Source organism: Bos grunniens, chromosome 7, assembly GCF_055505025.1.
Source record: "Bos grunniens cultivar Pamir isolate PY7600 chromosome 7, Bosgru_T2T1.0, whole genome shotgun sequence".
In the NCBI taxonomy this organism is placed as follows: Eukaryota; Metazoa; Chordata; class Mammalia; order Artiodactyla; family Bovidae; genus Bos; species Bos grunniens.
The window spans coordinates 8,756,882-8,828,970 of NC_141171.1; the positions used below are offsets into that span (position 1 = coordinate 8,756,882).

At 38.7% G+C, this 72,089-nt stretch overlaps 3 protein-coding genes and 3 pseudogenes across 3 annotated transcripts; all 6 read left to right on the forward strand.

The window, feature by feature from the left end:
• Window positions 1-7,861: 7,861 nt before the first annotated feature.
• Window positions 7,862-8,857, forward strand: LOC147368266 (olfactory receptor 7A10-like). Its single transcript, XM_086413544.1, has one exon. It carries the CDS (start codon window positions 7,886-7,888, stop codon window positions 8,855-8,857), a length of 972 nt encoding a protein of 323 aa, XP_086269670.1. The 5' UTR covers window positions 7,862-7,885.
• Window positions 8,858-20,755: 11,898 nt separating this feature from the next.
• LOC147368267 (olfactory receptor 7A5-like) lies at window positions 20,756-21,697 on the forward strand (annotated as a pseudogene).
• A 7,421-nt stretch (window positions 21,698-29,118) lies between these two features.
• LOC147368268 (olfactory receptor-like protein OLF4) lies at window positions 29,119-30,066 on the forward strand. Its single transcript, XM_086413441.1, has one exon. It carries the CDS (start codon window positions 29,119-29,121, stop codon window positions 30,064-30,066), a length of 948 nt encoding a protein of 315 aa, XP_086269567.1.
• Window positions 30,067-36,897: 6,831 nt separating this feature from the next.
• Window positions 36,898-37,842, forward strand: LOC147368269 (olfactory receptor 7A5-like; annotated as a pseudogene).
• A 15,922-nt stretch (window positions 37,843-53,764) lies between these two features.
• On the forward strand, window positions 53,765-54,749 carry LOC147368270 (olfactory receptor-like protein OLF4; annotated as a pseudogene).
• An 11,594-nt stretch (window positions 54,750-66,343) lies between these two features.
• Window positions 66,344-67,327, forward strand: LOC147368271 (olfactory receptor-like protein OLF4). The gene has a single exon (XM_086413545.1). It carries the CDS (start codon window positions 66,371-66,373, stop codon window positions 67,325-67,327), a length of 957 nt encoding a protein of 318 aa, XP_086269671.1. The 5' UTR covers window positions 66,344-66,370.
• Window positions 67,328-72,089: the final 4,762 nt, after the last annotated feature.

Here is a 72,089-nt window from a genome sequence, read left to right on the forward strand (position 1 = left end):
GTTCCACTTGCCAATTAAACAACTCCCAAGAAGCTCGAAGACCCCAGCTGACTCAACCCATCTAACAATGTGGGACCTACTCAGGAGAGGACTGGTAGATGGACTTCACCCAGATGCCAATTTCTCAAGGGTATAAATACCTATTAATCATGATAGACATATTCACAGGATGGACTGAAGGCTTTCCCACCCAGAATGAGAAGGCTGAGGAGGTGGTAAAAAACTGATCCATGAAATCATTCCAAGATTTGGTCTGCCCAGGTCATTACAGAGTGACAATGGGACATCATTTACTTCTAAGGTCACACAAGGGGTCTCTAAAGCATTGGATATTACTTATTACCTCCATTGTGCCTGGAGGCCTCAGTCTTCAGGAATAGTAAAAACAGCCAACCAGCTCTTAAAATCAGCGATAAAAAGATAACCCAGGAGACCTCCCTGGGATGGAAGGAATCTTTACCAGTAGCTCTCTGCACCCATAAGGCCCCTGAGGAACAGGTTGGTCTTAGTCATTATGAGATGCTATATGACAGACCTTTTGTTTGTGTCAATGAGCTCTTCCTAGATCCAGAGGCTCAGACCCTCTGGTCTTATACCATGGCCATTGGGCAACTCCAACAGGATATACGCTTGTGGGGGTATCTGTCAGGAGCCAAAAGATTCTAAAGATATTTACCTACTACATGGTAAGAGTCACCACTATATGCTCCAGGGACTCAAGTCCTAATTAGAATCTGGAAGAATGGATCCCCAAAAGCTCAACTCCAGCCCACATGGAAGGGTCCCTACCTGTGATACTTTCCAGCCTCACAACAGTCAAGGTACCAGGACATGAATCCTAGATTCACTACTCATGAGTCAAGCTGTTGGGAGCCACGTTAGGCATTACTGACAAAATGGAGGCATTTAGGGAGGCCCTAAACCCCCTCCCTTTGTTCTGTAGGCACAGACCCAGAATGAAGGAGTTAGGCTTTGTGATTCTGACCTATATTTTCCTTTCCTCGGCTGAGTTGACTGAAGAGAATATTAAGGTGCTTATTGTTTTTGAGAGGAGCATGAGAAGGCATAAAGCCTTCTGCAGCTGTGCTCAAAGAATAATTCATAAAGTTAATCACTGACATTTGTTCAAGGACTTTTACAAAAAAGTGTTCCAGGGTAAGCACACAGGCCACAGCTTGAGGCCATGGGAGGGATTGCTATCTGAAGCCCATTTGTGAGAAAAGTGTTTATGGCAAAGGAGTTTTCTGAGTTTAGGGCTTAAAAATAATTAAAATAGTTAGAAACTAAAGATTTAAGGATTGCTGTAATGTTAGCATATTCTACTATAGCTTATAGAAATTAGGGACTTTAGAGATATTATTAGCTAGAAGCCCTTTCTAAAAAACAGTGAGCTTAGGATACTAGGGGCAAACAGGACTTAGAAAGATAAGAATTAAACTGAGGAATGTGGTATGCAGCCTAGATATCAACATGAGTTACAGTGTATTCACAAAACACATGAAGAAAAGTAGATAAGAGAATCACTGAAGAAAGAACTCCTTTTGAGGGGCAACAATGATTTTTAGAGAAAAATAAATCTGGGTCAATGGGAACTAAAAATATCAAACCTCTGACCTAATGTTTTTGTAAAAGTATAAAAGAAAATCATAAGCTTGAAATAAACAGGCAGTCCAAGAAAAATGAGAGGCTGCCTCAGTTTCTCACCAACACCACTCACCCCTTCAGGTTGAATCCCTGGCTGCTACAGCTGGACTCCAACATCAAGCCATGAGAGAAAACAGAAGAGGACACTCAATACAGTGTGAGCCCCTGGCAGGTCTCAGATACCTATCCAGGACTACAAATGAGTGCCATTCTAATGAACACCCCCAAAATTAAGTTTCTGGGGATAAGATTTCTCAGGTCAGCACTAAAGAGCCAGCACAACTTGGTGGCGGTTGTACTCCAAAATAGACAGGATGCAGATCTCCTGATTCTTGAACAAGGAGGGACTTGAGCCATCTTGAATGAAACATATTGTTTCTGGATAAATATCTCCAGCCAAGTTAAACAATGTCTCAGAGTCCTCAAGAAAAACATTCAAGCCTTACAGGATTTCAAGGAACGAGCTGGAGAGTTCTTGGAGTGGCTACAGTCTCTTTGGGGGATCCTTCTCCTGCAGAGGGGGAATTTAGAGCTGGCTAATGGCCCTCCTAATCCCTGTTATCACCATGTGATTGCTTCATGTATTATCAATTGTCTAACCCATTTTGTCTCTGCCCAGGTCAACACGATACAACATGCAGTGCTAGTTCAACAAGGATATATAAAACCACCTGACCATGGAAAATATCACTCATCCCTAGATGGACAACACTATAAGGACTCTGAGGCTTGAGACAAGCAAGAGGGGGAGGCCCAATACCCCTCGCTGTCCCACTTCAGCAGGAAGTAGCCAGAGAGACCTCTATGCCCCTATTCCCAAAGAATTGGGCCTTCCATCTCTTGAAGGGGGGATGATAGGTAGTCAGAATAGGAAAAAGGAGTACAAAATGGTAGTGGCTAAAAGACAAAAAAGGGAAAAACCTGCGAAAATAGAACAAGGGGAGGTCCAAGGACCAGAGTGAGGACCTCAGGTAAAACAAACAGCCCTCCTGGCTAGCCCAATTTACATAGGACAGGCTCGGGGGGAGAAGACAAATGTATAAAAGGAGAAAGCTTAGAAGGATTGGGGCCTGTCTTAGTCTTTTGGGTCAGGCCACCCTCACTCCTCACGTATGTACTATCCTTTATTTTTCCTAATAAAACTGAGCAATAACACTGGTCCATCCATCACTTCAAATTTTTGCTGCAGAGAGGCAGAACCAAGGAAATTACACACTCCCCCAACACCTTCAAAGGTTTTGGGGCTTCCCTGGTGGCTTAGATGGCAAAGAACCTGCCTGTAATGCAGGAGACCTGGATTCAATCCCTGGGTCAGGAAGATCCCTTGCAGAAGGGAATGGCTACCCACTCCAATATTCTTGCCTGGAGAATTCCATGGAGAGAGGAGCCTGGTGAGCTACAGTTTATGTGGTCAAAAAAGAGTTGGACATGACTGAGCAACTAACACTTTCATTTTCAAAGGTTTGTTTAAGGCATTCAGCAAAGCTCTTCCAAGTTTACCAGTTCATTCCAAAGGAAAATCATTTTTTTTTTTATCTTTATTAGTATTGAATGTTAGTTTACAGTTTTTACTAGTTTGTATGGTTCAGGTGCAGAGAAGGCAATGGCATCCCACTCCAGTACTCTTGATTGGGAAATCCCATGGATGGAGGAACCTGGTAGGCTGCAGTCCATGGTGTTGCTAGGAGTCAGACATGACTGAATGACTTCACTTTCATGCATTGGAGAAGGAAATGGCAACCCACTTCAGTGTTCTTGTCTGGAGAATCCCAGGGACAGGGGAGCCTGGTGGGCTGCTGTCTATGGGGTCGCACAGAGTTGGACACGACTGAAGCGACTTAGCAGCAGCAGCAGCATGGCTCAGATGGCTCAGTGGTAAAGAAACCGCCTACCAACACAGGAGCAACAGGAGATGCGGGTTTGATCCCTGTTTGGGAAGATACCCTGGTGTAGGAAATGGCAACACACTCCAATATTCTTGCCTGGAAATTTCTATGGAGAGAGAAGCCTGGTGGGTTACAGTCCATGGGGTTGCAAAGAGTTAGACAAGAGTAAGTGAGCACACACACGGGCACACACACACACATACTCACACATGTGCACACATGTCTCAGGTCACCCTATTGGTTTCCTTTAGTAAGTTCAATTAATAGTTGTTGAGATGTAGATTTATATGCCTTGTCTTATAGTATCACACAGGAGAAGCATTACCAGTGAAACATGCTTATCCCACAATATAATTAAACAAAAGAGATGTAACCATCTTATAATACCCATTTAAATATGCCAATTGTATATACTTGCATCTCAATTCTGTCAACTTTTTGTCTTTAATATTAGAATGTGGACTTAAAAAAATGCACAATGCGATAGTTGCTAGTTAAGTTTTATTTAGGGGCAAAATGAGGACTGCAGTCTGGGAGACAGCACCTCAGATATCTCTGAGAGACTGCTCCACAGAGGCAGTTGGGGAAGGTCAAAATATAAGATTTTGGTGAAGGGGGAGTTCAATGCAACCAAGTGCTTACTTTACAGAAGGTTTTCTACTAGTTAGGAGGAGCTGATGTCACCACAGAGGGATTTAGTGCTTTTCTAGATATAAAGAAGATGCAAAGATTGGGATCATGAAATCAGTTCCTGAAAATATTTAACTATCTAAAGACCTGTCCCACCAGATTCCCTGGAGCACAGAGTGCCTCACTCCACCCTGAACTCCCTCAGTGGGTGTTGAAAGTCAACAGTTGCAACAACACAGTGTTCAAAGTCAGCAGAGGCAGATGGCAAATCCCTTGTTGTTGTTGTTCAGTCCCTGGCAAATGCTCTTGGCAAGTGCCAATTTGTAGTTGACTGGCAAGTGCCAATTTGTAGTTGACAAGCCTCTGGGTGCAGGAGAATTGAGAAGGAATAATAAAAACAGAATTCACTTGCCTTGTAACCTGGTCTCTTAGGAACAGAGAAAGAACAGGGAAATTTTCCTTTCTGTCCAGACCCCTGTCCCCTAGGGAAATCAGGTACAGAGTATGGGTGTTACAACCAAAAAATGCCTAATGAGAAGCTAAGTGAGCTATAAAGTCTCTATAAAGTCTATAGTCTATAGAAGTCTATAAAGTCTATAGATTCTATAAACTGTAGTCTCATCCCAGCCTGAGAAGTCTTGGATGCCACAGAACATGTTTCCTTTGGAGACCTGAGTCTGACTGTAAAACAGTTTTTCTGTCCCTCCAGCTGTCTTATGGGGACAGAGCTTCATTCACCAATATCAACTTTCCAGGAGGCATTTGAACATCCACACAAAGACCTTTCTCTCAGTTCTCATCCAGGTGAGTCTGAGAGCCCAGTAGATGCTGTGGGAGACTTAGAGAGAATGCAAGCCTGGAACATTTATCCAACCTAGCTCAGATATCAGAGGTTAGTGTGGTAGTTTGCTACCCTGATTTATAAATAAATGTATTTAGTTAGGACTAAAGGAAAAGCAAAGTTTGACCTAAGTAACATAAGGCTTAATGTTGCCAATGAAATGATAATAATTAAAGTCCAATTAGAAGAAGGAATGGGATGCATAAAGCACATTAAGTAAAATTTGAACATAAGCCTAGTGATTCTAGGAACATTATATATTATATCATTTCATGTCTACACATTTGCCAATTTAATTTCTAATCTATGTGATTTCATTAAATAGTTAGCATTTAAATATCATTTTCAGTTAGTTTTTGATGCTCTATTTGATTTCTTAAAAAAAATACAGTTGATTTGTTACTGCTGTATTTAAGTCGGTTCCATTTTCATTGCCATTCTTTTTATTTTGTAACTTCATTTATATTTAAATATGTTCCTATACAAGTGCACATGTATTCACATACCTTTTTGAAAATGTGAGAGTGAACAAAGCAGGTGAAGTCTCAAATGATTAGGATTTTGCATTATAATGACAAAGTTGCAATATAATGAAGTAAATGATGGCATACATAATGTCTCAGGCATAAATCATATGAAGAAATTTATCCAGGGTGAAAGGGTGAATTGTCATGAAGTCTGTAGAAATTATAGAGTATAGTCTGGAAAGCCCTTTGCATGTTAATTGTAGACCAGATGACAATTGGGATATGCCCCCCAAATTTACTTAAGGAGTAAGATAAAGCCAAAAGTTCAAGAAAAACAAACACAACATACCCTACAAGAAAACTGAGACAGGGCTTACCTCCTTCTGTGTGTGTGTGTGCTGTGTACTAAGTTGCTTCAGTTGTGTCCAACTGTATGTGACCCTATGGAATGAGGTCCACTAAGCTTCTCTGTCCATGGGATTCTCCAGGCAAGAATACTGGAGTGGGTTGCTGTGCCCTCTTCCAGGGGATCTTTCTAAACCAGGGATCGAACCTGTGTCACTTAGGTCTAACCTGCACTGGGAGGCGGGTTCTTTACCACCAGTGCCACCTAGGAAGCTCACGTCTTTCTCTATGGGATGGGAAAAAAAAAAATTGTTCAAATAAGTGAGTCAGGCTCAGGAAAAACGAGTCTTCTACTGCTTCATATAAAGCAATACCCACCTTTGGTTGCAGTTTGTATGGTTCATTTTGTGAATTGTTTTCTTATGCACTTTGCTCTTTTTTCTTTTGGGGTATTCAATCTGTCAGGTGTCTTGTGCCATAAATGTATCACTGTTTCTATCAAAGTAATAAAGGTATTTTTCCTTTTTAAAATTATTATTTTCTGGACATCAAGGAGATGTAAGTGGAGTTGGAATGTTGCCAAACCAAGGAAATTTTAATTCATCACATCATCTGAAGGGGCCATTCAAGCTTATTATATAATTTTCCCCTAAGGCCCATGTGTCCATTCTTCTGTCTCTCTCTGTCTCTCTCAGACTTTTTAAAGTATTTCTTTAAATACAGGGTAGAAAGTGGCCATACCAAGAAGGAATCCCATGTCTATTGGCCCATGGGAAACTTGTGAATTGAAATTTCGGGGTAACATTTATATATTCCTTAAATGAAAGATAATCTGATCTGACCAGTTTGACTTGTAACCACTCATGGCCTGAAGAAGGTGTTTCTAGGTAAGAAATGCATGGTAGTGACACAGCTCACGAGGATGTGGTGTGTGTGCCTGTGACTGGGGTGAGAGCAGTCCTTTAAGCAGAGAAAGTGAAGCAAAAGTGTTATGTTATCACTCAGCTGTGTCTGACTTTTTGTGACCCCCATGGGCTGTAGCCCGGCAAGCTCCTCTGTCTATGGAGTTCTCCAGGCAAGAATACTGGAGTGGATTGCCATTCCCTTCTCCAGGGGAATCTTCCCAATCCAGGGATTGAACCTGGATCTCCTGCATGGCAGGCAGATTCTTTACTGTCTGATCCTCTAGGGAAACAGCCTCCTATACTAAGGTGACATAATTCAGAGACCAGTATTTAGTCAGAAGATGGAACTAAGAAGAGGATATGAATGTTTACAATTCACAGGATGCCATTGCAACTAGATTTGTAAAGTACAAGGAATCACATGAAAGGAGGGATTCTGTGTGGACTGAGGTGTCAGCTGTCACAGGGAGACCACCTTATTCCTCATCCTTGACAACATCTCTAGTCACTCTCCTTGCTTATTCCTCTGCCCCACTGGCTTCCTTATTTGGATTTGAACAGGTGGAACCAGCATCTTTCTAAGGTCCTTAGCAGTGGCAGCTCCCTCTAGCTCCCACCAGGCGCACACTTCTCCTAACATCACACTAGTTCCTTCTCTCTCTTTTTTGAGGAATTGGTTCAATTATTATCTTGTTTGCAGGCCTTACCTGAACACTCAGTACAAAATAACACCTACTCCCCTCTCATTTTTACTTGTTTTTTTTTTCATAGTATCTGTCATCTTCTGCTATATTATATTTTATATTTATTTGAATATCATCTTTAACCACCCTTGGATTGTGGAAGTTTTGTTTACGAACATTGTTCCCTATATGCACTCGGAGCATTGTTAGTTCTTGATAAGTATTTCTGAAATTCATGAAAGGAGTTTTAATTAAAACTGTAAATTAAGAAGCCTTTGGAATTTGTTGAGAATGGGACAAAAATTTCTAGTCAGAGGTGAAATGAGGTATACCCTCAAGGAGGATTTATCTCCATATAACATATTAACATCAGTTCTTTGACAGCAAAGAGAAATTAAAATAGTTCAGCTATGTCAGTTAGGCCAGTTTGAGTGAAAACTACTCATGTTATTTCTTTTTTCCCTCCAATAGTCACCTCCACCACATGGAATCAGGAAATGGTACACAAAGCTCAAATTTTCTTCTTCTTCTGGGACTTTCAGGGGAATCAGAACTGCAGCCCCTCATATTTGGGCTTTTCCTCTTCATGTACCTGATCACTGTGTTTGGAAACCTGCTCATTATCTTGGCTGTCAGCTCAGACTCCCATCTCCACACCCCCATGTACTTCTTCCTCTCCAACCTGTCCTTTGTAGACATCTGTTTCACCTCAACCACCATCCCAAAGATGCTGTGGAACATCCAGACACAGAGCCAAGTTATCACCTATGAAGGCTGTATCACCCAGATGTATTTTTACATTCTGTTTGCAGGATTAGATGACTTTCTCCTGACTGTGATGGCTTATGACCGGTATGTAGCCATCTGCCACCCCCTGCACTACATGGTCATCATGAGCCCCCAGCTTTGTGGACTGCTGGTTCTGATATCCTGGATAATGAGTGTTCTGTATTCCTTGTTACACAGCTTAATGGTGCTGAGACTGTCTTTTTGTACAGATTTGGAAATCCCTCACTTTTTTTGCGAAATAAAAGAGCTGGTCCAACTTGCCTATTCCAACACCTTTCTCAATAACATGATGATGCAATTTGGAGCTGGACTTCTGGGTGGTGGTACCATGACTGGTATCCTTTACTCTTACTCCAAGATAGTGTCCTCTATATATAGAATCTCTTCAGCTCAGGGGAAGTGTAAAGCATTTTCCACTTGTGCATCTCACCTGTCAGTGGTCTCCTTATTTTATTGTACAAGTTTAGGAGTGTACCTTAGCTCTGCTGCTAGCCACAGCTCACTGTCAAGTGCTGCAGCTTCAGTGATGTACACTGTGGTCACACCCATGCTGAACCCCTTCATCTACAGTCTAAGAAGTAAAGACATAAAGAGGGCTCTGAAAAGATGTTTTGGAATGGAAACTGTATCAAGGTCATTTGTCCTTGGGCTAAAGCAATGCACATGATAGCAGGGTTAAAGCCTCAGGGCCACATATGCTTCTCTGATCAGATTGTGAAAATCGCACTTGCTCCTTCGGCTTATTGTCTGCTATTTCCATTTCTTTGATTTCAACTTCTTTATACAATTTCAGCAATTTGCTTCATTAACTTTTCTGTTCGGTCATCTATGCTTTATCCTTTGTCATTTTTATACTCTCCCAAATTGATTCACATCCTTAAGTGAAATATATGGAAAATCCCATATATCTCATAAGACTGGGTGCATCTCCTAAGAATAATTTCTTTGTGAAATGTTATATACAGATCAAATTTATTTCATTTTACTGAGTGAATAATCCTGAGTCCTGTTACCTTTTGGAAAAGAAAAACTACCTTGATGACTGAATCCATCCAATGACATAATTTCATGAGTGTAGAGTATGAAACCTCAATTTATCACTTTCTGTTCATTATTCCTTTTGCACATCACTACCATAACTTCTCTTCCCCAAATTGTACACTTTAACATATAGTGTGTTTCACAACAAGGCACTCCATTTTATTCCTACTAGGATCTTGTTCTTTACTTGGCTCAGTGTGCATATTGGTTACTAGTGTGTGCTCAGTTGCTCAGTTGTGTCTGACTTTTTGCGACCCCATGGACTGTAGCCAACCAAACTCTGTCTGTGGGATTTTTCAGGCAACAATACTGGAGTGGGTTACCATTTTCTACCTGAAGGGATCTTCTCTACCTAGGGATCTAACCTGCATTTCCTCCATCTCCTGGATTGTAGACAGATTCTTTACCTGCTGAGCCACCATTATCAGAGTCACTGGAAAACCTGATCATCAATGCATGTCTCCAATGATAGTCTATGTAAAACACCAATTTCAATAAAAAGTTTGATGTAATAAAGTCTGGAGTCAAGATGACCCTAACTAAAATGAAGCACATATTTATACCAGATTTTAACTATGTAAATTCTTTTTTCTGGTGTACAATTTACTTACTGATGTATGTAAGATCAGTGTCCATACATAAAGGCATTTATCATTGGCATGAAGGGTTGTTTGGTGTAATTATATTTTATTTGGAATAATCTTTCTTTTTCTACTCGAAAAACTTACATTTTTGCCTACGATTATGATTCCTTTAATTGTTCTAAATGAAATCATCTTCCCCATTCTAAGTTGTATCATGACCACTAAAAGATGTTGAATGAGCAATGTAAATATATATTTCTTTCCAAAGTACAGCTCACTAGGGAGCTCAAATTCCTCCTGGTCCTGTGATTCAGAGTCACAGGGTTTTGAACAAATAGGCTTATCCTTTTAACCTGGCATGGTTACCTATATGAAAACCTCAGTGGATTCAGTTTTTAATACAGTTATATGAAATAGACTTGAATAGCTAAGTAATTATAAATGCTATTCACATATCAGAACAAATGCCTACAATGAGAAGCCATATATTATTATAACTTCACTCAGCTGTTCACTTGGATTATTTTATCAATTTGTTCCTGCATAACAAGTTGCCCTAAAAGGAAGTGGTTTAACATAATGTCTTTAGTCTCAAATAGGAATACACAATAAGGATTTAATCTGATAGTGTCTTCTTTATGGGTCTACTGTCAGCTGTCAGACTCTGTTTTGTGTTTTCAAGTTACCTCCATAATAGTGTGTGCAGTAAGTGCTATTGTGTTTTGAGCCACTTTATGTCAATTTCTTCTTTTGATTTTGGTAGGTTAGTCTTTAGTTTAAAAGAAAAAAACTGAGTTTATCAAATGGTAATTTCTTTATATTAATTTCACTATTCATATATCCATATATGACACTTTGTTTTAGTCCTAAAGAGATATCTCTCAATTTCAGGTGTGACTCAACTACATAGACTTTACTTATTACTCTGAACAATGTAAAACTCAAAATTTGAAATTCTAGCTAAGTCATTGAAGAGTAATTACATACAATAAACTGCCAATTTTTAAGGTATACAATTTTCTGAAGTTCAAAAATTAGCAGTACACACTACATAGTTCATTTCTTGATAGTCTAAAAGGTGCAGAGCAAGTTTTAATTTCTTTGAAATGTTATTGTTAATACTGTATTTGACCTGAATCTCAGTTTTATTTATTTATGAAGAAAACATAAGGTAACACCCTATGGATGTTGTGAAAATGAATGAAATGTACAGAAATGTTTTGCGGAGTCCACACACCATGTTCAAGGTTAGGAATACATGTATGTATACATGTGCCTGCATCTGTATACACCTTTCTCTGAAATAAATATGCTCACACATATATGTACATGCCTACAGTCTCATTTGTAATTCCATCCCAAGTTGAAAGAAACCTTAAAAGCAAGTTAGAAGGATGGAAATGAAAAGAACAGATGCTTGAAATAACAGAAAATAGAAAGAATTTAGAAACTTTGACAGAAAGTTTTTAAGCAGAATGTGTGCCTTTAATATTAATAATGATTTACTTTTCTCATCTTAAATCCTCAAAGACCTCAAAGTTAAAACCAGATTTATATTAGGCAATGAAAAGTTCTCTATAGGAGCTAATGAGAATACCTCAAAAAAGGACTCAATTTTCTCTTTCTGTTTAAGTATAATTTCAACACAAAATACCTCTAGCTAAGGGTAGGTCACTGATTGAACTGAAAGGTTTAAACTCAACTCCAAGAACAATATCTGACTGGACACATATCTGTATTAAATTTTTATTGCTCCTGCAAGAGACTCAGGTTCCATCCCTGGTTTGGGAAGACCTCCTATAGGAGGCCATGGCAACCCACTCCAGTATTCTTGCCCGGAGAATCCCATGGACAGAGGAGTCTGGCGGGCTATAGTCAATAGGGGCACAAGGATTCAGACATGACTCAAGCAACTTAGCATGCACACATGCTCTTGTAACAAATTACCATACTAGTGACTTAAAACAAATACCTGTCTTAAAATTACCATGCTAGTGGCTTAAAACCTGTATGTATCTTAAAATTCTTCAGAAGTCTGAAGTCTCATTGAACTATAATTATTTTCTTATTTATTTTATTTTTTAACTTTACAATATTGTACTGGTTTTGCCATATATCAAAAAGAATCCACCACAGGTATACCTGTGTTCCCCATCCTGAACCCTCCTCCCTCCTCCCTCCCCATACCATCCCTCTGGGTCGTCCCAGTGCACCAGCCCCAAGCATCCAGTTTTGTGCATTGAACCTGGACTGGCGATTCGTTTCATATATGATATTACACATGTTTCAATGCCATTCTCCCAAATCATCCCACCCTCTCCCTCTCCCTCTCCCTCTCCCACAGAGTCCAAAAGACTGTTGTATACATCAGTGTCTCTTTTGTTGTCTCATATACAGGGTTATTGTTACCATCTTTCTAAATTCCATATATATGCGTTAGTATACTGTATTGGTGTTTTTCTTTATGGCTTACTTCACTCTGTATAATAGGCTCCAGTTTCATCCACCTCATTAGAACTGATTCAAATGAATTCTTTTTAATGGCTGAGTAATACTCCGTTGTGTATATGTACGACAGCTTTCTTATCCATTCATCTGCTGATGGACATCTAGGTTGCTTCCATGTCCTGGCTATTACAAACAGTGCTGCGATGAACATTGGGGTACACGTGTCTCTTTCAATTCTGGTTTCCTCGGTGTGTATGCCCAGCAGTGGGATTGCTGGATCATAAGGCAGTTCTATTTCCAGTTTTTTAAGGAATCTCCACACTGTTCTCCAGAGTGGCTGTACTAGTATACATTCCCACCAACAGTTTAAGAAGATTCCCTTTTCTCCACACCCTCTCCAGCATTTATTGCTTGTAGACTTTTGGATCTCAGCCATTCTGACTGGCGTGAAATGGTACCTTACAATGGTTTTGATTTGCATTTCTCTGATAATGAGTGATGTTGAGCATCTTTTCATGTGTTTGTTAGCCATCTGCATGTCTTCTTTGGAGAAATGTCTATTTAGTTCTTTGGCCCATTTTTTGATTGGGTCATTTATTTTTCTGGAGTTGAGCTGTAGGAGTTGCTTGTATATTTTTGAGATTAGTTGTTTGTCAGTTGCTTCATTTGCTATTATTTTCTCCCATTCTGAAGGCTGTCTTTTCACCTTGCTTATAGTGTCCTTTGTTGTGCAGAAGCTTTTAAGTTTAATTAGGTCCTATTTGTTTATTTTGGTTTTTATTTCCAGTATTCTGGGAGGTGGGTCATAGAAGATCCTACTGTGATTTATGTCGGAGAGCGTTTTGCCTATGTTCTCCTCTAGGAGTTTTATAGTTTCTGGTCTTACGTTTAGATCTTTAATCCATTTTAGTTTATTTTTGTGTATGGTGTTAGAAAGTGGTCTAGTTTCATTCTTTTATAAGTGGTTGACCAGTTTTCCCAGCACCACTTATTAAAGAGATTGTCTTTAATTCATTGTATATTCTTGCCTCCTTTGTCAAAGATGAGGTGTCCATATGTGTGTGGATTAATCTCTGGGCTTTCTATTTTGTTCCATTGATCTATATTTCTGTCTTTGTGCCAGTACCATACTGTCTTGATTACTGTGGCTTTGTAGTAGAGCCTGAAGTCAGGCAGGTTGATTCCTCCAGTTCCATTCTTCTTTCTCAAGATAGCTTTGGCTATTCGAGGTTTTTTGTATTTCCATACAAATTGTGAAATTATTTGTTCTAGCTCTGTGAAGAATACCATTGGTAGCTTGCTAGGGATTGCATTGAATGTATAGATTGCTTTGGATAGTATACTCATTTTCACTATATTGATTCTTCCAATCCATGAACATGGTATATTTCTCCATCTATTAGTGTCCTCTTTGATTTCTTTCACCAGTGTTTTATAGTTTTCTATATATAGGTCTTTAGTTTCTTTAGGTAGATATATTCCTAAGTATTTTATTCTTTTCATTGCAATGGTGAATGGAATTGTTTCCTTAATTTCTCTTTCTGTTTTCTCATTATTAGTGTATAGGAATGCAAGGCATTTCTTTGTGTTGATTTTATATCCTGCAACTTTACTATAATCATTGATTAGTTCTAGTAGTTTTCTTGTGGAGTCTTTAGGGTTTTCTATGTAGAGGATGATGTCATCTGCAAACAATGAGAGTTTTACTTCTTCTTTTCCAATTTGCATTCTTTTTATTTCTTTTTCTGCTCTGATTGCTGTGGCCAAAACTTCCAAAACTATGTTTAACAGTAATGGTGAATGTGGGCACCCTTGTCTTGTTCCTGACTTTAGAGGAAATGCTTTCAATTTTTCACCATTGAGGATAAGGTTTGCTGTGGGTTTGTCATATATAGCTTTTATTATGTTGAGGTATGTTCCTTCTATTCCTGCTTTCTGGAGAGTTCTTATCATAAATGTATGTTGAATTTTGTCAAAGGCTTTCTCTGCATCTATTGAGATAGTCATATGGTTTTTATTTTTCAATTTGTTAATGTGGTGTGTTACATTAATTGATTTGCATATATTGAAGAATCCTTGCATCCCTGGGACAAAGCCCACTTGATCATGGTGTATGATCTTTTTAATGTGTTGTTGGATTCTGATTGCTAGAATTTTGTTAAGGATTTTTGCCTCTATGTTCATCAATGATATTGCCCTGTAGTTTTCTTTTTTTGTGGCATCTTTTTCTGGTTTTGGTATTAGGGTGATGGTGGCCTCATAGAATGAGTTTTCGAAGTTTACCTTCCTCTGCAATTTTCTGGAAGAGGTTGAGTAGGATAGGTGTTAGCTCTTCTCTAAATTTTTGGTAGAATTCAGCTGTGAAGCCGTCTGGACCTGGGCTTTTGTTTGCTGGAAGATTTTTGATTACAGTTTCAATTTCTGTGCTTGTGATGGGTCTGTTAAGATTTTCTATTTCTTCCTGGTCCAGAGTTGGAAAGTTGTACTTTTCTAAGAATTTCTCCATTTCTTCCACGTTGTCCATTTTATTGGCATATAATTGCTGATAGTAGTCTCTTATGATCTTTTGTATTTCTGTATTGTCGGTTGTGATCTCTCCATTTTCATTCCTAATTTTATTGATTTGATTTTTCTCCCTTTGTTTCTTGATGAGTCTGGTTAATGGTTTGTCAATTTTATTTATCCTTTCAAAGAACCAGCTTCTGGCTTTGTTGATTTTTGCTATGGTCTCTTCTGTTTCTTTTGCATTTATTTCTGCCCTAATTTTTAAGATTTCTTTCCTTCTACTAACCCTGGGGTTCTTCATTTCTTCCTTTCCTAGTTGCTTTGGGTGTAGAGTTAGATTATTTATTTGACTGTTTTCTTGTTTCTTGAGCTATGCCTGTATTTTATGAACTTTCCCCTTAGCACTGCTTTTACAGTGTCCCACAGGCTTTGGGTTGTGGTTTCATTTTCATTTGTTTCTTTGCAATTTTGATTTCTTTTTTGATTTCTTCTGTGATTTGTTGGTAATTCAGCAGTGTGTTGTTCAGCCTCCATATGTTGGAATTTTTAATAGTTTTTCTCCTGTAATTGAGATCTAAACTTACTGCATTGTGGTCAGAAAACATGCTTGGAATGATTTCAACTTTTTTGAATTTACCAAGGCTAGATTTATAGCCCAGGATGTGATGTATCCTAGAGAAGGTTCCATGTGCACTTGAGAAAAAGGTGAAATTCATTGATTTAGAATGAAATGTCCTATAAATATCAATTAGGTCTAACTGGTGTATTGTATCATTTAAAGTTTGTGTTTCCTTGTTAATTTTCTGTTTAGTTGATCTATTCATAGGTGTGAGTGGGGTATTAAAGTCTCCCACTATTATTTTGCTATTGTTAATTTCCCCTTTCGTACTTGTAAACATTTGTCTTACATATTGGGGTGCTCCTGTTGGGTGCATATATATTTATAATTGTTGTATCTTCTTCTTGTATTGATACTTTGATCATTATGTAGTGTCTTTCTTTGTCTCTTTTCACAGCCTTTGTTTTAAAGTCTATTTTATCTGATATGAGTATTGCTACTCATGCTTTCTTTTGGTCCCTATTTGCATGAAAAATCTTTTTCCAGCCATTCACTTTTAGTCTGTATGTGTCTCCTCTTTTGAGGTGGGTCTCTTGTAGACAACATATGTAGGGGTCTTGTTTTTGTATCCATTCAGCCAGTCTTTGTCTTTTGGTTGGGATATTCAACACATTTATGTTTAAGATAATTATTGATAAGTATGATCCCGTTGCCATTTACTTTATTGTTTTGGATTTGAATTTATACACCATTTTTGTGTTTCCTGTCTAGAGAATATCCTTTAGTATTTGTTGGAGAGCTGGTTTGGTGGTGCAGAATTCTCTCAGCTTTTGCTTGTCTGTAAAGCTTTTGATTTCTCCTTCGTATTTGAATGAGATCCTTGCTGGGTACAATAATCTGGGCTGTAGGTTATTTTCTTTCATCACTTTAAGTATGTCTTGCCATTCCCTCCTGGCTTGAAGAGTTTCTATTGAAAGATCAGCTGTTATCCTTATGGGAATTCCCTTGTGTGTTATGTGTTGTTTTTCCCTTGCTGCTTTTAATATTTGTTCTTTGTGTTTGATCTTTGTTAATTTGATTAATATGTGTCTTGGGGTGTTTCACCTTGGGTTTATCCTGTTTGGGACTCTCTGAGTTTCTTGGACTTGGGTGATTATTTCCTTCCCCATTTTAGGGAAGTTCTCAACTATTATCTCCTCAAGTATTTTCTCATGGTCTTTCTTTTTGTCTTCTTCTTCTGGAACCCCTATGATTCGAATGTTGTAGTGTTTAATATTGTCCTGGATGTCTCTGAGATTGTCCTCATTTCTTTTAATTCGTTTTTCTTTTTTCCTTTCTGATTCATTTATTTCTACCATTCTATCTTCTAATTCACTAATCCTATCTTCTGCCTCTGTTATTCTACTGTTTGTTGCCTCCAGAGTGTTTTTAATTTCATTTGTTGCCTTATTCATTATATATTGACTCTTTTTTATTTCTTCTAGGTCCTTGTTAAACCTTTCTTGCATCTTCTCAATCCTTGTCTCCAGGGTATTAATCTGTGATTCCATTTTGATTTCAAGATTTTGGATCAATTTCACTATCATTATTCAGAATTCTTTATCATGTAGATTCCCCATCTCTTCCTCTTTTGTTTGGTTTGGTGGGCATTTATCCTGTTCCTTTACCTGCTGGGTATTCCTCTGTCTCTTCATCTTGTTTATATTGCTGAGTTTGGGGTGTCCTTTCTGTATTCTGGCAGTTTGTGGAGTTCTCTTTATTTTGGAGTTTCCTCGCTGTGGTTGTTGTTGTATAGGTGGCTTGTCAAGGTTTCTTGGTTAGGGAAGCTTGTGTCGGTGTTCTGGTGGGTGGAGCTGGATTTCTTCTCTCTGGAGTGCAATGAAGTATCCAGTAATGAGTTATGAGATGTCTATGGTTTTGGGGTGACTTTGGGCAGCCTGTATCTTGGAGTTCAGTGCTGTGTTCCTGTGTTGCTGGAGAATTTGCTTGGTGTGTCATGCCCTGGAACTTGTTGGCCCTTGTGTGGTGCTTGGTTTCAGTGTAGGTATTGAGGTGTTTGATGAGCTTCTGTCAATTAATATTCCCTGGAGTCAGGAGTCCCTGGAGTTAGGGTTTGGACTTAAGCCTCCTGCTTCCAGTTATTGGTCTTATTTTTACAGTAGTTTTAAAACTTCTCCTTCTATACAGCACCACTGATAAAACATCTACATTAAAGATGAAAAGTTCCTCCACCATGAGGGTCACCCAGAGAGGTTCACAGCATTACATGGAGAAGAGAAGAGGGAGGAGGGAATTAGAGGTGACCCAAATGAGATGAGGTGGAATCAATAGAGGAGAGAGTGGGCTAGCCAGTAATCCCTTCCTTATGTGCACTCCACAACTGGACCACTCAGAGATGTTCATGGAGTTATACAGAGAAGAGAATAAGGAGGAAGGAGACCGAGGTGGCCAGGAGGGTAAAAGGGGGAATGAAAAGAAAATAGACAGATCCAAGCAATAATCAGTTCCCTAAGTGTTCTCCACCATCTGGAACACACAGAAATTCACAGAGTTGCATAGAGTAGAGAGGGGTTAGGGAGGAGACAGAGGCAACCTGGTGGAGAAAAATGAGAGTCCAAAGGGAGAGAGAGCAGTCAAACCAGTAATCTCTCTCCCTAGTGAAAAATGGGCACTGAAGATTGGGTTCTTACAGGTACAAAATTGGTAACAAATACATAAAAGCAAAAATTAAAAATCTAGAGTAGAGTTTGGCATTTCAAAAATACAATGTTAAAGAAAAGAAGAAGGAAAAGAAAGAGAGAAAAAACAAACAAACCAAGTGGCAAAAATTATAAAGAAAATATAGGTACAAAATTGATAACAAATACCAAAAAGCAAAAGTTAAAATTCTAGAGTAGAGTCTGGAATTTCAAAAATACAATGTTAAAAAAAAGAAGAAAAAAAATAGTCACAAAAATTATAAAAAATATATATATGAAGTTTGCTTTAAAAAAAAGGGTCTTTTTTTTTTTTTTTACAAAGTAATAGTAGGTTATAAAAGTGAAAATTAAAGGAATAATAGAGGACTTAAAATTTTTTTAAAAATTAAAAAAAAAAAGAAAGAATGATTGTAAAAATAGTAAAAATATATCTAGGACTTTCTCTGGTTTTGTTGTGGGTATTGTGGGGTCATTTCATTTTCGGCTAGTCCTTTGGTCCGACTTATATTTCTCAAGATCTATAGGCCCCTTCCTGTGTAGTTGGTACTAACCACAGGGTTTTAATCTATTGCCTGTAGCTTCCAAGGCGGTTCCCTCTGTTATAGCTTCTTCTGTTTGCTGATCTCTTCAGTGTCTGGTTTCCACCCTGACACAAAGGGGACGGTGGTAGACACTTTTTTTTTTTTTTTTTTGGCTCGCTTGTTCAGTCGCGCTGTGGGGAGGGAGGGACGCTGCAAAAAAATAACACTGGCATTTGCTCGCAGTGCCTCAGCCACACTGGGTCTGCCCCCGCTCACGGCACGTGAGCCTCCCTGCCCACACTGCTCAGGCTCTAGGTTGCTCTGCCGGGAACCACCTGTGGCTGGCCCTGGGCTGCTTGCACCTCCCAGGTCCAAGCCGCTCAGGTTCAGGCACTCAGGTAGTCCTCAGAGGCGCAGACTCGGTTGGGCCTGCGTTTTGTGCCCTTCCCAGGTCCAAGCAGCTAAGGTGATGAGGTGTTTGGTGAACATGATTGCTGTAACTTATCGCCTCTCTGCCGCTCGGTTATCTAGGTGTACAACCGGCGCACCTTCTCAGGCGGATGTTGACTGTCCAAACCCCCAAGAAGTTTTAGTTAGCAAAGAAGCCTGCTTACAGTTTTGTAGATAATGTTTCTCTGGGGCTGGAATTGCCCCCTTCCGGCTCTGGCTGCCTGTCACCAGAGGGGGATGGTCTGTAGCCAGCTATCTCTGTTCAGTCCTTTGTTCTGTGCATGGGCCTGGCGGTGTCTTAGGTTAGGGCTGGCTTTTCGCGTGGTAGATATTCCATAGTCTGGTTTGCTATCCCAAATTATTTCACTCAGTTAACGCTCGGGGTATTCAGGCCAGATCCTTACTCTAAGCGATGCAGCCCACGCCGCACCTCACTGCCCAACCCCCGCTTGCTAGTGGCGTGTGCAGGCATCGGCGCCACTTCTCCACTGGGGGAGTTACCGTAGGGCTCATAATCTGCAGGTTTTAATTGCTTATTTATTTTTCCTCCCTGTTATGTTGCCCTCTGTGCTTCCAAGGCTCGGCACAGATTCGGCAGTGAGAAGGTTTCCTGGTGTTTGGAAACTTCTCTCTTTTTAAGACTCCCTTCCCGGGACTGAGCTCCGTCCCTCCCTCTTTTGTCTCTTTTTTTGTCTTATATATTTTTTCCTACCTCCTTTCGAAGACATGGGTTGCTTTTCTGGATGCCTGATGTCCTGTACCAGCATTCAGGAGTTGTTTTGTGGAATTTACTCGGCGTTTAAATGTTCTTTTGATGAATTTGTGGGGAAGAAAGTGTTCTCCCTGTCATACTCCTCTGCCATCTTAGCTCCTCCTCTGGGAGATGCTGTAATTCACAGGATGCTTTTGCAACTAAATTCATAAATTGCAAGGAACAAGCATTTTCCTTAGGTCCTTTGAAGTGGCCATTGTCTTGCCAGACACATATTTGTCTTGATATCATACTAGATCCTTCTCTCCCTTTCTTGAGCTCTCTGTTCAATTATCACCTTGTTTGCTGGCTTTACCTGAACACTCAGTACATGAAAATACCTCCTACTACTCTATTTTATATCTAGCTTTGTTTTCTTCATACCAACTGTAATCACTTGACATATTATATAATATTTTATTTGCACATCATCTTTCACCATCACTGGGTTGTGAAAAGTTCCTTTTTTTTTAGCAGCATATACTTGTTACCTATATTTGTTTAGAGGGACTTCCCGGGTGGCACAGTGCTAAAGAACCTGCCTGGCAATGCAGAAGAGGCAGGTTAGATCCCTGGGTTGAGAAGATCACCTGGAGAAGGAAATGGCAACCCACTCCAGTATTCTTGCCTGGGAAATCCCTTGGACAGAGGAGCCTGGCCAGCTATAGTCTGGGGGTGGGGGTGGGGGTGGGGGCAGTCTCAAAAGTGTCAGACATGGCTTAGTGATTAAACAGAAATATGTGTTTTGAACATGGTTGACACTCAATATATATTCTTCAAATGTATTAAAGTATTTCTCATTACAACTGTAGAATGCATATTTCTTTGGGAATATGCTGAGAGTGGGGCAAAAATGCCTAAGTAGAGATGAAACAGAACTTTTCTAAACAAAAATATTTTATTGACAGCAAAATAAAAAATTTACTATTTCATCTATGAGAGTTATGCCAATTTGTATGAAAATTAATCATGTTATTTTCATTTTTCTTGGTAGTCACCTCTACCACATGGAACCAAGTAATAATACACAATTTTCTGAATTTTTTCTTCTGGGATTCTCAGACGATCCAGAATTGCAGCCCCTCATTTTTGGGCTTTTCCTCTCCATGTACTTGATTGCTGTGTTTGGAAACCTGCTCATTATTCTGGTCACTAACTCTGACTCCCATATCCACAAATCCATGTACTTCTTCCTCTCAAGCCTGTCCTTTGTAGACATCTGCTTCACTTCCACCACCATTCTAAAGATGCTGCAGAATATTCAGACCCAGAGCAAAGTCATAATCCATGAAGGCTATATCATCCAGATGTATTTTTACATTCTCTCTGTGGAATTAGATGACATTATCCTGACAGTGATGGCCTATGGTTGTTATGTGATCATCTGCCACCCTTGCATTTCACGGTCATCATGAGCCCCTGTCTCTGTGGACTGCTGGTTCTGATATCCTGGGTGCTGATTGCCTTGTTTTCCTTGCTACACAGGTTAATGGTGTTCAATTGTCCTTCTGCACAGTCGTGCAAATCCCTTACTTTTTCTGTGAACTCAGTCAGGTGGTACCACTTGCCAGTTTTGACAACATTCTTAATAACATAGTGATGAGTTTTGCAGCTGTCCTGATGGGTGGTGGTCCTTTTGCTGGTATCCTTTACTCTTATTCTAAAATAGTTTCCTGCACATGTAAAATCTCATCAGCTCAGGGGACGAATAAAGTATTTTCTGTGTGTCCCACCTCTTGGTTGTCTCCCTATTTTATTTTACAGCCTTAGGAGTGTTCCTTAGATCTGCTGCTACTCACACCTCACATTCAAGTACAATCGCCTCGGTGATGTACACTGTGGTCACACCCATGTTGAACCCTTTCATCTACAGTCTGAGAAACCAAGATATAAAAGAGGCTCTAAAGAGATTATATTTGATGCCTCGGTTAAAAGGCCAATTATATTAGTGCTCTGGATTGTATAACTCAAAGAATTAGAATCAGAAGTTGTTCTTTGATCATAGTGAAATAAAATTTGCTCCTTGCACTTATTTCCTCGGATTTCCATTTTTCTTTTCTTCTTTGAATTCAGCATCTTTATACAATTTTAGGAACTCTCTTATTAAGCTTTATCCTTAGTCTTATATATAGACATTTAAAATTTTTTTCCTACTCCACCATTTTCCTACCTTTGGATCAAACATGTTTGGAAATTCCATTTTTTTGAAGGAGTATCATAAATTTATGAAGAATTTATTAGGAGTAAAGTTTTTTATTAAAGCATTTCGTCTGTTGTTGTTCAGTTGCCCAGTCATGTCGAACCCTTTGTGACCCCATGGATTGCAGCACGCCAGGCCTGCCTGTCCCTCACCATCTCCCAGAGCTTGCCGAAGTTCATGTTCATTGCCCTGGTGATGCCGTTCAGCCATCTCATCCTCTGATGCCCTCTTCTCCTTCTGCCCTCAATCTTTTCCAGCAGCAGACTTTTCCAATGAGTCATCTGTTTGCGTCAGGTGACCAAAATACTGGAACTTCAGCTTCAGCATCAGTCTTTCCAGTGAATATTCAGGGTTGATGTCCCTTAAGACTGACTGGTTTTATCTCCTTGCTGGGAGATCAGAGTTAGTGACCAGAGTTAGATAGACCAAGGGACTATCAGGAGTCTTCTCCAGAGCACAGTTTGAAGGCATCAATTATTCCACACTCTGCCTTCTCTATGGCCTGGCTTTCACAACCATATGTGACCACTGGGAACACCATAGCCTTGACTATAAGCACCTTTGTTGGCAGAGTAATGTCTCTGCTTTTCAACACACTGTCTAGGTTTGCCATCGATTTCCTGCCAAGAAGCAATCATCTTCTGAATCCGTGGCTGCAGTCACCGTCCACAGTGATTTTGGAGATTAAGAAGAGGAATCTGTCACTGCTTCCACCTTTTCCCCTTCTACTTGTCATGTGGCTGGGTGTCATGATGTTAGTTTTTTCTAATATGTGGTTTTAAGCTGGCTCTTTAGGAGAGCATTTAATCTACTGGCTGCTTTAAAGAGGATTTTGGTAGGTATTACTTATTGCCCATTTGTTAACTTGTTTTCTGATTGTATAGTTCTTTGTTTTTCTTTTTTCTTTGTGTTTCTTCTCTTATGATTTGATGATTTTATTTAGTGATATGCTTGTGTTACTTTCTCTTTAGTTTTTGCTTATCTAGTGTAGATTTTTGATGTATGGTAAACAAAGTGTCTTCATAGGATGATCTATGTTTAAAAACAAGTTGCCTTTTAAGTTTGTTTACATACCAATAGCACTACATTTTAACTTCCTGCCCTAATTTTGTGTCTTTGAAGCCATATTTGACCCCTCCTTATTTATCCTTTCATTCTTAAAATAGCTATATTTGATTTTAGAATTTTTTTGTCTATTAACTTTTCATAATAGCTTAAGTGATTTGATCCTCAGCCTTTCTACATGTTTGCCTTCACTAGCAGGATTTTCTCTTTCTTATAGTTTCTTACCACTTGTTATGCCTTTTCCTTTCCTTCTTAGAGAAGGTACTATATCATTCCCGTGTAGAGTAGGTTTAGAATTGATAAATTCTATTAGTCTTTGCTTGTCTTAAAAGTTCTTTATCTCTCCTTCAATTCTAAATGATAATCTTGCTGGGTAAAATGCCCTAGTTTGAAGGTTTTTCCCTCGCAGCACTTTAAACATAGCATGCCTCTCTGTTCTATCATGCAAAGTTTCTGGGGAAAAAAAAAAGAAATCAACTGATAAACTTCTATGTTTTCATCTTGTATGACACTGTTTTACTTCTGCTGCCTTTAGAAACGCATATCTTTAACTTCGTGGTTTAAGTTGCTGCATCTTGGTGTAGGTCTTGTTGCTGTCATTTTGGGGAGATGCTTTTTGCTTCTGGTAACTGAATTTGCTTTTTTATTCAGGTTTGGAAAGTTTTCAGCCACAAGTTTATCAAATACATTTTGAGTACCTTCTCTTTTTATCATTTCCTTCCTGGACACTCCAATTATGCCAGTGTTGATGTTCTTAATATAATCAAACATCCCTCAAGCTATTCTCATTTTTCATTTGTTTTTTTCTTTTCTGACTGAGTCATCTCTATGATTCTATATTTCAGTTAACATGCATTCTTCTGTATCACCTGCTATACTATTAATTACTTCTAATTGTTGTTCATTTCATTTATTGTAGTGTTCAGTTCTAACTAGTTTTTATTTTATAATTCCCTGTTAAAATTAGCACTGTGCTCATAAGTCTTTTAACAGAATTAAATATTTTTTTAAATATAAATTTATTTATTTTAATTGGAGGTTAATTTATTTACAATATTGCATTGGTTTTGCCATACAACAATATGAATTAAATATTTTATGGTCTTCCACTTATTAATAAAATGCACATGGTGAATACTGAAAGTAAAACTTCTTTTGGAAGAGTCCATGAATCATTTTAGCTTGAGAAAATGGAGTTTTATATCATCTTTACTCATGCATTGAATTCCAAATCTGTTACACTGTTTCTCTTTCATTAGCTGTTTTTTAAGGCATGATCTGTTGCTCTTTCAGTTGGGATAAATTTCTCTGTCTTTTCCTTTTCTCTATCTTTGTCTGTCTATCTGAAATTGTGTGCCACAGTTAACTCTTGCAGTCTTGAAGTGGTGTCTTTCTGTTGGAACAGTCATATATGTGTCCCCATTGGCTTTGTTGGAAGAGCTGGATCTGATGTTATCACAATTCAAACATTTATTTAGGGTGTACTGGTTGCAATCATCTGGATGTGAGGTATGGAGGGTTTAGGGCTTAAGCCAGGTATGAGATATGGCTTCCTGTAGCTTAGTGGCCATTACTGGCCTAATGGAGGGGAGGCAGGTCACAAGTTGCTAGAGCAGAAGCCCTGAGGGTCACATATGAGCTGACATTGTTCCCCCTAAGTGTGTGCTTCCCCACTCCTGTACCAGCACTCTTGACCCAGAGGGGAGCAGTGCTGGATCAAGAAGTGCTAGTGTGTGGCACTCTAGATAGGGTGGGACAAGGACCCTGTTGGTCTGGGCAGGGCTTGAGATGCACACTGCGTCTGATGTGCTGCCTGTGTAAGCACCATCAATGGGTGACCATCCCCTGCTCAGAAGCATCTTTGGGTCTGGAACTCTTTTGTCCCTACAGGAGGGCTGCTGTATTTGCCATGGTATGGGGCTGCAAAACAAGGGACTTGAGACATGCATGGACTTCTGGCATGGATAAGGGTGTGGGCTGTAGCATCAAGCTGTCATTAGTGATTGGTGTTGCTTCTGATGTGAACCCCATGTAAGCACCAGTGATATGTGCTGTGGCCCTGGTTAAACACTGCTTCATATCTGAGCCTCTGCTGTGACTCACAGCCAGGTGACCAAGTATCCACTAACCTTAGCCTGGGGCAAACACACACACATACACAAGCACACTATATAACTATATCTATATATCTATATCTATATATATATATATATTGCATTGCAGGCAGATTTTTTACTGCCTGATCCACCTGTTGCATCTGCCTGCAATGCAGGGCATTTGGGTTTGATCCCCGGGTTGGGAAGATCCTGGGGGAATGGAATGGCAACCCACTCCAGTATTCTTGATTAGGAAATCCTATGGACAGAGGAGCCCGGTGGGCTACAGCCATGGGGTCACAAAGACTCAGATGTGACTGAGCACAGCACAGACACACATATAATACACTAAGATAGTTTATGGTGCATATCAACATATAAATATCTCTCTTGCAAGTACACAGATTTGGTAATGAGGGATTAAAGGATAGCTCTTGACTTCTGATATAACTTGGAAATTTCTAATTGGCTTGGAGAAACTATTGTGACTCCATGAAGTATATTAACCATGGTTTTATTATAAACTAGCAAAGGCAATGGCACCCCACTCCAGTACTCTTGCCTGCAAAATCCCATGGGTGGAGGAGCCTGGTAGGCTGCAGTCCATTGTGTTGCTCAGGGTCGAAAACGACTGAGCAAATTCACTTTCACTTTTCACTTTCATGCATTGGAGAAGGCAATGGCAACCCACTCCAGTGTTCTTGCCTGGAGAATCCCAGGGATGGGGGAGCCTGGTGGGCTGCCGTCTCTGGGGTTGCACAGATTTGGACACGACTGAAGTGACTTAGCAGTAGCAGTAGCAAAGTTATCCCCATTTTTGAAGATGAAAATAGTATATTTTAGAAATTTCAGTGGTTCTGTCCCTGCCACAAATCAAAGCATTAAAGATCAGAGGGACCTAATCAAGACAAATCCTCAGTGTTACAGTTTAAGAAAATTTTTTACTCAGAGACGTGATGACATGCTGGGAACCTTAGGGCTTTGGAAGCAAGAGAATTAAAGGGGAAAGAGTGATAAAAAATGAATTCACCTAACTTATAATATAGTGTCTTAGGAACAGTGAATCAGACAGAAAAAAATCCTTTCTGTCCAGAAGTGTCCCCAAGGGAAATCATGTAGTTAGAGGTTGGAGTAACCAAAGGAAACATGCCTAATGAGCTAACACAGGAAGCTGTAAACATCTCCTCTGCTGCAGTCCCTTAGCCTGTGCCACTTTGGTTGGGGAGGACCTGGTTCTTGTTTTTGAAGTTCTACATCTGTCTGGGAGCCAGTGCTTGATTTTATCACTTCCTGTTTTCATATTTGGGGACAAAATTCTGTCTGCATCAGTAATCATTTAGGGAGGAATTTTGACTTCTACAGGGAAGAAGTGATAAAATCTGCAGGCAGGTGAGTCTGAGAGCTCCACAGACACTGCAGGGCAACATTAGAGAGGATGGAAACCAGGAGTGTGTAGTTGAGGTCACCTGAGGACCAATCTTTCATAGCCCAGAGGCCAGAGGTCATTGTAGTTGTTTTCTGGTTTTCCTAATATTAATGTACTTATGTATGGTCTAAAATGAAAGTGAACCTTACACTTGAAAATATAAGCATCAAGGTTGACAATTAAATGGTAATAGTGGAAACTCAGAAGGAATGATGATGGTTTAGTTGCTAAGTTACTCCAACTTTTGTGACCCCATAGACTGTAGCCCACCTGGATCCTCTCTCAGTGGGATTTCCCAGGCAAGAATGCTGGAGTGGGTTGTCATTGTTTTCTTCAGGGGATCTTTCTGAGCCAGGGATATAACCTATGTCTCCTGTATTGACAAGCAGATTTTTTACTTTCTGAGCCACCAGGGAAATCCAGTTAGAAGGAATAGGAGGTATAAAATACTTCCAGTAAAAGTAGAAATTAAGTATGCTGCTGCTGCTAAGTCACTTTAGTTGTGTCCGACTCTGTGCGACCCCATAGATGGCAGCCCACCAGGCTCCCCTGTCCCTGGGATTCTCCAGGCAAGAACGCTGGAGTGGGTTGCCATTTCCTTCACCAATGCATTAAAGTGAAAAGTGAACGTGAAGTCGCTCAGTCGTGTCCAACTCTTAGCGACCCCATGGACTGCAGCCCACCAGGCTCCTCCATCCATGGGATTTTCCAGGCAAGAGTACTGGAGTGGGGTGCCATTACCTTCTCCAAGAAAGTAAGTATAAGGATCTTATTTATGAACAGGAGGAAACAAATAGGGAAAGTCCATTAGAAAGGAAGTCTTCTACTGTTTCATATGCCTCATATAATACATATCTAACTTCTGTTGTATTTTTTGTATTTCTGATATTTAATTGGTAGTTTATATTCCAATTGTTTCTTTTCATCTTGGGATATTCAAACTGTAAGATGTTCCATGTCATAACTGTATCATTATTTACATCCTTGAACAAAAGGTATTTTTGTTCATTTCTTTTTTTTTTTTTTTCTGTGCATCAAAGAGATGTCACTGGAGGTGGAATGTTGATGAAGCAAGGAAACTTTTCTTTATTGCATTGTCTCAGGGGTCATTTGAGTATATTGGATATTATTTTTCCTTAATGTCTGTATGCCCATTTCATTTCTCTCTGTTTCTTTCACTCTCGTACTTTTCATTCTTTTCTAAATACCAAGCAGAAATTGGCTATACCAAAAGTGAACCCCAATTTATTGTTCCATGAGAAGTTTACAAACTGGGAATTTCAGGGAAAAATTATATATTTTTTTGGAGAATATATAATTCTGACTAGATGAGCTGTAAGCATTCACGACATAAAGAGAGTGAATCTGGGTGACCAATGCATAGTAGTGACACAACCGAGAAGAACATGGTATATTTGTCTGTGTGTGTGTGTGCATGCGTGTGCATGCACACTTATGCCTTGAAATGGAGAACAGGTCTTAAAGCAGAGGCACCTGGATTCATATGCTAAATGACTTATATACACATGTCAAAATTAAGTCAACAGATGGAACTTAGAAGGGAATCTTTTTTAATTCACAGGATGGTTTTATAGCTAAACTGATAATGTGCAAGGAAACACATGGAAGGAGGGATTTTCTGTGGACTGAAGGTTCAGCTGTAGAAGGAGGCCATCTTGTTCCTCAGCATCCCTGACACCATCTCTAATCATTCCCCCTCCTGCTTATCCCTCTGCCCCACTGGCTTCCTTGTTTGCACTTGAACATGTGGAACAAGCAGCTTCCTCAGGTCCTTAGCATTGGCAGCTCCCTCTTCCAGGCACACACTTCTGACATCACACCAGCTCCTTGTCTCTTCTTCTTTAGGAATCTGTTAAAACATCACCTAGTTTGCTGGACTTTCCTGAACATTCAGAACAAAATAACGGCTCCCACCACTCTCTTTTATACCTGGTTTTGTTTTCTTCATAGCATCTGTCACATCTAACATATTCTATAGTATTTTATTTGAATATACTCATTCAGTGTTCTTGGATTGCAAGAGGTTTATTTTTCAGCACTTTCTACTGGGTCAGCACAAAATATGTATTTCTCAAGTGAGTGAAGGAATATCACCTTTAAATTCTAGAATATATGACCTCTTAGCAAATGTGATGAGAATGGGGCAAAAATTCCTAATCAGAAATGAAATGAAGCATACCTTCAAAGGGGCTTCTACAATGACTCAGATGTTTAGAATTCATCTGCAATGGAATAGCCCTTCAAGAGACTCGGATTCAATCCCTGGTTTGGGAGGGTCACCTGGAGGAGGGGATGGCAACCCACTCCAGAACTCTTTCCTGGGAAATTCCATGGACAGTGGAGGCTGGCATGCTATGGTCCTTGGAATTGGAGAGAGTTGGACATGACTGAAGACGTTAAACATATACACATACACTCAAAGAGAACTTATCTGTAAATAAAATACTAATATCAAATTCTTGAGATAGAAATTGAAATTGTGGTCTTTCATCTATGTGAATTATAGCAGTATGAGCTAAAATTTTCATTATTTTCCTTTTTCCTGGTAGTCACCTCCACCCCATGGAAGCAAATAACAATACACAAATTTCAGGATTTCTTCTTCTGGGACTTTCAAAGGAGCCCAAACTACAGCCCTTCATATTCGGGCTTTTCCTCTCCATGTACCTGGTCACTGTGTTTGGAAACCTGCTGATCATCCTGGCCGTCAGCTCAGACCATCACCTGCACACCCCCATGTACTTCTTCCTCTCCAACCTGTCCTTTGTGGACATCTGCTTCACCTCCACCACCATCCCAAAGATGCTGTGGAACATCCAGACCAAGAGTAAAGTAATCACGTATGAAGGCTGTATCACCCAGATGTGTTTTTATATTCTCTTTGCAGGATTAGATGACATTCTCCTGACTGTGATGGCCTATGATCGGTACATGGCCATCTGCCACCCCCTACACTACATGGTCATCATGAGTTCCCAGCTCTGTGGATCGCTGGTTCTAATATCTTGGTTTATAAGTGTCCTGTATTCCTTGCTACACAGTTTAATGGTGTTGCGATTGTCCTTCCGCCCCACTGTGAAAATCCCCCAATTTTTCTGTGAACTCAATCAGATGATACAACTTGCCAGTTCTGATAACTTTCTTAATAACATAGTAATGTATTTTGCAGCTGTACTGATGGGTGTTGGTCCTTTTTCTGGTATCCTTTACTCTTACTCTAAAATAGTTTCCTGCATATGTAAGATTTCATCAGCTCAAGGGAAATATAAAGCATTTTCTACCTGTGTGTCCCACCTCTCGGTTGTCTTCCTATTTTATTTTACAGTCTTAGGAGTGTACTTTAGCTCTGCTGCTACCCACAGCTCACATCCAAGTACAATTGCCTCGGTGATGTACACTGTGGTCACACCCATGCTGAATCCCTTCATCTACAGTCTGAGGAACAAAGATATAAAGGGGGCTCTGAAGAGTTTATATTTGATGCCAAGTATAAAAGACCTATTATACTAGTGCCCTGGATTGCATAACTCAAAGCCTCTGAACCTGAAATTGTGATTCTTTGATTATTGTGAAGTAAAATTCACTCCTTGTAGGTATTACTTGTGATTTCCAATTTTCTTTTTGTCTTTGGATTCAGCATCTTTATATAATTTAGGCACTTTCTTTATTAAGCTTTATTCTCAGTCTTATGTACCGAGTTTTTATTTTTTCCTACTCCACAATTTACATGCCTTTGGATAAAAAAATGTTTGGAAATTTCATTTCTTTTTTTTTTTTTAATTGTTTCAAAATCTTATTTTATTTGGAAATGACTTAGCCATTCAATAGACTTCCAACACTTTCTTTGGTGGGGTATCATAGATTTATGAAGACTTTATTAAGAATAATGTCTCTTTATTAGAGAATTTAGTCTACTGATACACAAAGAGATTATCCATAGGTGCTACTTATTGCCAGTGTGTTACTTGTTTTTGGTTTTTTAGTTCTTGTTTTTTTCTTCTGTGTGTTTCTTAAGATTTGATGATTTTATTTATCAAAGTGGTGTGCTTTGAGAAAGCTCCAGGAGATGATAAAGGACAGGGAAGCTTGGTGTGCTGCAGTCCATTCGAAACAAGTTGAATACAACTAAGTGACTGAAAAACAAAGTAATATGCTTGTGTTTCTTTCTCTCTAGTTTTTGTTTATCTAGTTATGTTTCTATGGTATATGGTAAACAGTGGGTTTTTGTATGATGACCTACAACTTTATTTACTTTTTAAAACAGGCTGTCTTTTAAGTTCCTGCACTTTCAAATAGCACTGCATTTTCCCTCCCTGACTTACATTTGTGTGTTTGTTGTTATATTTAAGGCCTCCATATTTATCCCTTTAATTCTTATTTGTGGATATAATTGACTTTAGAAAATCTTTTTGCTTATTAGGTTTTCATTCTAGCTTAAGTGATTTGATCTTCAGCTTTTCTGCACATGTGCCTTTACTAGTGGGATTTTTGTCTTTCATATAGTTTCTTGCCACTTGTTATGCCTTTTTTTCCTTCTTAGAGAAGATTCTACATCATTCCTTGTACAGTAGGCTTAGAATTGATAAATTATCTTAGTCTTTGCTTGTCTGAAAAGTTCTTATCTCTCCTTCAATTCTAAATGATAATCTTGCTGGGTAGAATGCCCTAGTTTGCAGGTTTTTCCCTCTCAGCAGTTTAAGTATATCTGACTTCTTCCATCTGACAAGTAATGTTTCTGCAAAAAAATGTAAAAAAAAAGAAAAAAGAAAAAAACATCAGCTGACAGATTTACAGGGTTCCTTTTTATATGACACTGCTTTACTTATGCTGCTTTTAGAAAGCCATATCTTCAATATTGCAGTTTTAATTGATGCATATTGATGTGAGCCTTGTTGCTATAATTTTGGGGGGGTGCTTTTTGCTTCTTGAACCTGAATTTGCTTTTTTATTCAGGTTTGGGAAGTTTTGAGCCATAAGTTTATCAAATACACTTTGAATACCTTCTCTTTTTCTCTTTTCCTTCCTAGAGACTTCAATTATGCCAGTGTTGGTGCTCTTACTGGCATAATTAAAGTGTCTAGGAAGGAAAAGAGAAAAAGAGAAGGTATTCAAAATGTATTTGATAAACTTATGGCTCAAAACTTCCCACACCCTTCACATTATTCTCATTTTTCATTTGTTTTTATCTTTTCTGATTCATTTCCATGATTCTATATTTCAGTTAACTTATGCATTCTTCTATATCACCTGGTATACTATTAATTATTTCTAGTTCTTGTTCATTTTGTTTCTTGCAGTGTTCAGTTCTAACTAGTTTTTATGTTATGGTTCCCTGTCCTTTTTTTCACAGAATTAAATATTTTATGGTCTTTCACTTATTTGAAAATGCAAATGGGAGAATAATGAAAGTAAAACTTCTTTTGGAAGATTCCTTGAATCATTTTAGCTTGAGAAAATGGAGTTTTATATCATCTTTACTCATGCATTGAATTCCAAATCTGTTACATTGTTTTTTTTTTTTTTTCTTTCATTAGTTTTTTTTAAATTGTAGTGTTTTTTTTTTCAATTAATTTTATTTTATTTTTAAACTTTACATAATTGTATTAGTTTTGCCAAATATCAAAATGAATCCACCACAGGTATACATGTGTTCCCCATCCTGAACCCTCCTCCCTCCTCCCTCCCCATACCATCCCTCTGGGTCGTCCCAGTGCACCAGCCCCAAGCATCCAGTATCGTGCATTGAACCTGGACTGGCATCTCGTTTCATACATGATATTTTACATGTTTCAATGCCATTCTCCCAAATCTTCCCACCCTCTCCCTCTCCCACTGAGTCCATAAGACTATTCTATACATCAGTGTCTCTTTTGCTGTCTCGTATACAGGGTTATCGTTACCATCTTTCTAAATTCCATATATATGCGTTAGTATACTGTATTGGTGTTTTTCCTTCTGGCTTACTTCACTCTGTATAATAGGCTCCAGTTTCATCCACCTCATTAGAACTGATTCAAATGTATTCTTTTTAATGGCTGAGTAATACTCCATTGTGTATATGTACCATAGCTTTCTTATCCATTCATCTGCTGATGGACATCTAGGTTGCTTCCATGTCCTGGCCATTAGTTGTTTTTTAAGGCATGATCTGTTGCTCTTTCAGTTGGGATAAATTTCTCTGTCTTTTCCTTTTCTCTATCTTTGTCTGTCTATCTGAAATTATTTGCCACAGTTAACCCTTGCAGTCTTGAAGTGGTGTCTTTCTGTGGGAACAGTCATATACCATTGATGTGTGCCCATTGGCTTTGTTGGAAGAGCTGGATCTGATGTTATCACAATTCATGACTTTCTCCAGGGTGTACTGGTTGCAATCATCTGGATGTGAGGTATGGAGGGTTTAGGGCTTGAGCCAGGTATGAGATATGGCTTCCCGTAGCTTAGTGGCCATTACTGGCCTAATGGAGGGGAGGCAGGTCTCAAGTTGCTAAAGCAGAAGCCCTGAGGGTCACATATGAGCTGACATTGTTCCCCCTAAGTGTGTGCTTCCCCACTCCTGTACCAGCACTGTTGACCCAGAGGGGAGCAGTGCTGGATCAAGAAGTGCTAGTGTGTGGCACTCTAGATAGGGTGGGGCAAGGACCCTGTTGGCCTGGGCAGGGCTTGAGATGCACACTGACTCTGTCTGTATAAGCACCATCATTGTTTGACCATCTCATGCTCAGAAGCATCTTTGTGTCCGGAGCTCTTTTGTCCCTTCAGTTGGTCTGCTGTGCTTGCCATGGGATGGACCTACAAAACAAGGGACTTGAGACATGCATGGGCTTCTGGCATGGACAGGGGTGTGGGCTGTGGCATCTAGCTGTTGTCAGTGATTGGTGTTGCTTCTGATGCTAAGCCCATGTAGGCATCAGTAATGGATACCATGGCCCTGCTTAGGCATTGCTTCATGTCTGAGCCTCTGCTGTGACTCATAGCTATGTTCCCAAGCACCCATGCAGGCTGTGGCACACTCACACACACACACACGCAGTATGTATGTATAGTGGACCTAGTAAAGAACCCGCTTGGCAATGCAGGAGACGTAAAAGCTGTAGGTTCCATTGCTGGGTCAGGAAGATCCATTGGAGAAGGAAATGGCAGCCCACTCCAGTATTCTTGTCTGGGAAATCCCATGCACAGCAAAGCCTGGAGGGCTACAGTCCATGGGGTTACAAAGATTTGGACAAGACTGAGCACATCACACACACACATAATATGCTATGATAGTTTATGGTGCATATCAACATATAAATATCTCTCTTATAATTACAAACATTTAGTAATGACAGACTAAATGATAGTTTTTGACTTCTGATATAACTGGGAAATTTCTAATTGGCCTGGAGAAACTGTCATGGATCCAGGAGTATAATAACCATGGTTTTATACTAAAAAGGGGAAAGTTATCCCCCTTTTTGAAGAGAGGAATAGTAATTTTTAGAGATTTCAGTTGTTCTGTCCCTGCCACAAATCAAAGCATTAAAGATCAGAGGGACCTAATCAAGACAAATCCTCAGTGTTACAGTTTAAAGAAAAATTTGTTCTCAGAGATGTGATGACATGCTGGGAACCTTAGGGCTTTGGAAGCAAGAGAATTAAAGGGGAAGGAGTGATAAAAAATGAATTCACCTAACTTATAATATAGTGTCTTAGGAACAGTGAATCAGATAGAAAAAAAAAAATCCATTCTGTCCAGAAGTGTCCCCAAAGGAAATCATGTAGTTAGAGGTTGGAGTAACCAGAGGAAACATGCCTAATGAGCTTACACAGGAAGCTGTAAATATCTCCTCTGCTGTGGTCCCTCAGCTTCTACCACTTTGGTTGGGGAGGACCTGGTTCTTGCTTTTGAAGTTCTACATCTGTCTGGGAGCCAGTGCTTGATTTCATCACTTCCTGTTTTCATATTTGGGGACAAAATTCTGTCTGCATCAGTAATCATTTAGGGAGGAATTTTGACTTCTACAGGGAAGAAGTGATAAAATCTGTAGGCAGGTGAGTCTGAGAGCTCCACAGACACTGCAGGGCAGCATTAGAGAGGATGGAAACCAGGAGTGTGTAGTTGAGGTCACCTGAGGACCAATCTTTCATAGCCCAGAGGCCAGAGGTCATTGTAGTTGTTTTCTGGTTTTCCTAATATTAATGTACTTATGTATGATATAAAACTAAAGAAGTGAAAATGCAAGCATCAAGGTTGACAATTAAATGGTAATATTGGAATCTCAGATGGTATGGTTGTGGTGGTTTCATCAATAAGTTGTGTCCAACTCTTGCGACCCCATGGACTGTAGCCTGCCTGGCTCCTCTGTCCATGGGATTTCCCAGGCAAGAATACTGGACTGGGTAGCTAGTTCCTTCTCCAAGGGAGCTTCCCACTCCAGGGATCAAACCTTTGTCTCCTGCATTGACAAACAGATTCTTTGCTTTCTGAGCCACCAGACAAATCCCTTTAGTAGGAATAGAAGGCATACAATGCTTCCAATATAATTAGAAAGTAAGTATTATTTATGAAAAGGAGGAAACAAATAGGTAAAGTCCTTAAGGAAAAGAAACCTTCTACTGTTTTATATGCTTCAGATAAAATATGTCCAATTTCTGCTGTATTTTGTCTATTTCTGATTTTAAATTGGTAGTTTATGTTCAAATTTTTTTATTTTCCTCTTAGGATATTCACACTGTAAGATCTTTCAAGTCATATCTATATCACTGTTTATGTCCTTGGCAGAAATATATTTTTCTGTATTATTTTTTCTGGGTATCAAGGAGATGTCACTGGAGTTGAAATATTGATGAAGCAGGGAAACTTTTCTTTATTTCATTGTCTCAGTGGTCATTTGAGCTTATTGGATATTTTTCCCCTTAGTGTCCAAATGTCCATTTCATTTCTCTCTCTTTCTTTCACTCTCATACTTTTCATTCTTTTCTAAATACTAAGCAGAAATTGGCCATACCAAAAGTGAACTCCAAGTTTATTGTTTCATGGGAAGTTTATAAACTGGAATTTTTGGGTAACAATTATATATTCTTTCAGAGAATGATAATTTGATCTGACCAGCCAATCTGTAAACACTTATAGCCTAAGGAGGGTGGATCTGGGTAGCCAATGATGGTTGTACCACAACCAGAAAGACACGATTGTGAGTGTGTGTGTATATGTGTGTGTGTATGTGCCCTTCCTTGTGAAGGGAAAATGGTTCTTAAAGCGGAGGCACTTGAACTCATATATTAAGATGACTTATAATACAGAAGTCATAATTCACTCAACTGATGGGACTAAGTAGGGTATCTGAATAATTCATAGGATGGTTTTACAACTAAATTCATAAGGTGCAAGGAACCACATGGAAGAGGGATTCTCTATGTGCTGAAGTGTCAACTGTAGCAGGGAGGCCACCTTGCTCCTCAGCATCCCTGACACCATCTCTAATCACTCCCCCCTTGATTATTCCTCTGCCCCACTGGCTCCCTTGTTTTCATTTGAACACATGGAACAAGCATCTTCCTCAGGTCCTTTGCAGCTCCCTGTAGCAGGCTCACAGTTTTCCTGACATCTCATTAGCTCCTTATCTCTCTTTCTGGAGGAAAGTATTCAAACATCATCTCACTCATTCCCTGGTCTTCCCTGAACACTCGGGACAAAGTAACACCTCCTACCACTCTCTCTCTTATACCTGGCTTTGTTTTCTTCATAGCATCTATCACATTCTGACATATTCTATCACATTTTATTTGAATATCCTCATTCACCCTCCTTGGATCATGAGAGTCTTATTTATTTATTTTTAAACAGTATGCTTATTGGCTCCGTGTACTTGGAACATGGTCAGCACTAAATTAAGCTCTAGATGTATGACCTCTTTGCAAATCTGATGAGAATCGGACAAACATTTCTAGTCAGAGATGAAATGGAGTATACACTCAAAGGGGCTCCCAGGGTGACTCAGTGCTAAAGAATCCTCCTGCATTGCAGGAACTGGGTAGGAGATGCCGACTCAATCCCTAGGTTCTGAAGAACCCTTGGTGGAGGACATGGCAACCCACTCCAGAATTCAACCCACTCTGGGGAAACCCCATGGACAGAGGAGCCTGGCAGGCTACAGTTCATGGGGTTGCACAGAGTTGGACATGACTGAAGTGACTGAACACCCGCACACACACCCTCAAAGAGAACTTACCTATAAATAATTAACATCAATTTCTTGAGGGCCAAATAGAAATTGCAGTATTTCAGCTATGTGAAGTACGCCAGTTTGTGTGAAAATTAGTCATGTTATTTTTCTTCTTCCTGGTAGTCACCTGCACCCCATGGGACCAAGCAACAACACACAAATTTCGGGATTTCTTCTTCTGGGACTTTCAAACGAACCAGCACTACAGCCCCTCATATTTGGACTTTTCCTCACCATGTACCTGATCACTGTATTTGGAAACCTACCTCTCATCTTGGCTGTCATCTCAGAATCCCAGCTCCACACCCCCATGTACTTCTTCCTCTCCAACCTGTCTTTTGTAGACATCTGTGTCACCTCCACCACCATCCCAAAGATGCTGTGGAACATCCAGATGCAGAGCAAAGGTATCACCTATGAAGGCTGTATTACCCAGATGTATTTTTATATTCTCTTTGCAGAATTAGATGACATTTTCCTGAGTGTGATCGCCTATGATCGGTATGTGGCCATCTGCCACCTTTGTACTACATGGTCATCATAACCTCCCATCTCTGTATTGCTGGTTCTGATATCCTGGGTGCTGATTGCCTTGTATCCCTTGCTACATAGCTTAATGGTGCTGCAATTGTCCTTCTGTCCAGTTCTACAAATCCCCCACTTTTTCTGTGAACTCCTTGAGGTGGTACAACTTGCCTGTTCTGACAACTTTCTTAATAACACAGTGATGTATTTTGCAGCTGTCCTGATGGGTGGTGGTCCTTTTGCTGGTATCCTAAACTCTTATTCTAAAATAGTTTCCTGCATATGTAAAATCATATCAGCTCAGGGAAAGTATAAAGCATTTTCTACCTGTGTGTCCCACCTCTTGGTTGTCTCCTTATTTTATTTTATAGCCTTAGGAGTGTACCTTAGCTCTGGTGCTACCCACACCTCACATTCAAGTACAATCGCCTCGGTGATGCACACGGTGGTCACACCCCTGCTTAATGCCTTTATCTACAGTCTGAGAAATCAAGATATAAAGGGGGCTCTGAAGAGATTCTACTTCATGCCAACTTTAAAAGACCAAATACCCTAGTACCCTGGATTGCACAGCTCAAAGCCTCTGAACCAGAATTAGTGATTCTTTGATCATAGTGGAATAAAATTTTCTCCTTCTACTTGTTTCCCAGGATTTCCATTTTTCTTTTCATCTTTGGATTCAGCATCTTTATGCAATTTTAGGAACTCTCTTTATTAAGCTTTTCCCACAGTCTTATACATAGGCCATTTTGTTTTTTCCTTCTTCAAAATTTTCCTACCTTTGGGTCAAAAATGTTTATAGATTGCATTATTTGTTGGGGCGTCATAGATTTATTAAGAATTATTACTTCTTAAATGACAGTCATCTCAAGTAATTTTTCTATTTCCCTGAAGTAATAGTTATGAGTTGCATTATTCATTTAAAAATACACTTAACAACCAAGATGATTTATATTATTTTTATTACAGTTGGTTGTGTCAGTGATATAGAAAAATAACTGTCAAGTTACAGGAGGATTTCTGACCATGAAGAGTCAGAACCCTTAATTTTCTTGTTCAAGTGTCAACTTGTGACCCTTTCTATATACAGACATACATGGTGGTGGTTTAGTTGCTAAGTCGTGTCCAACCCTTGTGATTCCATGGACTGTAGCCCGCCAGACTCCTCTGTCCATGGGATTCTCCAGGAAAGAATACTGGAGTGGGTTGCCATTTCCTTCTCCAATATACACACTCACACACACACACACACACACATACATGTACATATAATATATATATATACACACACACACACACACACACACACACACACATGGTCTGTTTTGGCCAAAAGATCTTTCACATGACATATTGTGTGTGTGTGTGTGTGTGTGTGTACATATATATATATATATATATATATATGTAACTGATACATTTTGCTGTACAGGAGGATCTAATAACTCTGTAAGTCAACTATACTCTAAAAAAATTTGAAAATATAAAATGATAATTTTCCAGAAACCAATCTTAATGTCATGGAAGATTGTTATCAAACAAATAGAGAATTCAAGAAAATGTCATGAAGTTATTCAATAAGCTGCAAGAAACCATAGGTGATTCTTCTTTGAGAGTAATCTTAGCAATGTTTTTGTATATATCTCTCCAGGCAAGGGAAATAAAAATAAACAAATGGAGTATATTTGTTTGCACAATGAAGGAAAGCACCAATAAAACAAACTATCCATGGGAAAATATATTTATAATGTATGTATCCAATAAGGGATTGCTATCCAAAAATATAAAGGATTGAATCAACTTAATATTAAAAAAACAAATAATCTATTAAAAGTAGGCTGAAAATATTCAATAGGCATTTTCCCAAGGAAGACATACAGATCTTCATTGAAGAATATGTGTATTTTGCAGTTTTGAGGTCCCACGGAGGGTCAGAGCACCTAACTGTTGTTCTGTGCAAAGGTTAGCTGTAATGGATATCATCTGACTCTGCCACTTTATGTAAAGATATGTTAAAATTACCTGTTTGTTCTTGTACAGTTGTCTTAAATTTTTCACTTATTAACATTGTGATGGTTGCTGTCACTTCATATTGTAACAATGATAATTATTTAATTAACCTAAGTTGAATCCAGCTCCACTGTATTATTTTCTTTAGATTCAGGTTTCATTTCAGAATTTTATGTTTTGATCCCTTCTTGATTTGTTTTGTTATTGTCTGTTTGCTTTTTAAAGCACATCAATACTCAAGTTAATACTTGAAACAGTATGGAAGTCCTTTTGGCAAATATTTATTTAAAGCTTAACTTTAGTGTGATACTTTGTCCACCTTGTACCATTTTCTTCTTAATATCCATGAAAATACTATTGTCTGTTGAATAAGGGTACTGCAGCTGTATGTTGATGCTTCAGGGTGTGGGGATCCGTTTGCCTCTTACCCATGGAAGTTCAGTACTGACTTTGTTGCATATCTAGGTCAGTCTTGACCCACAGGCGAGAGCTATGCTTTTTTGACTAAATCGCTTTGTGTGTCCCCAGGGAGTTTAAGTAGTCTATATATGAGTGGTGTGCTTCAGGAGGGCGTGACGGGGCAGAAGACAGATTTCAGTGAGATTGTCTTACTCTTATAGCTATACATTGACTATTAAATACATTTTAATATCAGCACAATTAGAATCTAGACCATCAACTAGTTTTGTTACTGAGTCCAAGTTCATTTTGCTTGCCACACGACAGGGCAGTGAATCCCAGAGATGAGCTGTTGAGACAAGGAAGGACTTTATCTGGAAAGCAGCTGATGGAGAAGATGGCAGGCTGGTGCCTCAAAATAACCATCTTACAGGGTCTGGATGCCAGGTTCTTTTATAGATCACAGATGTGGGGGAGGTGAGGAAGCAAAGTAAAAAGACTGTTAGTCTTGCAAACATCTTTCAGAATGGCAAGCTTCAGTCAGGGGATGTGTTAATTTCTCCCTTCTGCCATCTGCAGGTGGACAGGGTTCTGAACAAAGGCATTTTAGTTTATAGGCAAGCACAGGGCCAGGGTCCTCCAGCCAAGCCATTAAGTATGATCATAATAATAGAAGCAAGTCAAAGAAACCATTTCCAACATGGAGTCAGGATTGGCTTCCTCCCTGCAACAGTGTAACTCTTAAAACATAGTGTTGTTGAGCAATACTTAGAGGGGAGGCATCTTTTGTTCTTGGAGAAGGAAATGGCAACCCACTCCAGTGTTCTTGCCTGGAGAATCCCAGGGACAGGGGAGCCTGGTGGGCTGCTGTCTGTGGGGTCACACAGAGTCAGACACAACTGAAGTGACTTAGCAGTAGCAGTAGCTCAACTGGTAAAGAATCCACCTGCAGTGCAGGAGACCCTGGTTTGATTTCTGGATTGGGAAGATCCCCTGGATAAGGGAAAGGTTACCCACTCCAGTATTCTAGCCTGGAGAATTCAATGGACTGTATAGTCTATGGGGTTGCAAAGAGTCAGATACGGCTGAGCAACTTTCACTTTCAGATACCTCTTCAGTCAAATGGACTGTTCATAACCTTAGGTAGATCCTTTCACTCTTTTGAGTCACATTTATGCAAGTGTAGAATGAACTATTAATACATCATAGTGCAAACATCAGAAAATAAAGTTTCATGAAAATAAAATAAGACAACCCATATAAGATTCCAAGCTCAGTGCATGGTGCACCATTAGATGGAGACATATCATCTAACTGACATTAAAAAAAATGAAGCACTAAATGACACTTCTTAACTTGTATCATTAACATGAATGTCCTAGTTGACTTATTAAAATCATCATGAAGCCAATGATCATACTAGTCATGTATTTATATCAAAGGAACATACTTCTATCTCTTGTTGACGAAGGGACTCCCAATTTACTAGAAATCTCAGGAGACTTTCCCACCACAGGACAATATTTTGGAGATCCTTGGAACCTGGTCAACAAAGGTTCCACAGTTTCAGATTTGGGGAAACCATTAACTCAGTATTGCAATAAGCTGGGAAATCCCCATGGACAGAGGGGCCTGGAGGACTACAGGTCACAAAGAGTCAGACATGACTGAGTGACTAAGTGCAGCACAGCATAGCAGTGAAGCCAAAACTCTGGGAGGCAGGAAAGTTCATGGAGAAAGAGTAATAAAGACTGGATTCACCTGTCTTTCAATGTGGGCTCCAAGGAACAGAGTCTCAGCAGGAAAACAAAACAAAAACAAACTCTTTCCATCCATACTAGTGGCCCTGAGGACAATGATGTGAGCAGAGGTGAGAGTAACAGTGAAAGCAGTGCCTAATGAGCAGACACAGGGAGTTACGAATATCTCCTCTACAATCTTAGGCAGACAGGACACGCTTCCTGGTTTTCAAGTCATAAATCTGGCTACCTGAGAACTTAAGCAGCCTAACCCAGAGCCAAGAGATTACCACATTTTTTTTCCTAGGTTGACTAATACATTTAAAATTGATTGATTTAATATATGAAAAGATTATTGTCTGCTGACTCAGTAATACAAGTATCATTGTTGACAAATGAGTGATGGGAATGAAATTCCAGTTGGATGAGAATGAATAAGGAATGGAAGGAATAAAGTGGCTCTGGCAAAAACAGAACATATCTGAGGAGTTTTGCAGTTCATGGGAGTAGGAAAGCAGAGTATTAGGTTTGGAGGTGTAAGCATTGAAGGCAGGGTATTTAGATTTTTTTTTCAAGCTCAATATTTCAACATGTCCTGTATTTATGAGAAGAATCCAGACCCATGGAGGTAGATGCTATGTTACAACTGCAGTATTTGGGACACATATTTCACAGTATTGCCTACCAACTTGATATTCCCATGAAAAAGAGCATTGTATGGAATATGCACGAAGAGGTATGTCAAGGAGTATTACTTGGTAATTATTTCATTACAGGATGCCTAAGCCTTCCCTGGTGGCACAATGGTAAAGAATCCGCTTGCCAATGCAGGAGACGTGGGTTCAACCCCTGGTCCAGGAAGATCCCTTGGAGAATGGAATGGCAACACACTACAGTATTCTTGCCTGGAGAATCCCATGGACAGAGGAGCCTTATGGGCTACAGTCCATGGAGTTCCAAAAGAGCTGGACACGACTTAACAACAGAACAACACCACCAAAACAGATGTTTGGTTTGTTAGCCATTCACTTTCTATATGCAAATTGTCTTTGCAAGAATTTTGCTTTGTGTCTTGGAATCTGAATGTCTTTTTTTTTGTTTTTTCATTCTTTCAAAAATTAGGAATTTTTTCATCAAGTTTGTAGTTTGTCATTTAATTCTTCTATGTAGGTATAGTTCCATTAATGGGGATGTGTGAGAGTTTATAAATTGTGTTTAGTCAAAACTATCAGTTGGTCACATTGTGTTCCCCTTATTACTTTTAAACATGGAATGTTCATCTTTAGTAGTAAGGAATAGATATTATGCATATTTCTATCTTATTTCATATCCAACTATCCTAATTTGTATTATTTTATTTTTGTGATTAAACCCATTTTTTGAAAGCAACTATCTTTTCTGAAGTTGTGGAACAAATTCTTTTGCTTTTAACTAGAGATATCTTATGGGGTTTCCCTGGTAGCTCAGCTGGTAAAGAATCAGCCTGCAGTGCTGGAGACCTGGGTTTGATCCCTGGTTTGGGAAGATCCCCTGGTGAAGGGAAAGGCTACCCACTCCAGTATTTTGGCTTAGAGAATTACATGGACTGTATAGGAGTCGGACATGACTGAGTGACTTTCACTCACTCACATTCTGCCTGCTACAAAGCCTTCTTAACATATATTTTATTTCAGGTTACTCAAGAGCTATTATATTTCAGTGATCTAATACATAATTTATCATGACCTATAAAATTAATGAGAAAAAAACATATCTTTTGCTGTCTCGCATACAGGGTTGATGTTACCATCTTTCTAAATTCCATATATATTTGTTAGTATACTGTATTGGTGTTTTTCTTTCTGGCTTACTTCACTCTGTATAATAGGCCATAATATCATATAAGAAAAATATCGCCAGTCCAGGTTCGATGCAGGATACAGGAAGCTTGGGGCTGGTGCACTGGGATGACCCAGAGGGATGGTATGGGGAGGGAGGTGGGAGGAGGGTTCAGGATGGGGAACACGTGTACACCCGTGGCAGAGGCATGTTGATGTATGGCAGAACCAATACAATATTGTAAAGTAAAAAAAATAAAAAATGAAAAAAAAAACACAAAAAAACACATATATCTTTCAAAGTTACATAAACATCCTTGGTGGAGGAGACTGAAACTGTGTATACTTGACTAACGCAGGACTACTGTTGTGATACTCAAACTGTGATCCACAGACCAAGACCTACAAGTTCATCAATACCTAAGAACTTGTTTGAAAGGCAGTTCCTGTGTCTGCGAGAGACCCAATGAACCATAATTTGCATTTGAACCACAAACCTTGATGATTTGTATGTATAATGAGCTTATTGGAGCTCTGGTCTAGAATAGGTTTTCTTACTGTTGGCATTTGGGGCAGGAACATTACTTCTTCGGGATTCTGTCCTGTGGGATATAGGAGATAAGTAGTAGCTTTTTCAGTTCAGTTCAGTCGCTCAGTCGTGTCTGATTTGTGACCCCATGTATCGCAGCACGCCAGGCCTCCCTGTCCATCACCAACTCCTGGAGTTCACCCAAACTCATGTGCATCGAGTTGGTGTTGCCATCCAACCATCTCATCCTCTGTTGTCCCCTTCTCCTCCTGTCCTCAATCCCTCCCAGCATCACGGTCTTTTCCAATGAGTCAGTTTTTCACATGAGGTGGCCAAAGTATTGGAGTTTCAGCTTTAGCATCAGTCCTTCCAGTGAACACCAAGTACTGATCTCCTTTAGGATGGACTGGTTGGATAAGGGACTCTCAAGAGTCTTCTCCAACACCACAGTTCAAAAGCATCAATTCTTCAGTGCTCAGCTTTCTTCACAGTCCAACTCTCACATCCATACATGACCACCGGAAAAACCATAGCCTTGACTAGACGGACCTTTGTTGGCAAAGTAATGTCTCTGCTTTTGAATACGCTATCTAGGTTGGTCATAACTTTCCTTCCAAGGAGTAAGCGTCTTTTAATTTCATGGCTGCAGTCACCATCTGCAGTGATTTTGGAGCCCCCAAAATAAAGTCTGACACTGTTTCCAATGTTTCCCCATCTAGTTCCCATGAAGTGATGGGGCCAGATGCCATGATCTCAGTTTTCTGAATGTTGAGCTTTAAGCCAATTTTTTCACTCTCCTCTTTCACTTTCATCAAGGGGCTTTTGAATTCCTCTTCACTTTCTGCCATAAGGGTGTCATCTGCATATCTGAGTTTATTGATATTTCTCCTGGCAATCTTGATTCCAGCTTGTGCTTCTTTTAGCCTAGTGTTTCTCATGATGTACTCTGCATATAAGTTAAATAAGCAGGGTGACAATATGCAGCCTTGATGTACTCCTTTTCATATTTGGAACCAGTCTGTTGTTCCATGTCCAGTTCTAACTGTAGCTTCCTGACATGCATATAGATTTCTCAAGAGGCTGATCAGGTGGTCTGGTACCTCTTTCATAATTTTCCACAGTTTATTGTGATCCACACAGTCAAAGTATCTTTTTGCTGCTGCTGCTAAGTCACTTCAGTCATGTCCAACTCTGTGCAACCCCATAGAAGGCAGCCCACTAGGCTCCCCCGTCCCTGGGATTCTCCAGGCAAGAATACTGAAGTGGGTTGCCATTTCCTTCTCCAATCAAAGTATCTTTTTAGACATCACCAAATATCCCCAGCAGCAAAATCACCTTGGCTGAGAATCACTGCTCAGAGTGAGACCTGGAGGCATCATGACACACTCCAGTCAAGATTCCATCCCTTACTTTGTTTACACTTGTAATCAGAACACTGAGTCCCTCTGAATCCTATTTCTACACTGGAGAATGGAGTTCATAAAAGTATTGCTTCATAGAATACATTGTTGTAGAAATTAAATTTGACAGTCAGCTAAGCTAGTGGTGCATAACAATGTCTATATATGTCTTTCATAGTTACAAATATTTTATACTGAGGACTCTTAAATGACAGCTATTAACTCCTGATATGAGTAGGGAATCCTTATTGGCTTTGCAAAAACTTTCATGAAACCAAGGATTATAATATCCAAGTTTTATATTAAAGGAGAAAAGTTATCCCCTTTTGAAGAAGGGAATAGTCATATTCAGAGGTTTCAGGGGTTGTGTTCCCAACAAAAACCAAAGCTTTGAAGGCCCTGGGGACCTAGTTGAGGCAAATTATCCATATTATATTAATGAGATAATTTGAACTCAGGGATGTGATGAAGTCTTGGGAGGCTTAGCACTTTGGGAGGAGGAGAGGTAAAGTCAAAGGAACTATAAAAACTGAATTCACCTAACTTATAATGCAGTCTCGTAGGAACAGAATCAGCAGGAAAAAAAAATTCTATCCAGATCAGTGTCTCTAAGGGAAATAGTGTACTTAGAAGCTGAATTAACAAGAGGAAAACATGCCTAATGGACTGACACAGGAAGCTGAAAACATTTCCTCTGCCACAGTCCCTCAGCCTGTGCCTCTTTGATTGCATAGGATGTGGTTATTTACTTTTGCAGTCCTACATCTGGCTGGGAGACTAATGCTTGATTTTTATCCTTTCCTGTTTTCTTGTTTGAGGATAAAACTTTGATCTGCCTTGTCAATTAATTAGGGAGAAATTTTGACCTTCACAGAAAAATCATCTACCCAGAGTTCCCAAGCAGGTGAGTCTGAGAGCCCCATAGACACTGGAGGGGAGGATTAGATGGGATGGAAGCCAGGAACGTGTACCTAAGGTCACCTGAGGACCAATCGAGCATAGCCCAGATGCAGAGGTCTCTGTGGTTGTTTGCTGCTCTTCATAATAATGCATTTATTTATGATGTAAAAAAAGTGACCATTGCACTTGGAAACAAGGATGTCGGTTTTGACAATTAAATCTGCTGGAAGCCCAATAGAAGAGGAAATGGGAGACACAGGATATTACCTGTGGTGGGACACACAGTGAAGTGACAGCATTTCTTTTTATTGTAAGATGGGGCATATTAGACTCGGTTTCTACATGCAGGAGAAAGATCTGTACCTAGGACTGTTTGCAAAGACATGCTTGCAATACTTGTGCAATAAACACACAAATTGCAGTACCTTCTCTCACGCTAGGTATTCATGTAAGGGGAAAAACTAAAAAACAAACTTAGTTACATAGGTGAAAAGATATATGATAATGAGGTTAACTTTTTAATTATTATATTACCTGTGAGGTTGAATACAGTTGATGATTTGTTAGTCATTCAGTGTTTTTCTATTTAAACATGTCTCTACAATTCTTCTGTTTTATAAAGTGCTGTCACTTATTTTTTATTTTTAATTGAATCCTTTGAAAGAAGAAATTGTTTTTCCTTTTCTTTCTTTTTTTTAAAAATTTATTTATTTTAACTGGAGGCTAATTACTTTACAATATTGTATTGGTTTTGCCATATATCAACATGCATCTTCCACGAGTGTACACGTGTTCCCCATCCTGAACCCCCCTCCCATCTCCCTCCCCATACCATCCCTCTGGGTCATCCCAGTGCACCAGCCCCAAGCATCCTGTATCCTGCATTGAACCTGGACTGGCGATTCATTTCTTATATGATATTATACATGTTTCAATGCCATCCTCCCAAATCATCCCACCCTCTCCCTCTCCCAGAGTCGAAAAGACTGTTCTATAAACTGTGTCTTTTTTGCTGTCTTGCTTACAGGGTTATTGTTACCATCTTTCTAAATTCCATATATATGCATTAGTATACTGTATTAATGTTTTTCTTTCTGGCTTACTTCACTCTGTATAATCAGCTCCAGTTTCATCCACCTCATTAGAACTGATTCAAATGTTTTCTTTTTAATGGCTGCGTAATATTCCACTGTGTAAATGTACCACAGCTTTCTTATTCATTCATCTGCTGATGGACATCTAGGTTGCTTCCATGTCCTGGCTATTATAAACAGTGCTGCAATGAACATTGGGGTACATGTGTCTCTTTCAATTCTGGTTTCCTCGGTGTTCATGCCCAGCAGTGGGATTGCTGGGTCATAAGGCAGTTCTATTTCCAGTTTCTTAAGGAATCTCCACACTGTTCTCCATAGTGGCTGTACTACTTTGCATTCCCACCAACAGTGTAAGAGGGTTCCCTTTTCTCCACACCCTTTCCAGCATTTATTGCTTGTAGACTTTTGGATCACAGCCATTCTGACTGGCGTGAAATGGTACCTCATAGTGGTTTGGATTTGCATTTCTCTGATAATGAGTGATGTTAAGCATCTCTTCATGTGTTTGTTAACCATCTGTATGTCTTCTTTGGAGAAATGTCTATTTAGTTCTTTGGCCCATTTTTTGATTGGGTTATTTATTTTTCTGGAATTGAGCTTTAGGACGTGCTTGTATATTTTTGAGATTAGTTGTTTGTCAGTTGCTTCATTTTCTATTATTTTCTCCCAGTCTAAAGGTTGTCTTTTCACCTTGCTTATAGTTTCTTTTGTTGTGCAGAAGCTTTTAAGTTTAATTAGGTTCTATTTGTTTATTTTTGCTTTTATTTCCAATATTCTGGGAGGTGGGTCATAGAGGATCCTGCTGTGATTTATGTCGGAGAGTGTTTTGCCTATGTTCTCCTCTAAGAGTTTTATAGTTTCTGGTCTTACATTTAGATCTTTAATCCATTTTGAGTTTATTTTTGTGTATGGTGTTAGAACGTATTCTAGTTTCCTTCTTTTACAAGTGGTTGACCAATTTTCCCAGTACCACTTGTTAAAGAGATTGTCTTTTCTCCATTGTATATTCTTTCTTTCTTTCTTTTTTAACAAAAGTTGAATGGCAAGTCGTTCTTTGTGTGTGTGTATATATATATACACACACACATTTGTGGGGATTGTATGTTGTTGTTGTTGTTGTTTGGTCACCAAGTTGAGTTCAACTGTTTGCGACCCCATGAAATATAGCCTACCAGGCTCCTCTGTCCATGGGATTTCCCAGGTAAGAATACTGGAATGGGTTGCCATGCCCTCCTCCAGGGGATCTTCCTGACCCAGGTATCTAACCCAGGTCTTCGGCATTGGCAGGTTCATATTTTACCACTGAGCCACCAGGGAAACCTGGGAATTGTATAACAATTCATTTTTTGGGTCAAATTTGGGACCAATTTTTGTGTTAAATCTGTCAGTTTATGCTATAAAGTATTATGAACTATATATAGTCACCACACTGTACAGTACACCCCATTTGTTGCTTTATCATTGTCACTTTTCTTACTGAATGAATTCAGTTATCACTTTAATATTCTTGATGTTTCAATCCTTGTTGTAAACCAAAAAGGAAAGTGAGAGTTCTGCAGCATCCTTAGTGATATTAATAATAAGGCGAAGGCAATGGCACCGCACTCCAGTACTCTTGCCTAGAAAATCCCATGGAGGGAGGAGCCTGGTAGGCTGCAGTCCATGGGGTTGCTAGAGTCGGACACAACTGAGCGACTTCACTTTCCCTTTTCACTTTCGTGCATTGGAGAAGGAAATGGCAACCCACTCCAGTGTTCTTGCCTGGAGAATCCCGGGGACGGGAAGCCTGGTGGGCTGCCGTCTACGGGGTCACACAGAGTCGGACACGACTAAAGCGACGTAGCAGCAGCAGCAGCAGCACTTTATACATATTTACTTGTAGTTTCACGACTGTTATTTTTTATTGTTCCTTTTAGCATTCCAATTAAATCTATTTGCAAAAGTTGCATCAGCTCTGGACATAATTTGAAAGACATTCTTCTTTACCATATTAAACATTGCCTTCACATTTTGGCAACCCACTCCAGTATTCTTGCCTGGAGAATCCTATGGATGGAGGAGCCTGATGGGCTGCAGTCCATGGGGTCGCTAAGAGTCGGACATGACTGAGCTACTTCGCTTTCACTTTTCACTTTCATGCACTGGAGAAGGAAATGGCAACACACTCCATTGTTCTTGCCTAGAGAATCCCAGGGACGGTGGAGCCTGGTGGGCTGCCGTCTATGGGGTCGCACAGAGTTGGACATGACTGAAGCGACTTAGCAGCAGCAGCAGCATTTCAATATGAGATGAAATTACAAATTTGGTACTGCTCCGTATCCTCATTGTAGATGTCCTGTTATATTCTTTTGTTTCCCCATTTTGGCAATTTCAACATGAATTAGAGACCAATGCTGGTATCGTTAAATTCTTACTCTATGTTTTTATTAGTTAGTGGCAGATTTTCATTCAATTTTTTACCTACAGTTGTTCAGGAAGCAATGTATTTTACCTTATTTTGCTTCATAAGGTTAAGTATACTTATTATTCCATAAGTTTTTATTTATGGAATAAGTATTTTTATTCCCTAAGTTTTTATTTATGGGATAAGTATTTTTTATTCCTTAAGTTTTTAGTTTCCTTTAAAAATACCCTTCTAAAATATGCACTTATACATATTCACATACTTTATACAAAGGTATAAATATAATCCTAAATACATCATTAAATTTTCTTTATGTTTTACTGATAAGTGGCCAGTATGTTTAATGTTTTTCTACAATTTATCCACTTTTGTCTATTTCTCAGCAACAACTCAGGGACTTGCTTCTAAACAACTAGTAATAATGCTGTATTAATAGTAATATCATTAATAGCATTAATGCTAGTAATAATAGCATTATTTCAATGTCCGTATAATATTCCATGGCTGTGTGGCTGTGTGACTCATACATTTGATGGTCTGTATCATTGTTTAGCAATAAGGACTATCATATCACTGCTACAAAATTATTTTGAGATTGTTAATTTAACATTGCACTTCTTTTTTATTTTTTTTTTCTTGAGATTTCAGTTTGGTTTTATTTATTTTTTTTCTTTTTTTTTTAAATTTTATTTTATTTAACTTTGCAATATTGTATTGGTTTTGCCATATATCAAAATGAATCTGCCACATTGCACTTCTAAACCAAGGATAACTGTCCCTCAGGGGATGTTGAGCAATATCAGTAGACATTTTTTGCTGTCACACTGATGAAGGGCAGGTGGTGGGCAAGGATGCTTCTAAGTATCCTACAATGTACAGGACAGACCCCACTACAGAGAAGGACCTGGCAGAGAATATCCAGTAGTACAGAGACAGAGGACCCTGAATTAAAGAATATTTGTGTTTCTATTATCGATAGCTGTCTTAGGTGGTTTCCATAATGTTCTCCATTTCATATCTCTGCCACAGAAATTAGAGTTCCCCTTATGTCTGTAATACTTGTTTAAAAGTTTCAACCAATACAATATTATAAAGTAATTAGCCTCTAATTAAAGTAAATACATTTAATTAAAAAGAAGTTTCAACCTCAATCAACATTAAGTTTTTTCCCAGGCTGAAGGTTGTGAATTAGATATCTTCCTGTTTATTAAACTAGTACTCACTTTGAGCAAAGATTTGTATATTCAGTAAGCAAGTTATTTATTATTACCATACATCTACATAACTTTATGCCTTCTTCTCAACAGTTAACCATGTCCAAAGATTTTTTATGAAATATTGTTCTGCAATTGATTTTGGGGTGGGTATTTTTGACCATAAAATGTTTTAAACTTTTATATAGTTAAATTTGTTTTTCTTTTTACTTCTGATTTTCTCCCTTCATAAGAATAGTTTTCTCACCTGTAGATTTTATGTATGGTTTTATATGATCATCTGAAATGGACTGTTTGCTTTTACACTGGGGACTTTTGTCTTTTTTAAAAAGATGAATTAAATAGTAAACCACTTCATTTCCTTCCACATAGATGACCATTTATTCCAAATTTTTTTCAACAATCCAGCCTTTTCCAATCAAATTGAAGTACAAAAAAAAAATATTGGAGTACAATCTTCCCATACACTAGTGTTCATATCTAAGGGGATCTAATTCCTAATCATTCAACAAATATTAACAATACACATGCTCTTTGCTAGAAATTCCTGGGTAGATTATATATTAGATTCTCTTGAGTCAAGGTATTTTCTAAATTAGTTATTAATTCATTGTTAATTATTGTTTTGATTGTTCTGTTACTGCTAAAAACTGAATGGAACATCAAAAATTGATTAAAACATAATGGTTTTGATGTTCCATTTAGTTTTGTTTAATGCATTTATCTGAAATTACTCTTTTAACTGGTTTAACATTTTTGCCATTCTATTTCATAATTTATAATTTTCTTAATTGTGTTTTTAAAATAAATGCACATGTATTCATGTACATATGGGAAAATAAGAAGTAAACAAGGGAGCTGAAATCACTGATGCTTGGAATCTTGCATTATAGTGACAACATCACAGTATACTGAAATAAAAATGTCCTTAGGCTTAAATCTGGAGAAGGTAATGGCACCCCACTCCAGTACTCTTGCCTAGAAAATTCCATGGACGGAGGAGCCTGGTAGGCTACAGTCCATGGGGTCACTAGGAGTCAGACACGACTGAGCGACTTGACTTTCACTTTTCACTTTCATGCATTGGAGAAGGAAATGGCAACCCACTCCAGTGTTCTTGCCTGGAGAATCCCAGGGATGGCAGAGCCTGGTGGGCTGCCTTCTATGGGGTCGCACAGAGTTGGACACGACTGAAGCAACTTAGCAGCAGCAGCAGCAGGCTTAAATCATGTGAAGAAATTTATCCAGAATAAGAGAATGAATTTTCATGACCTAATGGACTCACAGAGTATGGTCTGGAAAAGTCCTTGCATGCTGTCCAAAGATCAGAACTAGAATTAGGATGTTCCCAGTGGATTTATGAAAAAAATTAAAAACATTTAGCCCAAGAATAACAAATAAAATATATCTCATAAAAAAAAAACAACAGAGATAAGGGCACTTTCCTGGCTCTCCAGTGGTCAGGACTTTGCCTTCCAGCGCATGGGCTGTGGGTTCAATCCCTGGTTGGGAAGGTAAGATCCCACATGTCTCACAGCTAAAGACCTAGAACATAAAACAGATGTAATATTGGAACACTTTTAATAAAGGCTAAAAATGGTCCACATCCAAAAAAAAAAAAAAAAAATGAAAAGAGAGACAGGGCAAATTGATAAGGTTTTTCACACCCTACAGATATCATTGCTTCTGTCTTTGGAAAAGAGGTGTTTTTCTTTCTGATCTTTCCTGGGTATCAAGGGATATAGCTGAAGTTGAAATGTTGCCAAATCAAGAACACCACATTGTCTCAGGGGCTATTTGAGCTTGTTAGATCTTTCCCCTTTATTTTATCTCTCTCTCTCCCATGCTTTTTATATTTATTTAAATATAGGGCAGAAAGTCATTGTAGCTAAAAGGAATCTCAACTGTATTATTCGCTCAGTAGCTTGTGAACTGGAATTTCTGGGTACTATTTAAACATCCTTTAGGAGAAAGATAATCTGATCTCACAAGCTTGAGGTGTCATCACCCATGGCTTAAGGAAGGTGGTGCTGGGTGAGAAATTCATACAGTAACACAGCCCAGGAGGCTATGGTGTGTGTGTATACTTGTGCCTTGTGGAGTGAGAGCAGTTGTTAAAGCAAAGGCAACTGCACCCACATATTAAGGTGACGTAATAAGGTGACAGAGGCCAAAACTCCATCAAAGATGGTACTAAGAAGATGATCTGATATAATTTACAGGATTTCTTTGCAGCTAAATCCATAAAGTTCTGGAAACAACATGGAAGGATGGATTCTCTATGGACTGAAGGTTCAGCTATAGCAGGGAAGCCACCTTGTTCCTTAGGATCCTTGACACCATCTCTAACCACTCCCCCTCCTGCTTGTTCCTTCACTCCACTGGCTTCTTGCATTTGAACATGTGACCAGCTTCTTCCTTAGTTACTTTGCAGTGGCCGTTCTCTCTGCCAGACACACGCTTCTCCTGGTATCACGGTATTACCTTCTCTCTTTGCCTTGATGTATCTTCGTAGAACCCCTTGTTTGTAAGCCTTGCCTGAATACTTGGTACAAAATAATGTTCATACTACACTCTCCTTTGTACATGTTTTTGTTTTCTTCATAACACCTGTCACCTTATAACATATTCTATATTTATTTGAATATTATCTTTTACCACCCTTGGATTGTGAGAGATTTGTTTTTAAGTGTCTCTATTTATCCCCTATATGTACTTGAAACATGTTGACTAGCATAATGTTTCTCAAATGTGTAAAAGACTTTCTCATTAAAACTGTAAATGCATGAACTCCTTGGAAATGTTCTGAGAATGAGACAAAAGTATCTAATTAGAGGTGAAATGGAATATACCTTCAAGGAGAATTTATCTATATACAACTCATTAACATCAATTTCTTGTCAGCAAAATAGAAATTACAGAAGTTCAGCCATGTGTGTTACACCTGTTTGAAAATTATTCACGCTATTTTCTTTTTTCCCAGTAGTCATTTCCATCACATGGAATCAAGGAACAAGACACAAATTTCAGAATTTCTCCTTCTGGGACTTTCAGAGGAGCCAGCATTACAGCCCCTTATATTTGGGCTTTTCCTCTTCATGTACCTGATAACTGTGATTGGAAACCTGCTCATCATCCTGGCCATCAGCTCAGACCCCCACCTTCACACCCCCATGTACTTCTTCCTCTCTAACCTGTCTTTTGTAGACATCTGTTTTACATCCACCACCATCCCAAAGATGCTGTGGAACATCCAGACACAGAGCAAAGTCATCACCTATGAAGGCTGCATCGTCCAGGTGTATTTTTACTTACTCTTTGCAGCATTAGATGACTTTCTCCTGACCGTGATGGCCTATAACCAGTATGTGGCTATCTGTCACCCCCTGCACTACACAGTCATCATGAACCCCCAGCTCTGTGGACTGCTGGTGCTGGTGTCCTGGATCGTGAGTGCCCTCTTTCCCCTGTTACAAAGCTTAATGGTGTTGCGACTGTCCTTCTGCTCAGATTTGGAAATCCACCACTTTTTCTGTGAAATCACATGGCTGTTCTGACCCCTTTCTCAATAACATGATGATGTATTTTGGATCTGTAATTCTCGGGGATGTTCCCCTGGCTGGTATCCTTTACTCTTACACTAAAATAGTGTTCTCCATCTGTGGAATCTCATCAGCTCAGGGGCAGTATAAAGCATTCTCCACCTGTGCATCTCACCTCTCAGTTGTCTCCTTATTTTATTTTTCAGCCTTAGGAGTGTATCTTAGCTTCACTACTACCCACAGCTCACACAAGAGTGCTATAGTATCAGTGATGTACACTGTGGTCACACCCATGCTGAATCCCTTCATCTATAGTCTGAGAAATAAAGACATAAAAAGGGCTCTGAAAAGATTCGTTGGGATGGAAATGTTTGTAAAAGAGCTATTTGCCCTTGGGCTGAAAAACTGCCCATGATAGCAGGGTCAAAGCCTCATAGGGGGATATGTGATTCCTTGATTAGACTATGATAATAGCAATTACTTCTTCAGTTTATAGCCTGGTATTTCCATTTCTTTGATTTCAACTTCTCTATATGATTTTAAAAGCATCCTTTCTTAATTTTTCTGTTCCTTATCATCTAAGATTTTTCTCTTGTTATTTTTCTACTCTTTCAAATTGATTCAAAACCATGTGTGAAACATATGTAAATTCCCATTTATCTCATGATGTTTCATACATGTCTTAAGAATAAATTCTTCTGAAATGATATACTTTATACTGAATAATTTTTCTTTCTTTTTGCTAAAAGAATAATCATGAACTGTGCTACTTCTGTGGGAAAAAAACTAACTTGGAAACCAAACCAATTACATAGTTTCATAGGAGAGTAAATTTGGAACTACAGTTATCATGCCTTAGTTTTTCATACCTTAGAGCATCACTACCATAATTGTTTTTTTTGAAAATGTAGATGTTAACAGATAGTGTATTTCATAAATGGTCATCTGATTTTACTCCTTCACAGGGTACAATTCTTTATTTAACCTAGTGTCTACATTCTGTATAGGAGTTACTGGTAAAGCTGATCATCAAATGCATGTCTCTAATTGACATCTATGTGAAACAGAAATTTCAATAAAGACTTTGACATAATAAGACCTAGAGTCAGAGAGACCTTAAGTATGATGCAGCAAAAATTTGTGTCAGATTATATCTTTGCAAATTATTTTTTCACGATGTCCATTTACTTATTGAGGTATGTAATTTAGTATCTGTGTGTAAAGGGGTTTATTGTTGGGGCAAAAGAGTTTTTGGCATGATTATATCTTTCTGCTTGCAAACTTCCATTGTTGCTTACAAATAAATGGCTCCTTCCATTGCTCTAGTTGAAATATTTCCCCCATTCCATTTCTGTTATAATCAATGAAAGAGTGAATGAATAATATAAATGTCATATTTATATGATATGCACGATATATATATAATATTATATATATCCAAATTATGGCTCATTAGACCTGAAATTCCCTTCTAGTCCAGTGATAAATGGGCTTCTCTGATAGCTCATTTGGTAAAGAATCCTCCCACAAAACAGGAGAACCCAGTATGATTCCTGGGTCAGGAAGATTCACTGTAGAAGTGGATAGGCTACCCACTCCAGTGTTCTTGGGCTTCCTTTATGGCTCAGCTGGTAAAGAATCCACCTTCAATGCGGGAGACCTGGGTTGGGAAGATCCCCTGGAGAAGGGAAAGGCTACCACTCCAGCATTCTGGTCTGGAGAATTCCATGGACTGTACAGTCCATGGCATCACAAAGAGTCAGACTGAGTGACTTTCATGTTTTCACCTTTCTGTGATAAAGGTATATGTTTCTCACAAATAGGCATATCCTTTTAACCTTTCTTGCTTACCTACAAGGAAAACTAAATGGAATCCCTTTTAAAAAAATTGTATGACATAAACTTGAATAATAGAGAAGTCATGAATGCTATTCAGATATCATAACAATTGCCTAGAAATAAAGCAACATATTATTATAATTGTCTCAGTTCTGTTCACTTGGATTAGTGTATATCAATTAGCTGTTGCTACATAACAAGTCATCCTAAAAGCAAATTATTTAGTATAATGATTTTTTTATGTAATGAGTTTCTATGATGGGGAGTTGATCTGAGTTATGATTGTTTCCTCATGGATCTACTGACAGTCAGCTGTCAGACTCTATTTTGTGTTTGAAAGGCTGCTCCATGATGGTGTGTTCAGCTACAGTGGTCTTCTGTCTTAAACTACCTTATGTCAATTTCTTCCTTTTATGTAAGTAGGTTAGTCTTTAGTTTATTGAGGATGGTGACTGCATGAGAGTTGGACCATAAAGAAGGCTGAGCATCAAAGAATTGATGCTTTCCAACTGTGGTGTTGGAGAAAACTCTTGAGAGTCCCTTGGTCTCCAAGGAAATCAAACCCATCAATCCTACAGGAAATCAACCCTGAATATTCGTTGGAAGAACTGATGCTGAAGCTGAAGTGCCAATATGTTGGCCACCCAATATGAAGAACTGACTCATTGGAAAAGATCCTGAAGCTGGGAAAGTTTGAAGGTAAAAGGAGAAGGAGGTGGCAGAGGATGAGATGGTTGGATTGCATCATTGACTCAATGGACATGAATTTGAGTTAGCTCTGGGAAATGGTGAAGGCCAGGAAAGCCTGGCATGCTGCAGTCCATTGGGTTGCAAAGAGTCAGATATGACTTAGAGATTGAACAACAGTCTTTTACTTTATAAGAAAAAAAAAAACCTTTATTTCTCAAATGTTAATCACTATATTTAAATTTCACTGTTCCTAAATCCATATATGCCACTTTGCTTTCTTCCCAGTTATAGGAGCTACCTCTCAGCAGTATTAGTGTGATTAATATACTACCCCTGGAAAAGACCCTGATGCTGGGAAAGATTGAAAGCAGGAGGAGAAGGGTATGACAGAGGATGAGATGGTTGGATGGCATCACTGACTCAATGGACATGAGTCTGAGTAAGCTCCAGGAGTTGGTGATGGACAGGGAGGCCTGGAGTGCTGCAGTCCATGGGGTTGCAAAGAGTTGGACATGACTGAGCGACTGAACTGAACTGAACTGAACTGAACATACTACCCTTAAAAATACACAACCAGAAAATTTTAATTCTTAACTAATTCATTAGAGTGTAAATATAATAAACTACACATTTTAAAAATATACAATTTTATAAATGTCAAAACCAGCAGTATACTACATGGTTCCATTTGTGTATAATTTTAAAAGGTCCACAATATATTTTAATTTCTTTATAATGTTATTGTTAATAATGGAAATGCCCTGAGCCTCAGTTTTATCTTTCAGAAGGAAATGTGAGATGATAAATCCTAACTTTACTTGGAGGTTGTGATGAATGTATAAAATGTATGTAAATACTTCTCTGAGTCTCCAAACATTGTTCAAGTTTAGGAATATGTATATGTGTCTGTATCTGTATACACTTTCTTTGAAGTAAACACACATGCACACATATATTTAAATATACTGCTTCATTTGTAATTCCATTCATTGTGCTGAAAGAAAACATGAGAGAAAGTTTGAAGGATAGAAGTAAAAAAAAAAAAAAGAATGCTTGGTTATTTAAGGTTTTTTGTATTTCCATACAAATTGTGAAATTATTTGTTCTAGCTCTGTGAAGAATACCATTGGTAGTTTCATAGGGATTGCATTGGATCTATAAATTGCTATGGGTAGTATACTCATTTTCACTATATTGATTCTTCCAATCCATGAATATAGTATATTTCTCCATCTATTAGTGTCCTCTTTGATTTCTTTCACCAGTGTTTTACAGTTTTCTATATATAGGTCTTTAGTTTCTTTAGGTAGATATATTTCTAAGTATTTTATTCTTCTCATTGCAATGGTGAACGGAATTGTTTCCTTAATTTCTCTTTCTGTTTTCGCATTATTAATGCATAGGAATGCAAGAGATTTCTGTGTGTTGATTTTATATCCTGCAACTTTACTATAATCATTGATTAGTTCTAGTAATTTTCTAGTAGAGTCTTCAGGGTTTTATATGTAGAGGATCATGTCATCTGCAAATAGTGAGAGTTTTACTTCTTCTTTTCCAATTTGGATTCCTTTGATTTCTTTTTCTGCTCTGATTGCTGTGGCCAAAACTTCCAAAACTATGTTGAATAGTAATGGTGAGAGTGGGCACCCTTATCTTGTTCCTTACTTTAGGGAAATGCTTTCAATTTTTCACCATCTGGAGGAATCAACCTGCCTGACTTCAGGCTCTACTACAAAGCCACAGTCATCAAGACAGTATGGTACTGGCACAAAGACAGAAATATAGATCAATGGAACAAAATAGAAAGCCCAGATATAAATCCATGCACATATGGACAAGTTATCTTTGACAAAGGAGGCAAGAACTTACAATGGAGAAAAGACAATCTCTTTAACAAGTGGTGCTGGGAAAACTGGTCAACCACTTGTAAAAGAAGGAAACTAGAACACTTTCTAACACCATACACAAAAATAAACTAAAATGGATTAAAGATCTAAACATAAGACCAGAAACTATAAAACTCCTAGAAGAGAACATAGGCAAAACACTCTCTGACATACATCACAGCAGGATCCTCTATGACCCACCTCCCAGAATATTGGAAATAAAAGCAAAAATAAACAAATGGGAACTAAATAAACTTAAAAGCTTCTGCACAACAAAGGAAACTATAAGCAAGGTGAAAAGACAGCCTTCAGAATGGGAGAAAATTATAGCAAATGAAGCAACTGACAAACAACTAATCTCAAAAATATACAAGCACGTCCTACAGCTCAATTCCAGACAAATAAATGACCTAATCGAAAAATGGGCCAAAGAACTAAATAGATATTTGTCCAAAGAAGACATACAGAGGGCTAACAAAGACATGAAAAGATGCTCAACATCACTCATTATCAGAGAAATGCAAATCAAAACCACTATGAGGTACCATTTCACACCAGTCAGAATGGCTGCGATCCAAAAGTCTACAAGTAATAAATGCTGGAGAGGGTGTGGAGAAAAGGGAACTCTCTTGCACTGTTGGTGGGAATGCAAACTAGTACAGCCACTCTGGAGAACAGTGTGGAGATTCCTTAAAAAACTGGAAATAGAACTGCCTTATGATCTAGCAATGCCACTGCTGGGCATACACACTGAGGAAACCAGAAGAGAAAGAGACACGTGTACCCCAATGTTCATCGCAGCACTGTTTATAATAGCCAGGACATGGAAGCAATCTAGATATCCATCAGCAGATGGATGGATAAGAAAGCTGTGGTACATATTCACAATGGAGTATTACTCAGCCATTAAAAAGAATGCATTTGAATCAGTTCTAATGAGGTGGATGAAACTGGAGCCTATTATACAGAGTGAAGTAAGCCAGAAAGAAAAACACCAATACAGTATAGTAACGCATATATATGGAATTTAGAAAGATGGTAACAATAACCCTGTATACTAGACAGCAAAAGAGACACTGATGTATAGAACAGTCTTTTGGACTCTGTGGGAGAGGGAGAGTGTGGGATGATTTGGGAGAATGGCATTGAAATATGCGTAATATCATATATGAAATGAGTCACCAGTCCAGGTCCGATGCAAGATACTGGATGCTTGGGGCTGGTTCACTCGGATGACCCAGAAGGATGGTATGGGGAGGGAGGAGGGAGGAGGGTTCAGGATTGGGAACACATGTATGGCTGTGGCGGATTCATTTTGATGTATGGCAGAACCAATACAATATTGTAAAGTTTAAAAATAAAATAAAATTAAAAACAAAAGAGTGTTGAATGAACATAAATTAGAAAAAATGTAGAAACTTTAATACATTTTGTTAATAAATGTGACCTGAATTTTAATAATGACTTACTTTTCCTATCTTTAATTCCAAAGGTCTCAGAGTCAGATGCACATTTACATTTAGACAAAGTGAAATTCTCTGTACCAGCTAAGGGTGTGAAATCTCTCCAGAATGACTAAAGTTTTCTCCTATTAAAAATCAGAGTGTAACATAAAATGATATTATATAAGGGAAGCTCACTGATTGACTCCAAAGGGTTAAACTCAACTAGGAGCAGTATGTGTGCTGTTCTGTGCTAAGTCACTTCAGTCTTGTCCAACTCTGCGACCCCATGGACTGTAGCCTGCAAGGCTTCTCTGTCCATGGGATTCTCCAGGAAAGAATACTGGAGTGGGTTACCTTGGCATTCTCCAGGGGATCCTCCTGATCCAGGGATCCTACCTGTTTCTCTTAATTTCCTGCATTGGCAATTGGATTGTTTAATTTCTGCTGCAAGTAGGAAATCAGTTTAGGCTTTGGAAAACTTGCATGCAACCAAGGATTATAGTAGCCAAGTTTTATATTAAAGGAGCAAAGTTATCCCCTGTTTTGAAAAGGGCAATGGTCATATTCAGAGATTTCTTGGGTTGTGTTCCCACAACAGATCAGAGCATTGAAGACCCAAAGGACCTAGTCAAGACCAATTGTCAATATTATGCTTTTGAGAAAACTTGAACTCAGGGATGTGATGTAGTGCCGGGAGCCTTAGAGCTTTGGAAGCAGGAGAGGTAAAGGCAAAGGAGTGAGGAAACTGAATTTACCTAACTTATAATGGAGTCTCTTAGGAACAGAGAATCAGAAGAAAAAAAATGCATTCTGTCCAGACCAGTGTCACCAAGGGAAATAACGAACTTCCCCTGGGGTAACAAAGGGAAAACATATTTAATGAGCTGACACGGAAGATGTAAATATCTCCTCTGCTGCAGTCCCTCAGCCTGTTCCTTTTCGGTTGGACAGGAGGTGTTCATTGCTTTTGTGGTCCTACATCTGGATGGGAGACCAATGTCTGATCTCTTAGCTGTCCTGTGCAGAGACAGGACATGAGTCTGCATCACCAGCTACTTATGGGGGAACTTTGACTTTCACAGGGAAATTTCCCAGGCAAAGTGAGACAAACCTCCCAAACAGGTGAGTCTGAGAGCTCCACAGACACTGCAGAAGAGGATCAGAAGGATGGAAACCAGGAATGTACCTGAGATCACCTGAGGACAATGTAGCATAGCCCTGAGGCAGAGGTCACCATGGTTGCTTGCTGGGTTTCCTGAAGATGCATTTATTTATGATGCTGAAAAGGAACAGTGAACTTGAAAATGAGATCGTCAGTGTTGACAATTAAATCATGCTAGTGGAAGCCCAACAGAAGAACGGATAGGAGGGATAAACTGCATCCAGTAAAATTGGAACATGAGTCTAAGGTTCTTGTTAATTAACAGGAGTAGACAAATAGGGTATTAATTGTGGAGGGGCAGTCAGTGAGGTGAGGGCATTTCATTTTATTGCAAGATGGGGCATATTAGACTGTGCCTCCACACAGAGGAGAAAGATCTAAATGGAGGACTGTTTGCAAATACACACTTTCAATAGCTGTGTAGGAAACACACACATTACAGTATCTTCTCTTGTTTTTGTGTTCACTTAAGAGAAAAAAAAAAACTTAGTTATATAAGTGTAAGGATGTATGCTAGTGAGGTTTACTTTGCAATCATTTTATTATCTGTGAGGCGAAATAGATCTATGGATTTGTTAGCCATGCAGTGTTTCTCTATTAAAAAAATGTCTCTATAACTATTTTGTTTTACACAGTGGTATCAGGTGTTGTTATTCCTTTTCTAAATTGCATTCTTTGATAGGAAGGGTTATTTTTTAACAAAAAAACTTAAATTTGTGATTTAGCTCTTTTATATATGCATAGATGTATTTGTGGGATTGTATAAGAATTGATAAATTTTGTTGGTCAAATCTACCAACCCTCTTCTCATTGCTTTTCCAAAAGAATTTAGGTATAACTGATCTTTGACAATATATGAGTTACAGGTGCACAGCATAATGGTTCAATATTTATATTGCTAAATGATCACCACAGTAAATCTCCTTAACATGTCACCACATATAGTTACAATTTATTTCTTGTGAGGAGAGCTTTTAGGATATACTGTCTCTTAGCAACTTATAATTATTCTAAAAAAATGTGTTATGAACTATAGTCACCATGCTGCATAGTACGGGCTGCTCATTGCTCTTTATTGTTACTTTTCTTGTCATAATACTTTAGTTGTATATTTTAATATTCTTCATGTGTCAACTCTTGATGTAAGCCAGAAAGGAAAGTGGGAGTTCTTTAGCATCCTTAGTGCTGATAAATAACTTCTTATACATATTTACTTCTATTAAGACTTTCTTATCTGTTTTTATTTTTATTCCTTTTGGCCTTCTGATTAAATCTTTTCCTAAAAGTTGCATCACCTCTTACCGTAATTATTTACTATTTGACTTACATTCTATAGCCATATTTGAATTCCTCTCTATATATAAGAGAAAATTATAACTTAGATACTGCTCCTTTCTCACATTGTAAATGTTCTTTTGTTATATTGCTTCACTTCCAAATCTTTGGCAATTTGATCTTGAATTAGTGACCCATGTTAATATTGCTAAATTTTTACTCTTTTGTGCTTTTTTTCAGTTAGTTGTAGGTTTTCATTCAATTTTATTATTCAATTTATTATTGTGGCGCTTTTGGTAAAGAACCTGTCTGCCAAAGCAGGAGAATTAAGAGATGCAGTTTTGATCTTGGGGTTGGGAAGATACACTGGAGGAGGGCATGACAACACACTCCAGTCTTCTTGCCTGGAGAATCCCATGGACAGATGGAGGCTACTGGCAGGCTACAGTCTATAGGGTTGTATGGAGTCAGACACGACTGAAGTGGTTTAGCACATAGCACATTGCCCAGGAAACAGTACCCTTAACATAATTGCACTCTCACTGATATATTTTGTCCCATAAATTCTTAGTTTTTGAAAAATCTCTTTCTAAAATGTGTTCTTATACATACTTATATACTTTTACACAAATGCATCAATATAATCCTGAATACATCATAAATGGTTTTTATATTTTAGTGGCAAATCGTCATTATGTTTAATGTTTTCTACAGTTTGTCCCTCTTTTGTTTCTTTCTCAATAATACCTTAGGGACTTGCTTCCAATCAAGCAGTATAATGGTGGTTCATTATTTTAATATCTGTATAATATCACATGGTGTGGCTCACACATTTGGTGGTCTATAACATTATTTATCAATAAGTGACTATTATATCACTGCTGCAAAAATATTTTGAGATTCTTAGTTTAATACAGCGTTTCCCCACTAAGGGTGTCCCCCACGGTCCTTTAAGAAATATTCATAGACATTATTTGCTGTCACACTGATGAGTGGTAAGTGGTGGGAAATGACGTTTCTAAACATCCTGCAATTTACAGGACAGACTCTACCCCAGAGAAGGATCCAGCAAAGAATGTCCAATACTGCAGAGACTGAAGAATCCAGATTTTAAAACTGTTTCTGATATCAGTAGAAATGAAGTTCCAATGTAGTTTTTTATATATTTGTCTAAAGTGGACTGCTTTATTTTACACTGGTGTCTTTAGTCCCTTTTAAAAAGATATGTCAGATAAGGAACTACTTAATTTCCTCCTAGATAGATGGCCATTTATTCCAGATTTTATTCAACGATCCTGCCTTTTCCTACCAAATTGAATACAACTGTCCCATAGGATAGTGTTCATATCTAAAGGGATCTAATTCCTAATCATTCAAAACAGTATAACAAAGCATATGCTATTTGCCAGAAATTTCTGGGTCATTGTATGCTATGTTCTTTTGAGTTGAGGTCTTTTTCTAAATTAATTATTAATTCATGTCATAAATGTTTTATTACTCCTATTAATTCCCTGATGGCTCAGACAGTAAAGTGTCTGCCTACAATACGGGAGACTCAGGTTCGATCCCCTCCTGGGTCGGGAAGATGCCCTGGAGAAGGAAATGGCAACCCACTCCAGTATTCTTGCCTGGAAAATCCCATGGATGGAGGAGCCTGGCAGCCTACAGACCATGGGGTCGCAAAGAGTCAGACACGACTGATCAACTTCACTTTCACCCTTAGTGTATGTCAAGTTTCAGTCAGCTTTTGCTGTTCCATTCAGTTTTCTTTAATACAATTACAGGAAATCAAACTTTCAACTGGTTTCATATTTTATCCATATTTTGTCATTTTATAATTTCTCATTTTTTAAAGTGTGTTTTTTAAATAAATTCAAATATATCCACAGACTTGGGAAAACAAGAATTGAACAAGGCAATTTAAGTCTTTGATGATTAGTATCTTGCAATATAGTGACAATGTCATAGAACACTGAAATAAAATATAGTGTCTTCAGGTTTAACTCATGTAAAGAAATTTATCCAGAATAAGAGAAAGAATTTTCATGACCTGCTCAAGCTTTATAGCATTTGGTCTGGAAAGGCCTTTGCCTGTTGGACAAAGACCAGAACTAGAATTGAAGTGTGCCCATTGGATTAATTAAAAAACTGAAAACATCAAGCCCAAGAGTAATAAACAAATTATGACCTATAAGAAAAGAGAGACAGGGCTTGCCTCATTCAGTATCCGAATGCACAAAAAAGGTCAAACTGTATAGAGAAGCACAGGAAAGACATCTTCTACTGTCTCATATAACATATACATAACTTTTGTCATATTTTATATGTTTTTATTTTTGAATTGTTGAGTTTATGACCTTTACTTATTTTACTCTTGGGGTATTAAATCTGTATGGTTTTTCACATCATACATGTATCACTGCTTCTGTCCTTGGAAATAAGATATGTTTCTTTCTGATTTTTCCTGGGCATTAAAGAGATATAGCTGAAGTTGGAAGGTTGCTAATCCATGGAAGCTTTCCTTCATCAGATTGTTTTGGGGATGATTTGAGTTTTTTAGATCTTTTTCCTTCATTTTATTTCTCCCTCACATTTCATGTTTCTTTAAATACAGGGCAGAAAGTGGCTGTAGCTAAAAGGAACCCCAACTTTACTCTTCCCCCAGAAGTTTATGATATGGAATTTATGGGTGCCATTTAAACATTGTTTAGGAGAAAATTAATCTGATCTGACTAGTTCGAGTGGTTACCACCCCTAGCCTAAGGAGGGTGGGTCTGGTTGAGAAACTCATGACAGAAACACAACTCAGAAGCCATGGTGTGTCTGTGTATTGTGGAGTGGGAGCAGGTCTTAAAGCACAGGCACTGGGACTCATACATTAAGGTGATACAGTAAGGTGACAGAGGCCAGAACTCAATCAAAGACGGTACTGAGACTAGGACCTGCTTTAATTCACAGGAAGCCTTTGCAGCTAAAACCATAAAGTGCAGGGAGCAATGTGAAAGGAGGGATTCTCTGTGGACTGAAGTGTCAGCTCGAGCTGGGAGGCCACCTTGTTCCTCAGGATCCCTGACACTGTCTCTAATCACTCCCCCTCTTGATTATCCCTCTGCCCTGCTGGCTTTCTCATTTGCCTTTGAACATGTGGAACCAGCATCTTCCTAGGTCCTTTGCAGTGGCAGTTCCCTTTGCCAGACACACACTTCTCCTGGTATCTCACTAGGTACTTCTCTCTCTTCCTTGACATCACTTCAAATAACCCCTTGTTTGCAGCCCTTGCAACTTGGTATAAAATAATGCCACCTACTATTCTCTCCTTTATACATGTTTTTGTTTTCTTCATAACACCTGTCACCTTCTAACATATTATATATTTATTTGAATATCATCTTTCACCATCCTTGGGTTGTGGGGAATTTGTTTTTAAGCACCTCTACTTATTCTCTGTATGGCTTGGGACAAGTTTGCTCTCAATATTTTTCTCAAATGCATGAAAGAATTTCTCATTAAAACTGTAAATACATGAACCATTTGGAAACATACTGAGAATGGGACAAAAATTTCTATTCAGAGGTGAAATGGGGTATAACTTTATGGAGAATTTATTACATACAACGTATTAACATCAATTTCATGCCAACAAAATTGAAATTATAGTGTTTCAGTGATGTAAGTTGTGTCTGTTTGGGTGAAAATTCTTCATGCTATTTTCTTTTTTCCTGATAGTCACCTTCATCACATGGAGCCAGGGAACAATACACAAATCCCAGAATTTCTTCTTCTGGGGTTTTCAGAGGGACCAGAATTGCGGCCCCTCATCTTTGGGCTTTTCCTCTCCATGTACCTGATCACTGTGTTTGGAAACCTACTCATCATCCTAGCCGTCAGCTCAGACCCCCATCTCTACACCCCCATGTACTTCTTCCTCTCCAACCTGTCCTTTGTAGACATCTGCTTAACCTCCACCATCATCCCAAAGATGCTGCAAAGCACTCAGACACAGAGGAAAGTCATCACCTATGAAGGCTGCATCGTCCAGGTGTATTTTTACTTATTCTTTGCAGGATTAGATGACCTCCTCCTTACTGTGATGGCCTATGACAGGTATGTGGCCATCTGCCACCCGTTGCACTATACGGTCATCATGAGCCCCTGGTTTTGTGGACTGCTGGTGCTGCTGTCTTGGGTGTTGAGTTCTATGCATTCCTTGTTACAGAGTTTAATGATTTTGCGATTGTCTTTCTGTTCAGACTTGGAAATCCACCACTTTTTCTGTGAAACCACATGGCTCATCCAACTGGCCTGTTCTGACCCCTTTCTCAATAACATGGTGATGTCATTTGGATCTGTAATTCTCGGGGGTGGTCCCCTGGCTGGCATCCTTTACTCTTACTCTAAGATAGTGTCCTCTATCTGTGGAATCTCATCAGCTCAGGGGCAGTGTAAAGCATTCTCCACCTGTGCATCTCACCTCTCTGTTGTCTCCTTATTTTATTGTTCAGCCTTAGGAGTGTATCTTAGCTTCACTGCTACCCACAGCTCACACACAAGTGCTATAGTATCGGTGATGTACACTGTGGTCACACCCATGCTGAACCCCTTCATCTACAGTCTGAGAAACAAAGACATAAATAGAGCTCTAAAAAGATTCTTTGGGATGGAAACTTTTAGAAAGGGTCCATTTACCTTGAGCTGAAGAATGATAGCAGGGCTTAAAGTCTCAGAGTCAGATAGTGAGATTATTTGTTTAGATTATGGTAATAGCAACTGCTTCCTCATTTTATTACCTGGTATTTCCATTTCTTCGATTTCACTTCTCTCTACAATTTTAAAAACATCCTTTATTAACTTCTCTCTTCTCTGTCATCTAAGTTTTTTCTTTTGTTATTTTTCTGCTCTCTCAAATTGGTTTAAACCTTGTGTGAAACATATGTAAATTCCCATTTATCTCATGAGCCTTCACAAATTTCTTAAGAATAAATTCTTCTGAAATGAAATGCTTTGTACTGAGTAAACTTTTTTCATTTTATTAAGAGAATAAACATAGTTTGTGCTACTTCTATGAAAAATCTAACTTGGTAACCAAACCAATTATATAATTTCATAGGAGAATAAAATATGAAACTATAATTTGTTACTGTTTTAATTCATCATACCTTGGAACATCACTACCATAATTTCTCTTTCTGGAAATGTAGACATGAGCAGATATATGTTTCATAATTGGTCATCTGATTTTACACCCCTCAGGGTACTATTCTCTATTTAGCTCAGTGTTGCATTCTCTACAGGAATTACTGAGAAAGAAGAGCATCAAATGCATGTCTCTAATTGGTATCTGTATGAAACAGCAATTTCAATACAGAGTTTGACATAATAAGACCTAGAGTCAGACAGGACCTTAAGTATGATGCAACAGAAATTTATGTCAGATTATTCCTATGTAAAGTAGTTTTTCATAGTGTCCATTTAGTTATTGAGGTCTTGGTTTAGTGTCTGTATATAAAAGGGTTTATTGTTGGGGTGAAGGATTATTTGGTGTAAATATATCTTTCTGCTTGAAAACTTCCATTGTGCCTAAAAATATATGGTTCCTTCCAATGCTCTAAATGAAATATTTCCCCCATTCCATTTCTGTCATAACGAATAAAGGGACAGTGAATAAATGATAGGAATATCACTTATATTGATGGAATATCACTTATATTCCTATCATTTATTCACTGTTCCTTTATTATATATAATGTATATCCTATAATATTCCACATATCTCACATATATATTGTGTGTATATATATACATAATATATATATAACGTCATATATATGCATATATATATATATATATACATCTCCAAATCATGGCTCACTAGAGAGCTTAAATTCCTATCCAGTCCTGTGATAAAGGTGTTGCTGCTGCTAAGTCACTTCAGTCGTGTCTGACTCTGCGACCCCATAGACGGTGGCCTACCAGGCTCCCCCATCCCTGGGATTCTCCAGGCAAGAACACTGAAGTGGGTTGCCATTTCCTTCTCCAATGCATGAAAGGGAAAAGTGAAAATGAAGTTGTTCAGTCGTGTCCGACTCTTTACGACCCCATGGTCTGCAGCTTACCAGGCTCCTCGGTCCATGGGATTTTCCAGGCAAGAATACTGGAGTGGGGTGCCATTGCCTTCTCCAGTGATAAAGGTGTAAATTTTTACAAATAGGCATATCCTTTTTTCTCTCTCTCTTTTTTTTAATTAATGTGTTTTTTATTGAAGGATAATTGCTTTACAGAATTTTGTTGTTTTCTGTCAAACCTCAACATAAATCAGCCATAGGTATGCATATATCCCCTCCCTTTGGAACCTCCCTCCCATCTCCCTCCCCATCCCACCCCTCTAGGTTGATACAGAACCCCTATTTGAGTTTACTGAGCCATACAGCAAATTCCTGTTGGCTATCTATTTTACATATGGTAATGTAAGTTTCCATGTTACTCTTCCCATACATCTCATCCTCCCCTCTCCCCATGTCCATAAGTCTATTCTCTATGTCTGTTTCTCTGTTCTTGCCCTGTAAATAAATTCTTCAGTATCATTTTTCTAGATTCCATATATATGTGTTAGAATATGGTATTTATCTTTCTCTTTCTGACTCACTTCACTCTGTATAATAGGTTCTAGGTTCATCCACCTCATTAGAACTGCCTCAAATACATTCCTTTTTGTGGTTGAGTAATATTCCACTGTGTATATATACCACAACTTCTTTGTCCATTCATCTGTTGATGGACATCTAGGTTGCTTCCATGTTCCAGTTATTGTAAATAACACTACAATTAACAATGGGATACATGTGCCTCTTTCAATTTTGGTTTCTTCGGGCTATATGCCTAGCAGTGTATTGGTGGGTCATATGGTGGTTTTATTCCTAGTTTTTAAGGAAAAAGTCCAAACTCCATACTGTCTTCCATAGTGGCTGTATAAATTTACATTCCCACCAACAGTGCAAGAGTGTTCCCTTTTTTCCACACCCTTTCCAGCATTTATTGTTTGTAGACTTTTTGATGAGGACCATTCTGACTGGTGTGAGGTGATATCTTATTGCAGTTTTGATTTGCATTTCTCTAATAATGAGCGACATAGTGGCAGATTTATTTTGGGGGGCTCCAAAATCACTGCAGATGGTGACTGCAGCCATGAAATAAAAGGACGCTTACTCCTTGGAAGAAACGTTATGACCAACCTAGATAGCATATTGAAAAGCAGAGACATTACTTTGCCAACAAAGGTCCGTCTAGTCAAAGCTATGGTTTTTCTGGTAGTCATGTATGGATGTGAGAGTTGGACTATAAAGAAAGCTGAGTGCCAAAGAATTGATGCTTTTTAACTGTGGTGTTGTAGAAGACTCTTGAGAGTCCCTTGGACTGCAAGGAGATCCAACCAGTCCATCCTAAAGGAAATTAGTCCTGGGTGTTCATTGGAAGGACTGATGTTGAAGCTGAAACTCCAATACTTTGGCCACCTCATGCGAAGAGTTGACTCATTGGAAAAGACTCTGATGTTGGGAGGGATTGGGGGCAGGAAGAGAAGTGGACAACCAAGGATGAGATGGCTGGATGGCATCCCCGACTTGATGGACATGAATTTGAGTAAACTCCAGGAGTTGATGATGGACAGGGAGGCCTGGCATGCTGAGATTCATGGGTTCACAAAGAGTCAGACATGACTGAGCAACTGAACTGAACTGAATATACTGCTAATTTTTAAAATTCAGAAAGTTGAATACTTTAAAAATGTATAGTTTAATGAGTGATGTTGAGCATCTTTTCATGTGTTTGTTAGCCATCTGTATGTCTTCTTTGGAGAAATGTCTATTTAGATCTTTGGCCCATTTTTTGATTGGGTCATTTATTTTTCTGGAGTTGAGCTGTAGGAGTTGCTTGTATATTTTTGAGATTAGTTGTTTGTCGGTTGCTTCATTTGCTATTATTTTCTCCCATTCTGAAGGCTGTCTTTTCACCTTGCTAATAGTTTCCTTTAATGTGCAGAAGCTTTTAAGGTTAATTAGGTCCCATTTGTTTATTTTTGCTTTTATTTCCAATATTCTGGGAGGTGGGTCATAGAGGATCCTGCTGTGATGTATGTCAGAGAGTGTTTTGCCTATGTTCTCCTCTAGGAGTTTTATAGTTTCTGGTCTTATGTTTAGAGCTTTAATCCATTTTGAGTTTATTTTTGTGTATGGTGTTAGAAAGTGTTCTAGTTTCATTCTTTTACAAGTGGTTGACCAGTTTTCCCAGCACCACTTGTTAAAGAGATTGTCTTTAATCCATTGTATATTCTTGCCTCCTTTGTCAAAGATAAGGTGTCCATATGTGCATGGATTTATCTCTGGGCTTTCTATTTTGTTCCATCACTCATTATCAGAGAAATGCAAATCAAAACCACTATGAGGTACCATTTCACACCAGTCAGAATGGCTGTGATCCAAAAGTCTACAAATAATAAATGCTGGAGAGGGTGTGGAGAAAAGGGAACCCTCTTACACTGTTGGTGGGAATGCAAACTAGTACAGCCACTATGGAGAACAGTGTGGAGATTCCTTAAAAAACTGGAAATAGAACTGCCTTATGATCCAGCAATCCCACTGCTGGGCATACACACTGAGGAAACCAGAAGAGAAAGAGACACGTGTACCCCAATGTTCATCACAGCACTGTTTATAATAGCCAGGACATGGAAGCAACCTAGATGTCCATCAGCAGATGAATGGATAAGAAAGCTGTGGTACATATACACAATGGAGTATTACTCAGCCATTAAAAAGAATACATTTGAATCAGTTCTAATGAGGTGGATGAAACTGGAGCCTATTATACAGAGTGAAGTAAGCCAGAAGGAAAAACATAAATACAGTATACTAACGCATATATATGGAATTTAGAAAGATGGTAACGATAACCCTGTATACGAGACAGCAAAAGAGACACTGATGTATAGAACAGTCTTATGGACTCTGTGGGAGAGGGAGAGGGTGGGAAGATTTGGGAGAATGGCATTGAAACATGTGAAATGTCATGTATGAAACGAGATGCCAGTCCAGGTTCAGTGCACGATGCTGGATGCTTGGGGCTGGTGCACTGGGACGGCCCAGGGGGATGGTATGGGGAGGGGGGAGGGAGGAGGGTTCAGGATGGGGAGCACGTGTATACCTGAAATTAAAAAACAAAAAAAAAATTAAAAAATTAAAAAAAATTAAAAAAAAATTAAATTAAATAAAAAAAAATAAAGTGTTCAAACTGAAAAAAAAAAATAAATAAAAAGAAAAAAAAATGTATAGTTTATTGTATGGAATTTCACTCTAGTAGCATATCCCAGAGGCAGAGGTCACCATGGTTGTTTGCTGAGTTTCCTGAAAATGTATTTATTTATGATGCTGAAAAAGGAACACTGCACTTAAAAATGAGAGTGTCAA

Coding starts and splice junctions, on each gene's coding strand:
- LOC147368266 (XM_086413544.1), top strand. CDS start 7,886: ATGGAATCAGGAAATGGTACACAAAGCTCAAATTTTCTTCTTCTTCTG.
- LOC147368268 (XM_086413441.1), top strand. CDS start 29,119: ATGGAAGCAAATAACAATACACAAATTTCAGGATTTCTTCTTCTGGGA.
- LOC147368271 (XM_086413545.1), top strand. CDS start 66,371: ATGGAGCCAGGGAACAATACACAAATCCCAGAATTTCTTCTTCTGGGG.